Source organism: Rhinopithecus roxellana, chromosome 4, assembly GCF_007565055.1.
Source record: "Rhinopithecus roxellana isolate Shanxi Qingling chromosome 4, ASM756505v1, whole genome shotgun sequence".
NCBI lineage: Eukaryota > Metazoa > Chordata > Mammalia > Primates > Cercopithecidae > Rhinopithecus > Rhinopithecus roxellana.
The window spans coordinates 20,597,002-20,669,090 of record NC_044552.1 but is presented as its reverse complement, the minus strand read 5'-3'; the positions used below and the strand labels follow the sequence as shown (position 1 = coordinate 20,669,090).

General features: G+C 40.5%; 1 protein-coding gene and 1 pseudogene across 1 annotated transcript; both read right to left on the bottom strand.

The window, feature by feature from the left end:
- Positions 1 to 27,098: 27,098 nt before the first annotated feature.
- LOC104671208 lies at positions 27,099 to 27,700 on the bottom strand (annotated as a pseudogene).
- Positions 27,701 to 33,672: 5,972 nt separating this feature from the next.
- On the bottom strand, positions 33,673 to 47,025 carry ZNF391 (zinc finger protein 391). Its single transcript, XM_010374386.2, has 3 exons — positions 46,670 to 47,025; positions 36,101 to 36,209; positions 33,673 to 35,358 (listed from the first exon to the last, which is right to left on the bottom strand). The coding sequence occupies exon 3, from the start codon at positions 35,278 to 35,280 to the stop codon at positions 34,204 to 34,206; it is 1,077 nt and encodes a 358-aa protein (XP_010372688.2). The 5' UTR covers positions 35,281 to 35,358; positions 36,101 to 36,209; positions 46,670 to 47,025; the 3' UTR covers positions 33,673 to 34,203.
- Positions 47,026 to 72,089: the final 25,064 nt, after the last annotated feature.

The window sequence follows — 72,089 nt, the reverse complement described above, 5'->3', positions numbered from 1 at the left end:
ACAAGCAGGTAAGAGTTCCGAGGTCATGCAACATAAAATCATCAGAATTTACAACATAGTATTGGAAGTTCTAGCCAGAGTAATTAGTTAAGAAAAAGAAAGATACGTTATACAAATTGAAAAGGAAGAAGTAAAATTATCTCTGTTTGAAGATGGCATGATTTTATGTGTAGAAAACTCTGAAGATTCTACAAAAATACCTAGAGCTAATAAAGGAATTCAGCAAAGTTGCAGAAAATAAAATCAATACACAAAAATTAGTTGCATTGCTATACACTAACAATGAACAATCCAAAAGGGAAATTAAGAAAACAATTGTACTTAATAATTGCATAAAAATAAAATACTTAAGAATAAATTTAACCGAGGAAGTGAACGATTTGTACACTGAAAACTACAAAACACTACCAAAAGAAATTAAGATATAAATGAATGGTAAGACATTGCAGTGGATTGGAAGACTTAATACTGCTAACAGAATAACGTCATCCAAAGTGATCAACAGCTTCAATGTAATCCCTATAAAAATCCTAATAGTGTTTTTTTCTAGATAATAAGAAAAACTCATCCTAAAATTCACATGGTATCTCAAAGGATCCCAAATAGTAAATAAATAAATAAATAAATAAATAGACCAAAGTTGTAATACTTTCTGATTTTAAAAGTTACTACAAGTCTATAGTAATCAAAAGAATGTTATACTGACATAAAAACAGATATATAGACCAATGGAAGAGAATAGACAGCAAATAAATAATACGACCAATTGATATTCAACAAGAGCAAGCACCAAGACCATTCACTGGGCAAAGGACAGTGTTTTCAACAAATGGCTCTGGGAAAACTGCATGTCCATATGCAAAAGAATGAAGATGAATCCGTACCTACACCACACTAAAAAATTCACTCAAAATGGATCAAAGACCTAAACACAAAAGCTAAAAATATACAACCATTAGAAGAAAACACCTACAAGAAAATCTTCATGACATTGCATTTGGCAGTGATTTCTTGGATATGATACTGAAAGCACAGGAAACAAAAAAATAGATAAATTGAACTTCATCAAAGTTTCTAACTTTTGTGCATCAAAGGACACTATTAAGGAAGTGAAAAGACAACCCACAGAAAGGGAGAAAATATTTGTAAATCATATATCTGATAAGGGATTAATATTCAGAATATATAAAGAACACCTACAACTCAACAACAAAAACCCTATTCCAAAATGGGCAAAGTACTTGAATAGAAAATTTTCCAAAGAAGATATACTGTGTAACACATAATAAAATGCTCAATATAAGTAGCCATTAGGAAAATGCAAATAAAACCCACAATGTGGTACTACTTTACACCCATTAGGATAGTTATTACTAAAGCAAAGGAAAATAGCAAGTGTTAGCTAGTATGCAGGCAAATTGCAACCCATGCTTTGTTGGTGGGAATGTAAAATGGTGCAGATTATGTGGTAAACTGTTCGGTAGTTCCTCAAAAATTTAAACATAGGATTACCACATGATCCAGCAACTTTATGTCTTGGTATATACGCAAAAGAATTGACAGCAAATGTAGTCCTAGCTACTCAGGAGGCTGAGGTGGGAGGATCACTTAAGCCCAGGAGACTGAGGCTGCAGTGAGCTATGGTTGCACCACTGCACTGCAGCCTGGGTGACAAAGCAAGACCCTGTCTCAAAAAAAGGTGAAAGAAAGAAAAGAGAGGGAGAAAGAAAGAAAAGAGAGGAAGAAAGGAAGAAAAGAAAGAGAAAGAAAGAAAGAAAGAAAGAAAGAAAGAAAGAAAGAAAGAAAGAAAGAAAGAAAGAAAGAAAGAAAGAAAGAAAGAAAGAAAAGAGAGAGAGAGAGAGAGAGAAAGAAAGAAAGAAAGAAAGAAGAAAGAAAGAAAGAAAAAGAAAGAGAGAGAGAAAGAAAGAAAGAAAGAAAGAAAGAAAGAAAGAAAGAAAGAAAGAAAGAAAGAAAGAAAGAAAGAAAGAAAGAAAGAAAGAAAGAAAGAAAGAAAAAGAAAGAGGGAGAAAGGAAGGAAGGAAGGAAGGAAGGAAGGAAGGAAGGAAGGAAGGAAAAAAAATGGAAAGCAAGATCTTGAAGAGATATTTGTGCATCCATGTTCATAACAGCATTATTTACAATAGTCAAAAGGTGGAAGCAACTCAATTGTCCATTAATAATTGAATGGGTAACAAAATGTGGTATACACATACAATAGAATATTATTCAAGCTGAAAAAGGAAGGAAATTCTGATACATGTTACAACATGAATGAACCTTGAAAACATTATGCTAAGTGAAATAAGCAGACACAAAAGGGTAAATATGGTATGATTCCACTTAGGTGAGGTATCTAGAATAAGCAAACTCACAGATACATAAAGTAGATTACAGGCCGGGCGCGGTGGCTCAAGCCTGTAATCCCAGCACTTTGGGAGGCCGAGACGGGCGGATCACGAGGTCAGGAGATCGAGACCATCCTGGCGAACATGGTGAAACCTCGTCTCTACTAAAAAAAAAAAAAAATACATATATATATAAAGTAGATTACAGGTTCCAGCAGTTGGGAGGAGAGGGGAATGGGGAATTATTTAATAGACACAATTTCTGTTTGGAATGATGAACAGTGGTGATCATTGTTCAATATTGTGAATATACTTAATGCCACTGAATTGTACACTTGAGAATGGTTAAAATGGGAAAGTTTATGTTATGTATATTTTACCACAGTAAAAAATATAAAGAAAATGAAATAGGGTAATGTGATAGAGAATGATTGGTGCATGTGATTTTGGTGAGCAATGTCAAGAAAGGCTCTGAGGTGACATCTTAACTGAGTTTCACTTATTACAGCTGTATAACAAATTATCCCAAAACATAGTGGCATAAAATAATCGGTTTTTGTGGTCATGGATTTGTGGGTCAGGAATTTGGACAGGGCACAGAGGGCATAGTTTGTCCCATGATGTCTGTCTGGCACTCAGTTGGAAGGCTTGAAGGCTGGGGTTGAAGTCACCTATAGGCTCACTCAATTACAGATCTGGCAGTTGACCCTGGCTATCTGCTGAGTCCCTAGTTTTGCTATAGGCCAAAACATCCACAGGTTGTCTCTCCAGATGGCCTGGGCTTTCTCACGGTATGGTGACTGGGTTCCAAAGGTGAGCATCCTGAGAGAGAGTCAGGTATCAAGTGACATCTCACTTGTTATAACCTAGCCACTGAAGTCACTCACTGGCACTCTGTCAAATACTATTCATGGATGCAGTAAAAATGTCCCAACCAGATTGGGAGGTGGAATGGGAGAATAGCCTTCACCTCCTACCAGAGACTAGCAAGGTTCTAGAAGAACATTTGGGACTGGAAATATTGCTGTGGCCATTTTTAGAAAATAGAATCTCCCACAGTTCTGAAGGATGAGAAGAGGCAACCACAGAAAGATCTGGGAGAAAGAGCATTCCAAGAAGAAGCCACAAAAAAGACCCCTCTCCTGCAGCCTCTCCTGTCTCAGAAAAGGCCTGTCATCAACTCTTGAGATCTTTTGTTACTTGTGCTACAAAGCAGGGATGTTCCCTTTGCCCTAAAGGACTGATAGAGATTTTTTTTTTTTTTAAGAAACAGCTCTTTGAGAAATTTTCCTCAGTCTTTATTACTGTTCCTTCTTTCTGTAGTTCAGGCAGCTGAGAAAGAGGATTGTATAAATATCAAACAGGATGTGGATATTCAAAATCATGCTTTACTTCAGCTACTGGCCCTCTGCCCTTCACATCTGCTACAAATCCACTTCACGTCTTTTCTACAAGTTACTGACCCATCATGCAGAAACCACCTATAACTGCCTGTTTCCTTTTTTGATAGTTGACTGCTGACAGCTTTCAAGCCACCTCTTCTTCCTTTCTGTACTACATCTGGACAGCTGATAAGAAAACTTGGATGCTCTCTCCCTTGGTGTCCTAGCAAGGTGGGGGTGGGAGTTGTTCAAACTATATAACCTCTACCTTGCATGGGAAACCCTTATCCCAGTCCAGTCCCCTAACCACCATAAAACTCTAAGCTAGAAACCCCTCCCTGCTTTCTCTCAATACATTTTCGGACTAGTTTGGGAACCTGCCATACTTTGCCTATGAGTCTCATTGTGTGAATAATAAACCTTCTTACTCTTTTGGTGTGTGTGGAGTCATCAGTCTTGACATCTAAACCAAATTTTGGGTGGTTGTGGGGCATCCATCCTGCCTTTGTGAGGTGCCATCCCACCACCCCAACGTGAGTCCTTGATTAAGCACAGCGCATGATTTCAACTGGAAATCTTCACACACAGATGTTAGGAATCAAATTGTTTCCTTATAGAAATTCTGGCTCTACTATGAAAGCACAGTGTAAAATTAAAACCATGCCTACTTGCTGGATTGGAACAAGACATACTGTTAAACCATGCATAATTACTTTGCTTCCTGTTCTTTTATTCTGTGGTCTATCAGTACTAGAGAGTGTTGGCAGTTGCTAAAGGTTTAAGAAATATGGCAGAATAAGTTAATGCTGAGAAAAAAAATCAATCCACTAACATTTCCTCCTGTCAACTATAATTATTAAATTTTTTTCTGTCCAGCTGATGATAGAGAGTTGTTCCCAGGAAAAATAGTTTGATACAACAAGAGAAAGATCAGAGACATGTATCTATCTCTGGATTTGTTGCTGTGAAGATAATGTGGTGAGGGGATGGAATGGAGGACCAACATGAAAGACCTCACAGTGGGATGGGACCTATATCTGTATCCTGTCTTGAACACATCCTGTGCCTCAGATAGGCCCCTCTAGGCCATGGATGAACCCACCCCTGAATAGAGGTGAGGGGATTCATCTTGATTGTGGCCTCTGAGAAATGTAGTTCTGAGGAGAATATACAGGGCCAAGGGAAATCTGGAATGACAGTTCTGAGAAGCTGATGGCCCCAGCACTGCCCAAGAAGACTGAAAATTAAAGGATGGGTTTATTGGTGAAATAAGATATTTTCAGGGACCTCTTGTTGTTTGTGTCTTTATTTTCTTCACTGCATCTCTTGGCAGAGTCCCAGCAAGAAAGTGATACTATATTAATTGAAGAAAGTATAAACAAAGGTCAGTGGGACGTGAGCATTTAGCAATTATAGAAAAACATGAACACTCCTGACCCTGAAAGAGCAAGGGCAAAAGAAGAGTATATTCGTTTCCTATGAACACTGCAATAAATTGCCACAAATATGGTTGGTTAAAACAACAGAGATTTATTCTCATTAGTTTAATGTAGAAGTCTGAATTCAGTTTCACTGGGCCAAAATCAAGGTGTTGGAAAGTTCCAGGGAAGACACTATTCCTTGCCTCTTCCAGCTTGTGGTAGTTGCCAGCTTTCCTTGGCTTGTGGCTGCATCACTCCAATCTCTGCCTCCATTGTACCCTCCTCTTCTGTGTCTGTCAGCAAATCTCTCTCTGCCTTCCCTCTTACAAGAATACATGTGCTTGCTTTTAGAGTCCACCCTGCTAACCAGGATAACCTCCTTATCTCAAGATCCTTAATCATACCTGCAAAGTCCTTTTTTTGACAAATAATATTCACAGGTTCCAGGGTTAGTGTAACCAGACCCAGGGGGACAGGGAATAATACTGTGACTTGTCTCTTGTCCCACCCTATGCAGTTAAAAGGGTTCAAAACATGCCATCCCAAAATATGCTACTCTGGGATATTGACTATTTTGAATTAAAGGCACTTGAAATACAGCAGGTGCAAGAAGATCACTCTGACCTTAAATGCAGAAGATAAAATCCCCATGTGAAAGATGTTCTCCCTATACAAGAAGGAAAATTTAATTCTTGTCATCAAGAATGAGAAGTTGAGGCTGGGGGAAATCTGTACAAACCGTGTTAAATTAATCCTTATCTTCCTAGTCACTTCTCCACCCAATTAACTTCTCTAGCCCAACCCCCTTTGCCTTGTCACATTTTCACAAGTTACTACTCTTTGTCCAATTCAGTATATAAGTGTTCAACTTTAACTGTTTCTTTGGGTCTTTATTTCCTTATGAAGGCTCTGTGCCACAAAAATACTTGTATTAAATAAACTTGTATGTTTTTCTCCATTGATCTGATTTATGTCAATTTAATTCTTAGGCCCAGCCAAACAAACAAACAAACAAGTACCCTAAGAGGATAGAGGTAAAAGTCCCCCCCCCGCCCCGCCCACAGAGTCCATAGAGATCAGCCTTTTGCTGGGGCTCAGAGGAGAGTAAAGAATGCACGTGGAGGGGCAAAAAGAAAGAACAGTGCAAAGCTGTAACTAGGTGTGTAAGGAAATGAGGCACAATGGGAGTGTCACTGAGGCAATCTATCATCCATCAACCATTCACTCATTTACTTAACAATATTTGTTAAACCTTCGGGTTGGGGGCACCAGGCACCAGAGCACTACTGACTGATGAGAGCTCAGCCCACAAGAAGCTAACAACACAATCTGAGAAAGATAAGCACAAACACAGGGCACCCAAAGATAGAGGATAGTAAGCATCCAGAGAGGGACCTAGGTTAATGTTGCTGAGTGCAGAAAAGAAAGGAAGAACTTGCAGTGAAGCTGAGAAAGACCGCTTTAGACCAGGCTGCTTCTCTAATGACTGCCAGGCTCTGCCAATATGATGAATACAACAAAGTAGAAGCAAGTTTGTTGCAAAAGGAAGAGAGGCAAAGAATGCGATCTCTAATATGTAATTGTGGAAACAGAGGTCCTAACCCTATTATGTCTGTAGGTTCATGTACATATGTGTGTGCATTCATAACCACAATAATCAATGGATGGGGTATTCTGTGTAAGTGACCCAAGAAGAAAGCAAGGAGGAAACCACAACACCTTTTATGACTTAGTTTCTGAGGTCACACACTGCCACATCCACTTTATTCATTAGAAAGGGATCACTAAGTCCAGGCTACACACTCCAGGAAAGGGAAGTTAAGCTCCACCCTTTGAAGAAAGTATCAGATAATTTGTAAACATCTTCCAAACCACTCTGTACCTACCTATTGCGAGGATTAGATAAGACAAAACTTAGAACAGTGCTGGGTTCACAGTAAGTACTACCTGTATAAGCTAATTTAGCTAATATTATTCTCCCAGTGTCCAGTCCAGGCTTTCCTGACAAGTTCTCCCTTCTGTGCGGAAGTTCCTGAAATTTGAGAAGAGACCCTTTGTGTCTGCTGCTGAGGTGGGAAGGAGTACACAGCCTGCTCACTCACCAACATTTAGCCAGATTTCATGACTTAAATGAAAGTTGGGGGAGTATTTGCCTTATCAGTATATCATAACTTTATTCATTTTCTAATATTCCCACAGGAAGACTTGGAGTATTATCTCCAATTCTGGAGATGAGAAAAACCGAGGCTCAGGTCTCATTGTGTAATATCATACAACTAGTTATAACTGGCTAGTAGTACCACAGAAACTAGAAACGTGGTTTTCCTGAGCCCGCAGCCTTTTCCCAGACCATGCCACTCGGTGAAACTAATATTTTAGTTTCACATACCTAATCAGTAAGTTACTTAGCATTTGGTTTCCTCAAATGTCTCTTGAGTCAGGGAGGTTTTAGGAAACAGTGTCTTCCATTTACCAATGGAGTTTAGGTCAGATGGGAATAGATACAGAGATTCAGCAGACACGTCTTGTGTCCCAGACTTGAACTTTATTCACTGACACTAGATGCTATGTCCTTGGTCCATCTTTAAGTCCCAGAAGGAGGTGAACCTTGATCTTTGTAGGGAAGGAAGGGAGATTCCAATAAACAGGTGGATGGTGATTTTTTACATCGGAATCCTAGGAGTACCTGAGTAGGACCAGTTATTTCTTAGGACTTCATCCTTTTCCAAAAGAGAGTAAAGAGGCAATGGAAATAACTGCATTGCCCACACAGATTAGAAGTGGAGAAAAAGATGAAAAACTGGGCTTTCACGCTAGAGCTTGGGTTATATTGTTTATTGAAGGGGGTCATGATCATATGTTTTGGGGGAAGAGAACTCTGACAGCAATGTGAAAGTAGGAAAAGGAAGATTCAAGGCAGAGGCCAGTTTAGAAAGCTTTGGCAAAGTTGTAGCTGACAGCTCATATTTGAATTAAGTCAGTGACAGGAGCAAAGGGGAGGAGATATTTCAGAGACAGAATCTATAGGACTTGGTGACCAACTATATGTGTGGGTAAGAAAAAGAGAAGAGTTGTAAATGACACCAGATTTTGAGCCAAAAAGTTGGTATAGATGGTAAGGTAATTACCCTGTTGGCATTTGGGACAGTTCCTGCTGTGCCAGACTCTACCAGACCTTTTAGGATGTTTATCATCATTGACTTCTGCCCACTAAATTTGAGTAGCACTCCCCAGCTATTGTGACCACCAAAATACCCTCTTTTGGCTAGGTGACACCACCAAACATGGCAGCCAACAGAAAAAGCTGGATTGAAGATGATTAGCTCCTTTTTGGACACATTAGTTTGTGGTACCAACAGAATTTGATATGGATCTAGAGATAACTAGGAAGTAGCTGGAAATGTGGGTCTTGAGCTCAAGAGAAAGGCCCTGTGCAGAGATGTAGACCTAGTACACAGAGGTAATGGTTTAAGTTGCAGTAGAAAGAGACCAGAGAGAGACAGAGAAAAGATGCTAAAGACAGAACTTTGGAAAATGTCTGTACTCCAGAAACACAGAGAAGAGTCAAATAATGAGAAGTAAGTAAGGTAAGTCAGAGAACTAGGAGGGTAAAGCCCTCAAAAGCTAGATGAGAAAATTCCAAGGAAGGATTGGTGAGTGGTATACCATGCTACTGAGTTAGAATTTGTACCAGGAAGAATAGCTTTACCAATTAGGGGTTAGTGGAGTCTTCAGAAAAGTTAAGTTTTTGAATAAATATGAACAGTCATGTGGTTCAAAAATCATAAAGTATAAAAATGAAAAACTTGTCACTCCTACCCCTGTTCTCCATCTGTCTAAGAACCCCAAGTAACCACTTTAATTATTTTGTTCATCCTTCCAGAGCTTTGGTAAAAAGACATAAGCAAATATAAATACACATTCTTGTTTTAATTCTGTTTTGTTTTTTTTTTTTTAACATAGAGTGCTATATACCTGCTCTTTTTCACTCAATAATACGTTCTAGAAATCTTTTCATATAGAGAGTTTCTTCATTCTTTTTCATTAGCTGTTTGCCATTTAGGGTTCTCTAGAGAAATTTGTAAGTTTGCCAGATATTCATGGAGTTACTACCCCTACCATCAACATATGAAATTGATTCTTTCTCCACAGTCTTGACAAAGACTATGTTGTCATATTTAGGAATTTTTGCCTATCTGATTGGTGAAATGTTATCAGTGTAGTTTTAATTTTCCTTTTCTTAAGATAGGATATAATTGAGTTTCAGAGAGGTCAAATTTAAAAGGCTGTGGAATAAGTGGATGGCAAGGAAGAGAATGAAGGAAATAGTAATAGTCCAAAGAAACTAAAATCTGACTGTATTAAAAGGAATTAGCTTGCTGACTAAGGTAGCATGTAGGTTTAATGAAGATGTTTTTAAATAGTAGAGACTTGTCTAGACCTGTTTAAAATGATAATGAAATAAGTCACTAGAAAAGGAGAGACTGAAAATTGTGGAGTTTGAGGGCAAAGTCACACAGGAGGCAGAAAGAAATGGTATCTCTGGCAGTTGGGATGGATAGGAGCTAAGTTGTGGGTGTGAACACTGTGAAGGACAGAAGGTTGTGGGTGGGGAGCAGATGGCAGGCACCTTCTAAAGGCAGAGGAGGAGGAGGACTTTTGGAACAAGAATTAAAAAGAGAAGGATTAGATTCACCAGTGGGAGGAGAAAAGCACAGGCTGCAGATGCTGCATCACTCACAGGCGTGGGGATTCCTGCCTGTCAGATCTCAGGGATGCAGATAAAAAGCGAATTTTGCTGGATGATTCATACACGTGGATATTGATTGATTCAATAAATATTTACTGGGCATCTACTCTTTCAGGCACATTGATGTCACTCAGGATTAACTGAGACATGAGATAGAGTGGAAGGCTACAAGCCAGATAACAGATGTATGCCAGCTGTATGTGTGAGAGATTAGGAGTTGTATAGGTGATGGTGACAAGGGGTAATAAGGGGTACAAGAGCCAGACAGTTTGCTCCTTATTGTGCCTTGTACCTCAAGGGAGATGTGGTTTTAGAAACCTGTAGTAGAAATACACCAGTGTGCTTGAAATTGGTGGAGGCAATCTATGGGATACTACCACAGTCTTTGGACTCAGGAGAATAACCACTCTGACTTTGACAAGGAAGCAGTATCTGAAGAGAGTGAGATCTGGGAGACAGCCTGAAGACAGAAAGGGTGTTCTGGGAAGAGCTGAGATTTATTTAGTTTCAGAGATACTGTGGAAACACTAGGAAGAGGACAGGTCCCAGGGAAAAGAATCACTGAGCAGTAGGAAGATAACAGCGGAGGTGAAAATTCTTCATTTGAGCAGTGACCAAAAATGACCTGAACGTGAGGCAGGAAAGAATTAGCTGGTTTCATTTGTTCTAAGAGGAATGCTGGTATACTTATTTTTTAAAGTTTATTGCAGAAAATTTCAAATAGACACAAAATAGAACAGTATGGTGAACTCCTGTGTATCCTTCACTAACAGTCATTCAACAATGATCAATACTTTGCCAATCTTGTTCAGCAATCCCTGCCCCTGCTTCCCACTTTTATTTATTCCTGAAGTATTTTAAAGTTCCAGACATTTTACTATTTGACTTGTTAGCATGTAAGAACTTTTTCTTCCTTTAAACATAACCATGATGTCATTGTCACAACTAATAAAATAATTATATATATATTTTATAATATTGTTTCAATAACAGCAGACTCAAGCATTTGCTAGAGATTCCAAATAAACAGGAAACCTGCAAACAAATGCAGATACATGGTACAAGATTAGTTAGTTCTTAGATAATAGCATTAAAAATTGTATTGTAAAAAAATATTAACATGGGAAAAATTTTAAGATGAATATGTAAACATTTTGTTAAATATAAATTATAACATTTTTGTTAAGCATAAACATAATACACATAACCTTTCTCTGTATATATCATATATAGATATAAACTTAAATATCTACATTGTAAAAGGGTTTAAAGAGCATATACTAACATGACCAGCGATGACCTGAGCGGTGTTTATTTTTTGCTTTTCATCCCTTTACGCTTTTCAAGGTGTGTATTTGCGTGTTATTGCTAAGGACAGAGAAGGGGAGGGGTTAGCAGGGAAAATGTTGGGGAAAGGATGGAGCCTTCTTTGACAGGCTGAATTATTATGATAGTGACAACCTTTATCCAGTGGCTCATCTTTCTTCAGTAGTAGCAGGACGAGACGCAGACAAAACTTCTCAGACACCGAGTTGTAGAAGGAAGGGCTTTATTCAGCTGGGAGCATTGGCAAGCTACTGCCTTAAAATCCGAGTTCTCTGAGTGCACAATTTCTGTCCCTTTTAAGGGCTCACAACACTAAAGATTTCACATGAAAGGGTCGTGATTGATTTGAGCAAGCAGAGGGTACGTGACAGGGGCTGCATGCACCGGTGGTCAGAGTGAAACAGAAGAGGGCAGGGAGTTTCACAATGTTCTTCTATACAATGTCTGGAATCTATGAATAACATTGGTTTCTAAGTTATGAGTTGATTTTTAACTACTGGGTTTAGGCCAGGCAGGCCCAGGGCTGGTTTCAGGCCTGGCGCCAGGCTGCCTGTCTTTGGTTTTACTTCCTTGTTTTTTCTTAAAACAGGTACTGAGTATAAAACAGTATAAAACAATATGAGAGGGTCTCTGTCCTCACAGTCTCACAGCCCACAAATCAGAAATCTAGACGAATGTAATAGGCTTGGAAAATACATGTTAAGTGAACAAAATCTAACAAAAAAAGGACAAAGGCTGCATTCTGAATTATCACTTTGTTAGAAAAAGAAGTGAAAAGAAGCGATTCCTGTTGGACAATCTCCGCAAAACGAGACCCACTACACAGACAGCACTTTACCCACCCAGCTAGCCTTTAGATTCTTAGGGCGAAAGCGGATGACCGCTCACGGGGTTTCTGAGGCGCGTGGAAATCCTCCCTAAGACTTCTGGGAAATGGAGTCTAAGGCACTGTGACGATAAGCGGCTCGGAGATTTCTGGGAATTGTAGTTCGCAGACTGAGGCTACGTACCCGACTAGCATCCAAGAGATATGGCAAAGAGGAGGGCGCGGTTGCTGGGCCTCCCTCCGAGGCCACTTCCGAGGTTCAGCCTCCCTTCAAGGCCATTTCTGCTTTGGGAGAAGGGACCTGAGTCTCTGCGCACCCTTGCCTGCTAATAAAGGGGATGAGGGACCTAGGATCTCGATTATGAACCTCATAACGGCAGAGACTGAATCGAGGACGAGGGAGAAAGCTGTGTAAAACCGGGTGCTGTATATGAAAGAAATTCCTGGTATACGAAGGTTCCTGTGTGTCAGACTCTGAAACTAGATTTGGATCCCTTGTTTGACAATGGGGAAAAGTGCAGCCCAGTGTATCAGGTTTGGGCGATACTGCAGGGAACAGATAGTAACTGTATGGCGTTCATAGTACTGGTTTGCCTCTGGGAAACAGGAATCTTTTCCAGGAAAAACAAACCTGACCCAGGGCTTTTCCAGCTTGAGATTTTGGGAAACAGGAGAATCACATGAGGAGCATGTCCAAAAACTGCTGGTATTGAAGTCATTTCTGATTGCTTTACTAGGGAAGATTAGGATTAAGGTAAAACAGCAAAATCTTCCATAATTATCAACGAGGTGGTGAGTGGTAGATTTTTTATTTTTTATTTATTTATTTATTTTTTGTCGTTTTGTTTTCAAGGCTCACAGAAGGATGTGGATTACAGAAAGATAAGGTTAAAGGGGAGAAGAAATCAATCTTCAAAGGGTAAAAAAGTGAAAAACAGACATCTCAGAACCCTTAAAAAGAGCATCGAAAAGGAACATCTCTCTTGCTTCAGGCTGGGGTTTAGTGGAATGTGTGGAATCTATACAGTCACCCCCAACATCAGGTCATCCAGACCACTTGTCATTAGACTCCGCTGTACGTGCCACAGTGGTCTCTGACTTTCTTTTCTTTTTCCTTTCTTTGTTGTTTTTTGTTTGTTTGTTTGTTTGTTTGTTTTGAGGCAGGGCCTCGTCCTGTTGCCCAGGCTGGGGTGTAGCCATGGCTCACTGCAGCCTCGACCTCCTAGGCTCAAGCGATCCTCCCACCTCAACTTTCCCAGTAGCTGGGACCACAGGTATGTGCCACCAAGCTCTTGGGCTCAAGTGATCCTCCCACCTCAGCTTCCTGAGTAGCTGGGACCACAGGCATGTGCCACCAAGCCTGGCTAAGTTTGTAAATATTTTGTAGAGACAGGGTCTCCCTGTGTTGCCCATGCTGGTCTCAAATTCCTGGGCTCAAGCAATCCCTTCCCCACTCAGCCTTCCAAAGTGCCAAGATTTACAGGCGTGAGCCACCACGTCAGGCCTGCTCTCTGAATTTCTAGAGAAAATGCATAGTTGCCTTGGATGGTTCAAGGGGACTATGCAATCACCAAACTCCATCTTTCAGTTTTTTGTTGAATTAGCTGGGTTGTCATATAGAGTTTCCCATAGTTGTACTGTACTTTGTTAGTTATATTCCTCCAGTGTCATTTAACATATATCTTTTGTTCATGTTTCCTATAAATCAATAAATTCAAGGAGTTCGATTAGTGTCATATATATGTACATGGACAGACACTTCATAGGTAGTGCCATAATACTAATACTGGGAGGTATGTAATGGTTATGCTGTCAGCCCTTGATGATCATTGCCTTGATTAATTAATTCATCTCTTATTTATTTTTGGTCCTAAGATTGGATAAATATAGACTTTTTTTTTTATAGTAGTTTTAGGTTCATGACAAAACTGTGGAAGCTATAGATATTTCCCATATACCATGCTCCCACAAAGGCATAGCCTCTCCCATTTTCAATATCCTTCAATGGTACATTTGTTACAATTCATGAACTTATATTGACACATATTACTACTCAGAGTCCACAGCTGAGAGTAGGATTTATTTTTGATGTACATTCTGCAGATTTGAACAAATGTACAGTGACATGTATCCACCATTAGAGTACAGACAGAATAGTTTCACTGACTTAAAAATCCTCTGTGCTTCACCAGTTCCTTCCCTCCTCATTAACTCTTAGTAACCACTGATCTTTTTCTGTTTTTGCCTTTTCTAGAATGTCATATAGTTAGAGCTGTACAGTATGCAGTCTTTTCAGATTAGCTTCTTTCACATATTAATATGCATTTAAGTTGTCTCCATGTTTTTTCATTGTTTGATAGCTCATTTCTTGTTAGCACTGAATAATCTTCCATTGGCTGGATGTACTGCTGTTTATACATTCACCTACTGAAGGAAATACTGGTTACTTCCATGTTTTTGTAATTGTGAATAAAGCTGCTCCTTTGTATTGATGCCAGTGAGTGCGATTGCTGAATTGTACAGTAAGAGTATGTTTAGTTTTGGAAGAAACCACCGAACTGTCTTCCAAAGTGACTGTACCATGTTGCATCTCTACCGGCAATGAATGACAGCTCCCATTCATCCACATCCTTCATCAGCATTTGGTGATGTCAGTGTTCAGGATTTGGGCCATTCTCATAGATGTATAATGGTATCTCATTATTATTTTAATTTATATTCCCCTGAGGACATGTGGTGTAGTGGGACATTCTTCACAGACACCAGCAACTATTAATGATGTGCCTTTCAACCAGAGTAGCTAACACTGGGCATGGAGAGATAGTAGGGAGAGGAGGGATTAAGGAGCAGGGCTTGGTGCTCACAGATTGCACAGTTGTGGCCAGAGAAGACTGTCATGGTGAGAGTAAGGAGGAGTTGAAAGAAACTGACTCTTAGCCATCTAGCATGGAGGAATAGACAGTTTTGGGAGAAAACTAATGAATTTTGAACAGGATGAATGTGAAATGCCTGAGGGATAAAAGGAAGTATTTAGTAGGCTGTTCCTTCATTCATTAAACAAATGTTTGTTGGGTACCTGGGAATATTACAATCCATAGAAACATTTATTGGATACTTTAGTAATTTAGAGGGCAATGAATGCTATGGAAAATATGTAGAGTATCAAGATTGGTTGTGGAGAGTAACCAGGGTTGCAACTGGAGTGTAGGCTTCATGAGAAAATGCTATTTGAGCAAAGACTGACAGGCAATAAAGCATTTGACCACGCAGATGTGAAAGGGAAAAGGATTCCAGACAAAGGGAATAGTGGCTTCAGGACCCAAGGAGTGAGCATAGCCAAGTGAGATGTGGAGCCAGTACAGGCTTTGGGACAAAGAAGTGACAGAATCAGACTCAGTTTTAGCAGGATTTTTCTGGCTGCTAGCTGAGATGAGACTGTGGAGGGGCATGAGGGGAAGTGAGAATGCTGGGAGAAATGCAATGCAGGAATCCAGGTGAGAGATAACAGTGGCCCAGACAGGGGTAGTCACAGTTGAAGTGGTGAGAAGTGGTCAGATTTTACATATATTTTAGTGGATTTGCTGTAAGATTGTTGTGGAGCATGAGAAGAGATGAAACACTGATAAATCAAGGATTTTGGTTTTAGCTGTTGAAGGTATGGAAATACTGACCAGGGCTTAAGAAAGCTTTAGACATCATCTATCTATCTATCTATCTATCTATCTATCTATCTATCTATCTATCTATCTATCTATCTATCTATCTATCTAAATGTTGAAATTAGATATGTACCCCGCAGGGAAAGTGTACAAAATCACAAAACAAAGTCTGAATTAGGATCTTCAAATCTTAGGAAGATAACGAACATCTCTAAAAAAGTGGTAGGCGACTGGGTGTGGTGGCTCACGCCTGTAATCCCAGCACTTTGGGAGTCCAAGGTGGGTGGATCACTTGAGGTCAGGAGTTTGAGACCAGCCTGGCCAATATGGCGAAACCCTGTCTCTACTAGAAAAATCAAAAGAAATTTGCCAAGGTGATGGTGCAGGCCTGTAACCCCAGGTACTTGGGAGGCTGAGACAGGAGAATAGCTTGAACCTCTGGGAGGCAGAGGTTGCAGTGAGCCGAGATTGTGCCAGTGCACTACAGCCTGGGCAACAGAGCAGAGTGAGACTGTCTCAAAATAAATAAATAAATACTAAAATTAAAATTTAAAAAGTGGTTAGAAAAATTAGCTATGAATATAGAAAAAAGTTAGTTTATCACCTTACTCAATTAACAAGATAAATATCACATGGATTAAAGATTCTAAGTGTGAAGCAACAAACTTAAAATATATTTTAAAATATAGGACACTAGATTTACATTTTTGGGGTAGGGAAGACACCATGAGACAAAAAAATAAAAATAAAAATACTCATGAATTAAAAATTAAAGACACTCATGACTACATTAAAATTTAGCACCTTTGTATTTAAAATAACAGAAGCCAAATTAAAGCATATGTTACAGATTGGGAAGAGAATGTGGAACAAATAAAGGCATAATACCCAGACTATATAAGTAATGTTTATAAATCAATTTTTAAAAGGCACATAACCAAATAGCAGAAAGAATACAAAATATAAATTAAAATTCAGAAAAGAAAAAAATCTGCAGTGAATTTATACCATGATGTGCAACTGCCTAGGGTCAGAAAAATGCAAGTTAAAATTACAATGAAATACCATTTTCCCTGTTAGGCAGAAAAAATGAAAATTTTGTCAAAATCAAACGTGAACAAGTATGGAGGAAAACAGGCACAAATATATACTGTAAGTAGGATACAAATTTACCTAATCAATGAATTGAAATAAAAATGAAAAGCTGAATGTGCCAATCTCAGGACAAAATATATTAACCAAATGGAGATGGTCATCATGAAGCCAAAAACCCTAGAACTCAAGGACTGGGGTCTGCCAGGTCCTATCCAGGGCTGGAGAGATGTGGAGTCTACCCAGGAGCATATTAGTCACTAGCAACATGTACTCTGTTATGGCATGAGGACACATAAACATACCCCTGTGGCCTGAATAGGTTCTCCCTCATGACTACCTTTTCCGTTGCCTCTGACTCAAGGATCAACAAGCAGTCTTCTCTCTGACACCTTAAAACATGGAACCCATTAATTATTTCACTGGAAAGATACAGTCTCCATTAGCATTCAGCAAAATATATTTAGGAACTGTCTTTTGTGAGGTTTGCTATTGTGAATTGTCCCCAAGAGACTCTGTAACATCAGTGCCCTGAAAAATACCCAGTTTCTGGACCTATGGGGCTGAGGTTCACAGCCTACGAAACTTGGTCTAGCTGGTCAGTCCCTGTCCATATGACACTTGTGAGGCATCTCCTATAGTGTCAAATGAAGCAAAATGAAAAAGTTGTAGACTGTGGAGTGCTCAGTACATATAAGTTAGATTAGTAAATTATTTTGTTTTACATAGCTGAAATTATACTACATACGTAGTTTAGTATTCAGGTTTTCTATTTAACAATATTCTTATGAGCATTTTCTCAGTTCACCATTAAAGCCCTGCTTGTCTGGAGGAAGTTGTCCTGCATAGACTCTCAGAACCAGAATCAACCTCAAGCAATGAAGTTCATCCAATCTCTTTATTTACACATGGGCAAATTGAGGACCAGAAGGATGTGTGCATGATTATATAGAGTTTGGCAAGCAGAGGCTGTCGTGGACTCTTCTCCAGGATTTCTCAAAGTTCTGAGCCAAGGTCAGAAAAAGAACTGGAAAGCCAGTCTCCCTCCTCTGTCTAACACCAGTTTGGGAGGCAGTCTCATGGAACATGGGAATTCAGAAAATGGGGGATAAAAGTCCAACATCCCTGGAACTCTGAAAGGATTGAGGGGGAAAAAAAACCAGAATTGTCTAGAGAGAAAGAGAACGGGCAAGAAAATGAAAAATTAGGCTGGAATAGGGATTTGATAAAGAGTTTAGGAAGGGGATAGGAAAAATGGGGATCAAAATCAGAAAGAGGAGTGAAAAAATATATTTTTTGACACTTTTGCTTTGCAATGTGCAGTAATTTCCTCTTAGAGCCACTTTGAAACTAGAAAATACTTATTTTTCAAAGCATTTTGGAAGTTTGTTTTTTCATACTGTCTTGAGTCTTTCATGACCCCCAGAATTGAGATAGGCATGGACTAAATGCCTGGGGGATTGGTTTTCCCATTCTAACAAGGGGATGTTCCACTAGTTCAGTTTAGGCAAATGAGAAGACAAAGTATCCCTCAGACACAGCAGGATAATGCAAAAAGCATTGTACTCAAGAGTCAAGGGACTAGATTTTGATAATTTGGGATTTTTCTATCTGTGTCATCTTGTTCAACTAAATCATCTCTCTAAATCTCAATATTATTATAAAATGGAATGATAATAACCCTACCGCAATAGGATATTTTGAGACTTAAATAAGACAAACTCATAACAAAATTACTTTGAAAATTCCAAAGTGCTATGTAAACGTGAATAATGAAACTCTTATAGCAGGGGTCAGTGAGATCCAGATAAGAGAAAGAGTTGTCTAGGGTCACACACCCTGGGAATGACTGGCAAGGCCTGACACTCAGCTCTCCTAAAATACCAAATGATATTTGAAGGACCTGATGCCTTTTGAACATCGTCCCATGATTGGGAAAAATAAGGGGAGGAGAGATTCAAACAGAGACATATACAAACTAAAGGCAAGTCCTTCTCAGTTGTTAGGGTATTGTCATGATACCAGAGAAGTGGGTGGTAGGCTTGTTCCACAGAAGATAGGGAGAAAGGACTAGGAAGCATGATGAGCCAAATCTGCCCTGGTAACAGATATCCGTGGTAGATGATCTGCCTTTCAATTTCGGTTTATTCATTTTCCCAAGTCTACATAAGTAAATCTTACCCTCTATCCTTTTGGGTAATTGTTATAGACTAGAAATTATTCTAAACATATGCCATCTCTTAACTCAAAATTCCCTTACAATAGTCCTATCAGGTAGCTAATCACCATTCTCCTTTTATAGACAAGGAAACTAAGACACTGTTATAGGTGTAATTGTGTCTTCCCCAAAAGATGGTGAAAATAGACTTTGCAGATAATCAGGTTAAGATGAGGTCATTAGGATGGGCCCTAATCCAGTATGACTCATCCTTAAAAAAGGAAAATTTGGACACAGAGAGAGACAAGTAAAGAGGCAAGATAATGTTAAGATACAGGGAGAATGCCATCTACAAGCAAAATAATGACTGACACTACCAGAAACTAGGAGAGAGGTCTGGAACAGATTCTCCCTCAGAACCATCAGCAGGAAACATCCCTAATGGCACCTTCATTAGGGACTTCTAGTCTCCAGAACTGTGAGACAATACATTTCTGTTGTTTAAGCCACTCAGTTTGTGGTACTTTGTTATGGCAGCCCTAGCAAACTAGTACAGACACAGAAAGATTAAATAACTTGCCTGAGGTCACACTGCCAATATATGACAGAACCAGGATTCAAACTTCAGAGCCCACTTTTTCAACCACTATAATGTCTTGACTCATTTTACATGATAAGAGAGGCCTGGAACAGCTTTTTAGTCCTTATATTTAAAAGGAAGTAATGGGATTTTTGAGGTAAGAAATGTTCCAAAACATAAAGTATATGGTAGACCTTGGCAACCTGAGACTAACTCCATGTTACAGTCAGTCTCTTTAATTCCTTATTGCATCCAAGAAACACCTCCTCAGAAAACTGATGTCTCAGTTTTATACCAAACTCTTATACCAATAATTCTCAAACTCATGTCCTTAGAACACTGAAGTTCCTAAAGTTAGAGAAAAGCATTTTTTCTTGAAAATTCTAACACTGTCAGTCTTTTCCAGTAACAGAAATATAATTACAGAGGATTTTCTACATTAAAATTTTTCTTTGATAATTTTTTTTTTACTAAAATGTGGCTAGCTGAAAATCAAGATAGAGAAAAATAGAGTATGGTATAACCTTTCTAAGCAACCATTACTCATTAGAAACATAAAGTTGATGTCTGACTCAGGACTTATGTAAGAGGCCTTTTCTCTGTGGGCTTCTCGAACCAACTGTAGAGTAGTTCAGCCCGCCAACAGACCTACTGAGTTAACAGCCAGCTCACCAATAGCCTGAGATTACAATCAGCCCATTGTATACTCATTGCAGATGGTTACTGCTCATTACAGACTTTTCTTGTCATTTCATATTCCTCTCAAAATATCCCTGTAAGGTAGGAAGGGAAGATACTTTTAACAACATTTTACATTTTAGGAAACAGCCTCAAAGAGATTAAATGATTTGCCCAGGGTTACATACTGTCATGAGGTATGAGTCCATGGGTATTTTAGGTAATTTTTCTGTACCCTACTCACTTCCAAAGGGTAAAGGCCAGGAGAGATCGCTTAAAGTTGCATTTAGATAACAGCATTGTTTGCTAACCTCCCTTCCTGCTTATGGGGAACTCTCACTTGTGTCTCACTGAAGGGGGAGATAATAATATTTTTTAAAAGTATAGAGTATATACTATGAAGAAAAATAAAGTAAGATAGGATACAAAACACCGATGGGATATGTATCATAATTTTAAATAGGGCAACAAGAAACAGCTTATTAAATAGGTGTCATAGAAGGTGAGAGAAAGAAAGAGCCATCCGGATATCTGAGCAAAAGCCTGCAAGCAGAAGGAATAGCAAATGTGAAAGTTCTGTGGCAAGAGTGGCCTGGAATGTTTAGGAATAACGAAGAGGCCAGTGTGGCTACAGTAAAGTGAAAGAGAATAGAGCAATAGGAGATTAGACTCAAGAGGTCATGAAGGACCACACTATGTCGGGCCTTGTAGGTCACTGCAAGGACTTTGACTTTTACTATGAGTGAGATGAAAAGCTACTGGAAGATTCTGAGTAGGAGCAGTTTTAATTTTAAACAAAAAGGATCTTTCTGGCTAATGTGTTGAAAATAGGTTGTATGAGCGATGGGGGTGGTTGAGAGGGACAAGGATGAAAACAAAGAGATAAGTTAGGCAATAGTCTAGCAGAGATATGGTGGCAGCTTGGTTCAGGGTGAAAATGGTGGCAAATGGTTTGATTCTAGAACAATTTTGAAGTAAAGCCAACAGGATTTGCTGATGGTTTAGATATTTTTAATTTTGGTTTCCATATGTTCATTGTTCAATGAGTAATTTTAGACTATGAAGTTGTAAGGAAATGATCAATGATGGAACCAGGCTTATCAGAGAAGATGGATAGTGAACAAGAATATTAGAAAGTAGTTCTTGAGATCTCAAATCTCCAGCTCCCCAGCAGGAAGCCAATGCTCTGAAGGATCCATTGTGTTCAGCTAATGCAGTTCTACTCCAGGATCTGAATAGAAAAGGTGAGAGTCATATGGAAGAAAGGTCCAGTTTCAACCCCTAAATTTAGCATGGATCCACATCCAGACCCAGGGCTACCTTTTTTCTTCCAAATTTCCCAAACAGAAGATGTAAGTCAAGTTATGTTTTATTTACAAAATGAAGGGTATACCAGGAATTACTGTTAACTTTATTAAGTATGATAGTAGCATTTGGTTAGGTAAGAAATTGTCCATGGTTTTTAGAAATGTATAATGAAATACGTAGGAAGGAAACTATATGATGTCTCAGTTTTATTTAAAATATCAAAATAATAAAATGAAGAAAAAAGGAACAAATAAAGCCAAATGAGGCAAAATGTTGATAGTTGTTAAACCTGAACAATGAGCATAGGAGTCCATTTTACTAGTCTCTCTAATTTTGTGTATGTTTTAAATTTGTCATAATTAAAAATGAGCAAACATTATGTTTTATCAAGTTAAGTATTTCTGAGAGAATATTAAAATGAATTTAACTGGTTTTATGATCTGAGATAAAAATTAAAACTCTTCCCCAAACCATAAAAGGTATGGATTTAAGTGTCTTGACTTCCCTCAAACTCATTTTCTTAAATCTTTTTTTTTCTTTCTTTCTTTGTTTGAGATGGAGTTTCACTCTTGTTGCCCAGGCTGGAGTGCAATGGCATGATCTCCTGCTCATTGCAACCTCCGCCTCCCAGGTTCAAGTGATTCTCCTGCTTCAGCCTCCCGAGTAGCTGGGATTACAGTCATGTGCCACCACGCCCGGCTAATTTTGTATTTTTAGTAGAGACGGGGTTTCTCCATGTTGGTCAGGGTGGTCTCGAACTCCCAACCTCAGGTGATCCACCCACCTCTGCCTCCCAAAGTGCTGGGATTACAGGCATGAGCCACCACGCCTGGCCTCTTGAATCTTATTATCCTATGATTATCCTATCTCCTTCATATCCTTTGCCATACAATTTTTATTTATTTACTTTCAGAGACAGGGTCTTGCTCTGTCACTCAGACTGGAGTACAGTGGCATAATCATAGCTCACTGAAGCCTCAGACTTGTGGGTTCAAGTGAGTCTCTCACCACGTATGACCTGGAAGCCCCTGCCTTTTCCAACCAAACCAATGTACATCTTTCATGTATTGATTGATGTCTTATGTCTTTCTAAAATGTATAAAGCCAAGCTACAGGCACATGTTCTTAGGATGTCCTGGGGCTGTGTCACAGGCCATGGTCACATATTTGGCTTAGGATAAATCTCTTCAAATATTTTAGAGTTTGACTCTTTTCGTCAATATTTACAATATTGACTGACTTGTGGAGTGGCTTATGCCTGTGTGCCCACAGCTCTGCCTGCAGAGTGAAAGGGAAGTACTAAGGAGAATTGCCTCCTTGGGAACTGCATGTAGCTCATGGCTTTTGTGACTGGAATAGCATTAGTAAAAGCCTGACATTGTGGAAAGACACACATGCGTGGACCTGGTTGTCTCTAACCTTACACTGCTCCTGACAGTAGGGAAGGCGTGCTGACCCAACTGGCCCAGCTCTCTGCTTTGAGCACTTGCTTTACCTCGCTGATGGTGGCCTGGGGCAACTCCTACCTACTGTGGAACCAGGTGGCCCTGAGCATGCAACCCCGCAGAGTATGTTTCCTAGGAGACGCTGGCCCGTTCCAGGACACCAAGCTTTTCTTGTTCTTGGCTGATCTTGTTTTAAATACCACCCCACCCAACCCCCATGGCTCTACCCAAAAGCAGTCAAATAGAGTTTGTGGCAGTTGCCTGCCCTTATCTTCTAGGAGTGCCCACTGCCACCATGTTGCGGTGGTCCCAGCCAGCCTACTGGGGGCGTGATGGGACAGGAGCATGTCCAGAGAGTAGCGCCCAGAGGCTCCTCATCCACACCGCAGTATTAGCTCCCATGTCCCTCCTCACATACTGCGATTCCCACCGAGGGATGGGCTAGGGGACCTGGCAAGTGAGGAGGGAGGGCGACTGGCCTCCACAGGGGCCTTTCTCTCCCTCCACCTGCTGGCTGACAGAAAAGTAAGGGCCCATGCAAAGCACCTAGATATAGGCTCCTTGTAAAATAGGAGATTATTTTGAAGATGTTCTACTTAAATGTGAGAGCCAAGTCACAGTAATTCAGGTCACATCAGAAGACCCTTAATTTCTTCTTAAAATAGGTCTGCCTTCTCTGGATCACTCTTACCCTCAGGCCTTCTATCTGAACTTCCTCACTGCAAACCCCAAAGTTTCTGGTTCTACTTATTGACTTTGCAATAAAAAGATATAGGCTATTTTCATCAGACATTCAACCTACATTATGCTTTGTGTTCATGACTGCTGATTATATGTCAGAAACCCCCCTCTGCACACCCTAGTAGCTTACATGTAAGTTAAGTAACAATACCACTTTAAGGAATGTAGCCACTCGTCCCTTGCTTCCTTGCCCATATCTAGTCACCAATTTCACTGGATCTTTCCTTTTCTGTTTGCTTTCAGAATGTCCCCAAAATTCATATATTGAAACTTAATCCCCATTGTGGTGGTATAGGAGGTGGGGTCTTTTGGGAAGTGATTAAATCATGAGAACTCATTCCTCTTGAATGGATTAGTGCCTCATAAAAGGCCTGGAGTTTTAAGCCTCTTTTGCCCTTCCATCACTTCTGCTATGTGAAGCCATATAGCATTTGTCCCCCCTGGAGGTTGTGCAACAAGGCACCATCTTGAAAGCACACAGAAGCCCTCACCAAATACCAAATGGGCTGGTGCCTTGACATTGGACTTCTAGCCCTCAGAACTGTGAGAAAAAAAATTCTTTATAAATTACCCCACCACAAGTTTTTGTTGTAGTAGCACAAAGACGCCAGTTTCTTCATCTGTCCACTGCTATTTCCCAATACTGTTATTTTAAGAACCCCAGCTTCTCACCTAGTTTCTGTCTACCATCTCTCATTTCTAAACCATCCAGTCTCTTCCACCAGATTAATCTTCACCCTCAAGCCAGACTTTACTATGAACAAAAACCTCCCATAGCTGGGTGCAGTGGCTCATGCCTGCAATCCCGACAATTTGGGAGGCCGAGGCAGGTGGATCACCCAAGGTCAGGAGTTTGAGACCAGCCTGGCCAATATGGTGAAACCCCATCTCTACTAAAAATACAAAAATTAGCCAGGCATGGTGGTGCGTGCCTGTGGTCCCAGCTACTCAGGAAGCTGAGGTGGGAGAGTTGCTTGAACCTGGGAAGTGGAGGTTGCAGTGAGCTGAGATCACACCACTGCACTCCAGCCTGGGTGACAGAGCAAGGCTCTGTCTAAAAAAAGAACCTCCCATAATTCCTTTATTGCTTAAAAGATGAAATCCAAATGCAACCTGATACTAAAGGCTGCAATCATATAGTTATGAAATTCCAAATCACCAATTTCTTTTCAACTTCTTTGAACCCCCTGCCATAAGCAAGTGAGTTCAACTACTTAAACAAACTGAGAACATTTTCCTACCTCTGACTTTCCTTAAACAGTTCCCTTTCTTTCTTACATCTGCTAGGATCCAGTTTAAGAGATCCAGTACTGGAGTCGGCAGAACTGGAGTAAAATACTGGCCCTTGTGTAAGTTATTCAACATCTGTATATTTTAATTTCATCTTCCCATAATGTAGTGAATTAAATTACAGTTATGTCACTTAAGGATAGCAGTATATTCTGAAAAGTGCATCATTAGGTAATTTTGTCCTTGTAACATCATAGAGTATACTTTCACAAACCTACATAGTATAGTCAACTACACACCTAGAATATATGGCATAGTCTATTTCTTCTAGGCTATAAACCTGTACATCATGTTACTGTACTGAATACTAGAGGCAATTGTAATACAATGATAAATATTTGTGTATCAAAATACATCTAAACATAGAAAAAGTATAGTAAAAATACAGTGTAAAACATTTTAAAATGTCACACATATATGGGGCACTTGCTGTGACTACAGCTTACAGGACTGGAAGTTGCTCTAGGTATCAGTGAGTGAGTAGTGAGTGAATATGAAGGTCTAGGACATTATAGTTCATCTAATGAAGACTACACTACTGTAGACTTTATAAACACTGTACATTAGCCTGCACTAAATTTATTTTTAAAATATTTTTTCTTCTATAATAAACTAACCTTAACTTACTATAACTTTTTTGTTTGTTTCATCATTTTTATTGGTCATATATCTAGAATTCATTACATAAATCTTTCAAAATAATGAGATATTACAAGAATAGTTTACAAGTCAGCTCTGACTGCACAAATATTTGACACAGGAGATCATTTTTACAAATACATATGCTTTCTTGTTTGTTGTGATTTTTTGTTTGTTTGTTTTTGGTTTTTTTTGAAACGAAGTATCGCTCTCTCTCCCAGTCTGGAGTGCAGTGGCACGATCTCAGCTCACTGCAAGCTCCGCCTCCCAGGTTCACGCCATTCTCCTGCCTCAGCCTCTCAAGTAGCTGGGTCTACAGGCACCTGCCACCATGCCCGGCTAATTTCTTGTATTTTGAGTGAGACGGGGTTTCACCATGTTAGCCAGGATGGTCTCCATCTCCTGACCTTGTGATCCACCCGCCTCGGCCTCCCAAAGTGCTGGGATTACAGACCTGAGCCATGACACCTGGCCCTGTTTTCTTATAAGAATACTTTAAGAAAGAAAATAAGTCTCTATCTATCATATAGCAAATTTTATGCAGTCTCTTTTTCTCATTCAATCATCCTTTCAGCATGTCCATCACATCCAATAAACCAAATTACAATCTGTTACTTCTCATTTTCAAATACTATTAAGATTCACACTGTTTAAGGATTTTTAGGGTTCCTTTTCTAGTCTTTCCTGATTTGAAAAGAATCCATGTATTCAGGCTAAAAGAGGTAATTTAAACAAGATTCCTCCTGAATAGAACTTCTATCGGGTTAATCATTGTTTGGTGAATTATCTTTTCACTTCCTACTTAGGCTAGGCTAGTTGGTAGTTTTACCCCTGCTGATAAAGTCCTGACATTCCTAATAGTTCCTAAACTGCAAAAAAAAAAGAAATCCTAGAAACAAGAGTGAAATAGAAATATTAAGAAAGCTAAAACACTATTGATTAGAAAACATTTAAATTCAAGGTCTCCCCCAGGTTGAAGAAGACAGAAAAGTAATAAAGTATAAGGATGTGGCAGTAAGTTGTATAAAATGCTGAAAATCTGAAAAAGATTAATCACTCAAGCCAGTGGTGTACCATTTCCAAAATGCTAGAGGGCTAGAGGATACAGAATCTTAGACTCTGTGGCTAGGCTGAACTCAATATTTGATATTCTTCTTATGCTGTGGCTTTGAAATAGTCTAATAAATATCCATTTGCCCAGAGCAAGTAGTCTTTCAGGCCAGGGGAACTTTAGAGAATACTGACCAGGTTTACCTGAAGAGACAGGAACCACCAGGACAAACATTTGGCATTCACTCCACTCCTTCACTGTTACTGAAAAACGTCCACTTGTCAAAGTCTGTTGTTTGCTTTTCAGGTAACATGAATTAAAATTAAGAAACTAGCAGTTTTCTACTACAGTGAAGCTCCTGAGTACTCAGCTCCAATTAGTCAATATTCTTGCAAGGATGCTTTAAAAAGCAAGCCCTTGTCCAATAAGGTATTTAATAGCACTTAGGGACTATTAGATGTCCCATTTCTCTTCTCTTTCATTTCTCTTGATCTCTTCTCACCCCAGTGTAACAAATTGCTATAGGTTTTTACCAAAACGCTGCAGCAGTAGTTGGAAATGAGTTATTTTGCATTATCAAAGTATTCAATCACATCATCACAGATCACATTTGCATATAACCAAGAGATGGACAAATAACATTACTGCAGTGATTTTGCAAATTCAGCATAGTCAATGTATCCATCATTGTTCTTGTCATCATCTCTCAAAACACCATCTCTTATGTTAATCAGTTCATCTTCACTCATTAGTGGTGCCTGTTCACTCCCTTTCTCCTTATGGACATGAGTAATGGCTGTGGAGAGTTCTAAGCCATCAAGCAAATCATTGCCATCATAATCGTGCATTTTGAAGTAATGGAGCTGCAGTTCTTGTGGTGACATCTCCACCTCTGGTTTGTTGATGACACTTTCTGTAAGGTACATGGATGTGTTTTGGTCAAGGAATAGGCCAAGGTGGACATCCAGGCCTGAATGACTCAGCAAGTTTGGCATGCAGGCACACCCTTCCACTTGTTATATAACCTGTTTGTGTAAGTTCATACTTGGCTCTGAGCCACTATTGTCTGTAAAAGGTTTAATTGTCCTGCTGACACTGTGTGCAGGGCTAAGCTCGGCATGGCTCTTGTGCAGGTGCTGCTGCCCAGAGAGAGAGTGAAGCTACTGCCCTGTAAGGGAGAATGACCAACTAGCAGATGGGCAGGGGGAGCCAGGAACCAGCTCATGCCCATAGAGAGAAAGAGTTAAGCTGCTGACCCTGAAGGCAAGGGAGAGCCAGCCCTTCAGCTGTGTGTGGGAGTGGCCGGCTCAAGCAGTTGAGACAGAGTGGACAGTGTGAGAGACCTGGTGTAAGTGAGCTAGTATGAGTAAGCTGCTGATGAGAGCTATTGCTGAATAAAATCATCTTTCACCTGCTTACTTCCCCTGCCAAGTGTTCTGTTAGCTATTTGCCCAGGGACCCACTCCCTTGGACCTCAGCATGGGCTGGACCTGAATCCTAAACCTAACAATTGGTGATGAGGATGGGATGAGGTGAGTAGGTCTTCAGCCCCTGAGGGCTCCTGGGATGGCTATGTGGCTACAGCATGGGCTGTGGTACCAGGTGGCAACGTGCTGCGAGGATGGGCTTCAGTGGAAACATGGGAGGCAGTGGATGGGTCCCCCGCAAGTGTGGAGAAGGCACTGAAGCACCTGGAAGTGCACAGCACTGAGATGCAGCATGCTTTTTCTGCCAGAGTCAGATGGATGTTTGTGACTTTGCTGCAGGAAGTCCCTGCCCAGTCCTTGTGGGACACACGCAGGGAGGAAGAACTTCTGTTACAGGTTCACCCAATGGTCTGCCAGAAAATAGAGCATGAGCAGCTGTTGGGCCCCAGGGGTGGGCCAGAGACCCTCTACTGTGGTGGAGTACACTTCCTATGGTGTCTGTGCTCCAAGTAAGTTGCAGGAGTTAAGCAAGTAATGTTGGTAGTTGTGTACATACTTGGTGCAAGTCATTCAGGAGAAGGATGTTGCTACACAACCTGGTCCTGCCCGAGTGTTCCAGTTCAAAGAGTACCTGCTGCAGTTGGTGGAAGTGTAAAGCCTTTTCTGTGTGATAAGAGAACTGGCCAAGGTGCCCGGCTTGGTAGGGGACACTAGACAACCAAAGGCCATATATGGACTTGGCAATCCACTGGTCCCTGAGCCTGGATAAGTTTCCAGGCAAGGCTGCATAGACAGCTATGAAAGCTGGTCAGTGAAAGCGAAACCTGTGTCTTTGCACCTTGGCATCGGCTGCTTGGCTCTCTACTTATGCACAGCGTATATCTCTTGCATGCCTGAGGACATCCTTGGGGGTGGATGTTTTGCATGACATGGCAGCTGTGCCACCTGTCATGGACTTGATGGACCCTATGACAATGGAACTGGGATGGTGCCACTGTGTGGTGGACTTGACCAATGCATTCCTCTCAATCAACATTGCTCCAGAGAGCGAGGAACAGTTTGCCTTCATGGGAGGGCGACAATGGACTTTCATAGTGTTGCTGCAGGGCTGTATGTATAGCCCCATTATATATCATTTTCTTATTAATGATGTTATGTTAACCTCTAGTTCTCTTGCAGGTTTGGAAGTGGCAACACCCCTCTTGCCTGGGATTGGGATGAGGCTGAAACAGCCCTTCTGATGACATAAGCCCTGTGGGTAGTTAACCAGGGGTGCCCATTTAAACGAGATGTGCATGTAACCACAAAAAGTGTTGGCTAGGGCCTACAGCAGTATATGGAGTGCTTGGAAGTGCCAGTAAGCTTTTAGTCCCAACTATGGAAGGGAGCTGAGCCCCAGTGTTCATTAATAAAGAAGCAGTTAGTAACTATATATGCTGCCCTTCAGGCTCACAAGAGTGTGGCTGGATGGGTTACAGTCATGTGGATGGCTTACCCAATAGCAGGATGGGTGTGTTCATGAGTAACGACCCCCCAACTGGGACAGCACAGACATCCACTTTAGCGAAGTAGGGCACCTACTTAGAGCAGTGGAGTACAATAAGTACAAGTCCCTTAGCAGCAGAGTTGCAAGAGGTCTTGGGACCTGTAGTCCTAATGCAAGATAAGGCCATGAGGCCTGAGGTACCCCTAGACCCTGAGCCTTCATTGTTAGAAAGGGTGTTCTCCTATTCCTCATAGGACATGGTACACAGCTATGTCTAGCTGGGGTGCCACTGCTGCCTGGACTGCTGGTGCAGTCCAGCCTAGCACTGACACCATATGGTTTGAAAATAGGTGTAGATAGAGGAGCAGAGTCAGGCTTATCAATATCACTGTTTTATAGTTCCACATCTTAGCTGACTGGAAAGTCTTCCAGGAGCAGTAATATGCATGGAGCTGTCATCTCCTATGATAACAATGCCTTCTTCTGGAATACCTTCTGTAGGATCTGCCTGAGACTGTTTCACAGTTAACTTTTTTTTTAGTAAGTGGAAGTACACTCTAAAATATTAAATTGGTGCAAAAGTAATTGCGGGTTTTGCCATTGCAATTACTTTTGCACCAACCTAATAATAATAAAAAGTATGGCAAATACACAAACCAGTGACATAGTGCTTTCCTATCAAGTATTACGTAGTGCTACTTTTTTTGAGACCGAGTCTCACTCTGTTGCCCAGGATGCCATGCAGTGGCGTGATCTCAGCTCACGGCAACCTCTGCCTCCTGGATTTAAGCGACTCTCATGCCTCAGCCTCCCAAGTAGCTGTGACTATAAGCGAGAGCCACCACACCCAGCTAATTTTTGTATTTTTAGTATAGATGGGGTTTCACCATGTTGGCCAGGCTGGTCTTGAACTCCTGACCTCAGGTGATCCACCAGCCTCGGCCTCCCAAAGTGCTGGGATTACAAGCGTGAGCCACCACACTAGGCCTTTAGTGCTATACTTTTATATGACGGCAGTGCAGTAAGTTTGTTTACACCAGTATCACCACAAACATATAATTGTGCTATGATGTCACTAGGTAATAGGCATTTTCCAGCTCCATTATAATCTTATGTGATCACTGTCATATCTACAGTCCATCATTGACCAAAATGTCCTTGTGTGGTGCATAACTATATTCAAATATATACAAAGAGCATTTCTTCTGGTACCCAGTAAATATTTCATTACTTAATACACACTACCCCCTGCTCCTGAGAACCTCACTCCATCCCAAGAACAATCTTCACATCTGCCTTTCTGGACCTTCTACTATGAACTAAATATTTATTCACCAGAGAACCTACTGTACACTAGGTGTTATGAAATATAAATTTTTTTATATCAAAGGCATTGTATAATTACATGAAGACAAATGGAGGAATTCATCTTAATTCTATGTATTAGAAAAGCTTTATTTTCCTTGACGAATAGACATATTTTTTTCCTTCTAAAACAATTTAAGCAAATAACCTTCTCGTTTTGGTTGCCAGAATGCTCAGTTTGTATCCCTAACTGAATACCTCTGTAGGTTATCATAACTTGTCCTGATCTCCTAGTGCTCATTTGTATGTGTTTTTTGTTTTCTATTTTATTGTATCTTGTTTGCCATCTTGAGTCATTTTTTACACACAATGGAGTGTGTAAAATAGCTATGGCCTATTATGATAAAAGAAATACCTTCTAGCTTATTTGATTGTGATCCTAGTTTTCCATTTCTAGTAATGAAGTTAAAGGCTCTGCAGGGAATAAAATAAAAAGCTATAGGCAAATGTGAATCAGTAGAATCATAACAATTAGAATTTATTGAGCATTTACTATATGTCAGGCACTGTTTTACTACTTTACATAAACTCATGAACTGGAAAGCCAAGAGGTCAGCATCCCAGGGGATTTAAAGGAGTCAGTCTAAATAGTCAGTTATATACGTAAATTCAAGGAAAAACGAAATGGGCCAAAACACCTATGAGGTTACGTCATCATTCAAAAGACTAAAAAGATTATGCTGGTAAATTAAACTCTATGCATTTAGATTAAAACTAGAGTCCAGGCTAGCATTTTACTATGTATTATATGAGGTTTATAAAAGATTTAGGATGATTTACAACTTCAAAACAGCTTATGTAAAAAAGTACTTGTGAAAGAACCAGAAAACAGTAAAGAAGGTGTCTAACACAGGAGAATAATGCAAATCATCACTACAAAGATTTCTAAGAAGGTAGGGGACTGAAAGTGTCACAGAGTCAGGATATGAGCGTAGCATTTAGAAAAGGGTAGATAGGGTTTCTGGAATACAAAGAAGAAAGTAGGACATGTAAAAGTGCCAAGGAATGGTTTGAAAAGCAGCAAAGTGTGAGAAGAGGGTATTGTAGGGACAAAAAACAGGCCTGCCCACATGCATTATCTTTGAGAAGAGAAAGGAAGTAAATAAGTAGATCAAACTATGAAAGGCCTTTAGGTTAAAGAAGTTTCCATTTGGGGCAGAGGTCACTGGGAAACTGTAGACTACTTTTTTTAACAAAATAGTAGTTTAGTAAGGAGCTAGATAATGGTAGTGAGTCAACAGTGATCAATTTAGTAATGTAGGCACAAGGTACCAAGAACTTGGAAGCAGCAGTAGAAAGACAGAAAGAAATCAATTATTAATCTATATCGAATAAAGTCAAGTTGATTGATTACAGATGATAAAGAGGAATCAGTGAGCAATAATTACAGGGCATTTAGTGTCTACTCAGCACTTTGTGATGTTTTGTATCAATCAATAACAAGATTTCTGGCAGGTGTGGTGGCTCATACCTGTAATGTCAGTGTTTTGGGAAGCCGAGGTGGGAGAATTGTTGGAGTTCAGGAGATGGAGGCCAGCCTTGCCAACATAGTGAGATCCTGTCTCCACAAACAAATTTTAAAATTTTGGGTGTGGTGGTACACACCTGCAGCCCTAGCTACTCAGGAAGCTGTGGCAGGAGCCCAGGAGTTCAAGGCTACGGTGAGCTATGATTGTGCCATTGCACTCCAGCCTGGGCAACAGAGTAAGACCTTCTCTCAAAAATAAAACAACAAACAAACCAAGATTTCTGTCTTCAAGAAGTGTATAATCTAGTTGCACTACCTCAAGTTTTATAACTTGATGAAATGAGATTATTCTGGCCTAACCCTGGTCCCAAATCACAGAGCTGATCATTGACAATCAAAGAAATGCTGGGAGGTAGGAAAAGTGTAGATCAGCACAGAATCATGGATCCTGAAAGAAGCTCAAGCTTTAAGGTATAACAGTGGCCAAAAGTGCCAGTTCTGCAAATGTCAAGTAGAAAAAGGACTGAGAAATAGGCACTGGGTTTGTCCTTGAGAGATCAATCTTCCAAGATTGGTGAGGGTCAAAGCTACAGAATATAAGTTTCATGAAGTCTGTAAATGAAAGAAAATTAAAAAAAAAAAAAAAAAAAAAAAAAAAACAGGCCGGGCGCGGTGGCTCAAGCCTGTAATCCCAGCACTTTGGGAGGCCGAGACGGGTGGATCACGAGGTCAAGAGATCAAGACCATCCTGGCTAACACGGTGAAACCCCGTCTCTACTAAAAAAAAAAAAAAAAAAAAAAAAATACAAAAAACTAGCCTGGCGAGGTGGAGGGCGCCTGTAGTCCCAGCTACTCAGGAGGCTGAGGCAGGAGAATGGCGTGAACCCGGGAGGCGGAGCTTGCAGTGAACTGAGATCCGGCCACTGTCCTCCAGCCTGGGCCGCGACAGAGCGAGACTCCGTCTCAAAAAAAAAAAAAACCAAAAAAAAAAACCAAAAAAAAAAAAAAACAGCACAGCATTTGGCAACTTTTTCCCCCAAGTTCATGGAGAAACGTCTCCAAGATTTTTAGAACATTCTTGGTAAAAATGTGATAAAATAACACTAGGATTAGTTAGGCACTAGTAAAAGAAATGAGTTATACTTTCAGGAAAAATGCTACTGCAAAAAAAGGAAGAGAAGGAAGAAGATGAGAAAAATCTGTCTTTGCAAGTCAAGAGAATGAATTTGCCTCAACACTATTATCCTCAGATGGTGAGAAGTTTTTGGTCCTGCTCTGAAGCCAGATCCCTCTCTTCTGGTACTAGAGCCAGCAAGTATGAAGACACACACACAGGATTTTCTCTTCATGTGAAGGGGCTGATGTGGTTAGAAAACAGAGGATTACCTGGTGGTTCCAGGACCCACGCTTGATGGAACAGATTAGCAGAGAAACTACAAGGTGTCAGGTAGTTTTATACTCTAAAGTTGGAGCCCTTCAGAATATTAGATTGCATATGTTAGGTTTTTTGAGTCATCCTTTTGTTTTATTGCAAACTTATTTGAGAAAAGAGAAAGGGGGTTGGGAGAAAAAGTAGGAGGGAGGGAGGAAGGGAGGGGAGAGGAAAGGATACATGGATGGAAAGAATGAATGAAAGCTTAAAACGGGTATCGGTATCTAATAAAAGAAAATCAGAACAAGTATATATACACTTGAAATATATATATTTCAGTGGTGGGAGGTTAGGTATATATGTTCTTGTGCTAACATTAATAAAAGCTCAGATATTACTCTTTAGTATGAAGGTGCTGATGTCTGATGAGAGTTGAACTCTGACTGAAGGCTCTTCCACAGTCATTACATTTGTATGGCTTCTCCCCAGTATGGATTCTCTGATGAATAATAAGGGATGAGCTTCGACTGAAGCCCTTTCCACACACTCTACACTCGTGGGGCTTTTCTCCAGTGTGGATTCTCTGATGTTCTGTAAGAGATGAGCTTCGACTGAACACTTTCCCACAGTCACCGCACTCATAGGGGTTCTCCCCAGTGTGTGTTCTCTGATGTTCAATAAGCGATGAGATCCAACTGAAAGCTTTTCCACATTTACTGCATTCATAGGGATTCTCTCCAGTGTGTATTCGCTGATGCTGAATTATGGTTGAACGGTCACCGAAGGCTCTCCCACATTCATTACATTTGTAAGGCCTTTCTTGAGTATGAGTTCGCTGATGTTGACTAAGGTTAGTGCTTCGGCTAAATGCTTTTCCACATTCACTACATTCATATGGTTTTTCTCCAGTATGGATTCTCTGATGTAGACTAAGATGTGTGCTCCGACTAAAAGCTTTTCCACATTCATTGCATTCATAAGGTTTCTCTCCAGTGTGAGTTCTTTGATGATCAGTAAGATGTGTACTTCGGCTGAAAGATTTCCCACATTTGTTGCATTCAAAAGGCTTTTCTCCACTATGAATTCTACTGTGTACAAGAAGGTCTGATTGGTAACTAAAGGCTTTTTCACATTCATTGCATTTACAAGGTTTTCTTTGTGAGAAAAGTCTTTGGTGTTTAATTAAGTCTGAATTATCTTTGGAGTTTTTCCTAGATATTGGGGATCCATCTCCCTTTGGAATTTTCTGTTGTGTGTCAAGGTTTGGGCTTAGACTAAATTCACTGGATTCAGGGCCTCCATCCCCCATGAAAATTTCTTCAAGTGTCACTGACACTTTTCTGACCACTGTGTTCTCAAAACAGGATTTCTTCTGTGCAGAACATTTTGTCTGCCTTGATAAATGGCCTTTATTTTTATAGGCTTCTTCATTTGTAGGACCCTGAGCAGTATTCCCTCTGAGGCTTTCCATTGCTGACCTTGAAAACTCTAGTTTTTTGGAAACAGTCTGATTGGTGTTGATGCTTTGGTTCAGTTCAAATCCCTCTATCTGAAAGACATTTAAAGTGTAAATGTCACCTGTGTCTACTGTGGAGAGCAAAGAAAATAAACCAGCAGAGAAAAGACAACTAATTTGAATTCATGCATACTAGCAACTTTATATGAGGAGAAAACAAAAAAGGGTAGTGGAGGAGAACAAAGCCAGAAGAGACAAGAGGCAGAATTTTTGCACTGGGCATGGTGAACACAGAGACATCAAGAAATATCGAAAGAGTTATTGGGTAATATGCTAACCCAAACAAATGGAAATGAGCAGGTGTACCAGCTGATGACAGAGAGTTCGGGATTAAAAGGTAAAATGACCTTTTATGGTAGCTGATTAGCCATGGAAAATGAGAGCAAGGAGAAGGATGAGAAGAATCAAGACTCTCAAGCGTAGAAAAAAGAAATGGAAAAAGGAAAGATGACTTGATCAAGCCTGAATGCAACCATTTTCCTGGGATTGAAAGAGAATAAAAATTTCAGAAATAATAACTACCACACTGCTCTTCCCATTTGCCTCTCAACCCTTCTTCCAATTATTATACTTCAGGTATTCTTCTAAAGAAGTCTACAGTCCTAGACTATCAGAGATTTAGCAGAACTTAGACATTATCTAGGCCAACCCACTCATCTGACAGATAGAAAACAGATTGAGTCACTTGCCTACATGACCCAACAAATTGCAAGGGCTTGGACTAGAACTCATCTCCTCAACATCAAATTGGTGGTCTTCTTATGACACTACTTACCTAGACAGGTATTTCTGGGCACTGCCCTCTTCAGCTTCCTGAAGATCCAACATCTACTGTTATTCTTCCTCCAATTGGGTGATAAAGTCCAATTCACATGCTGGGGTTCCTGCAGATCAGAAATGTTTTAACACAAGGCTGCTGGTGCTGAAGACAGAGCTATCCAGAGCTCAATCTCAGTGTTTTTAATCTAAGAAAAGGTAGAGTGAGCTTTCACAGGGTCTATGGCAGGAGGGGCTGGAGAAAATGAGTCTCTGAAAGGGACTAAAATTAGATGCCAAAAGACGGGTTACATATACACACACAGGTTACATACAGAAACACATACACATCAGAATTACTTATGACACTTGTTACTCCAGATATCTGAACCTTGCTTTGGACCTAGCAAGTCTGATGGGGCCCAGGCATTTGTATTTTAATAAGTTCACGTGACTTGACAAGCTGAATGTCCAGAAAGAGCCTTAGAAATACAGTCTAGGTTGCTTGAACAAAGTGCTAACTTGGACTATCTTCTGCCCCCTAACATTCTTCTCACAGCAGGCAGGTATAAAATAGAAACTCAGCTTCCCATAGGACAGGAGGCCCCTTTTCTCTAAAGAGGGGTTGAAACTTCCCACAGATCTCAAGTTTCCCAGGTACTAGACAGTTAGCTTTCCCAGATGACTCTCGTTTAAAAAGCAAACACCTCACATTCATATTGCCTGGCACCAAGTAGTATGTTCATCTCCACACTGACAATGTTGTTTTCCACTTGTATTATAAGAAGTGAGAGCAACAGGGCAGCAAGGACCTCTCCTGGAACACCAACCTATCAGTGTCCAGCAGAATATCCTGGCTCCAGCGGCCTTTGTCAGGAAAATAAGAAGATCTGGGAACCTGTGCCTTTTCTTCTTGCCCATCCCTGGACTCTAAATTTCCTCATTAAAGCTTGTTTAACCCCTCCTCTTAATTAACTTGGAGCCCTTGTGTATTAAAGGAGGCAATGAACTGTATAACAGTTCCCCAAATATTTCTGCTCACAGCACAATTTGAGATCCATGAGATTAGGAAGTTAATCTGGCTTCATAAAACTCTTTCCTTTCTCATAGACTGGGACCTCTCAGATGTGGAGGTTAGCCTTGAAGGATATGTGCCAAGAAGCCATGCATGGAGAACCTCAAGTAACATGATGATGCCGTCTGTGTTCAGCTTTGCCAAGAATATGCCTTTCAACTGAAAATAGGGAAGATAAAAAGCCCTACTACTGGGATGATGCAGGAGTCAGAATTTCTTATCGTAGAATCTTACACTAAGATCCAATTGCTGTGGGGCGCAGTGGCTCATGCCTGTAATCCCAACTCTCTGGGAGGCCAAAGCGGGCAGATCACTTGAGGTCAGGAGTTCGAGACCAGCCTAGCCAACATGGTGAAACCCCGTCTCTACAAAAATTAGTTGGGCATGGTGATGCATGCCTGTAATCCCAGCTACTTGGGAGGCTGAGGCTGGAGAATTGCTTGAACCTGGGAGGCAGAGGTTGCAGTGAGCCGAGATCGCAGCACTGCACTCCAGCCTGGGTGACAGAGTGAGACTCTGTCTCACACACACACACAAAAAGATCCAGTTGCATACTTTATGATGCCAACATTCCTAAATAGGAATTTGCCTTACTGCTACCGTGGCTGGCTTCCATTCTTGTAGCTCAGATCCTTAAGCTCCTCCATTGTTATCTGATATGGTTTAGATGTTTGTTCCCTCCAAATCTCATGCTGAAATGTGATTCCTCCCCACCCTCCCCTGAAAAAAAGAAAAAAATGTGATTCCCAGTGTTGGAAGATGGGAGATGATGGGATCGTGGAGGGAGATGATGGGATCGTGGAGGTAGATTCCTCCTGACTGGTTTAGCAGCATCCCCTTGGTGATAAGTGAGTTCTTGCTCAGTTAGTTCATGTGAGATTTAGTTGCTTAAAAGTTTGGGACCTCCCCTCCCTTGCAGTCTCTTGCCCCTGCTCTTACCATTTGACATGCTTGCTCCCCCTTTACCTTTCACCATAATTGGAAACTTCCTGAGGCCCTCTCCAGAAGCAGATGCTAGAGCAATGCTTGCACAGCCTGCAGAACTGTGAGCCAATTAAATCTCTTTTCTCTATAAATTACCCAGCCTCAGGTATTTCATTTCCATAGCAATGCAAGAATGGCCTAACACATTATTTTACTGTCAGTTCACTACCTTTCTCTTTTATTATAGTGATCCTCAAGATAGCATCCTAGGGAGACTTTGGGGGAATTTGTGAGGGTGTTTTGGGTTGTCACAATGATTGGATAGTACTATTTGAATTTAATGGGGGCCAGGGATTATAGATATTCCTGCAGAAAAAAGAACTGTCATTTATCCTACCTGACTTTCAAAAAAGTTGTTAATAGTTACCTGAAACTAAAACCTAATAACGCTTTATGCATACATACACCATTTTGCATAGCTTTAATATGTATTGGAAAATCAAGGAAATATACATTTCTTTCTTTACTTTTTTGAGACAGGGTCTCACTCTATCACCCAGGCTGGAGTGCCGTGGTACAATTACTATTCACTGCAGCCTTGACCTCCCCAGGTTCAGGTGATCCTCTGACTTCAGCCTCCTAAGTAGCGGGACTACAGGCACACACCACCATGTATGGCTAATTTTTAATTTTATTTTGTAGAGATGGGGTTTCACCATGTTGCCCAGGCTGGCATCAAACTCCTGGGCTCAATTGATCTGTCCACCTCAGCCTCCCAAAATACTGGGATTACAGGCATGAGCCACCAAGTCCAGCCAAAATATACATTTTTTTTGTTTCAATGTTATTAGGAATTTTTCACCATTTCAGGGAAGTAAAGCCACTTATGGTATTAGATTCACAAATATAATTCATAAATCAGGCTGCATTTGTAGTTGAATTCACAGTGGTTCTAATAGGTGTAAGCATCTATTTCATCCAGTCATTTACCTGCTGAAATGCATATTATTTGATTATAAATCATTTTCCTTTTCCTTCTCCTTCATATTATAGTTAAGGTAACATATTGATACTTTTGAAATTATTTCATAGGTAGGTAGTATTCATATGACATAAAATGAATTTTATTTCAGAATAGTAAAGGGAATGGTAGGTCTGAAGGGTAGAGAAATAATTCTCTAGTGCAATGGAACTAAAATATTGACAATTACATGATAGGTGAATACTGCATCTCCCAGTAGGTAAATTACAAAGCCTCTAAAGCTACTAAAGCAAAAGTTCTTGTCCCCAACAGAAGTCTCTGAAGATTTGAGAACACCCATACTGCCATAAGGTAATATGAGAACTAATGGGAATGTTGTACTTAGTGGAATATTACTACATTATTAAATATCATATCCCATTCTGGAGAAGAGAGATTATTAGGAAATATTTAGTTTTTGGAGGCAATATGAAAGCAGGGAGATCCAAAATTTGAAGATTTGTGCAAACTGTCTCACTAGAAGAACCTTGAAATATAGGATATCTAAAAGTAGGCCGAATATCCTGACAAGAGAAAGAACTATGACAGAGTTCTTGGATATGGCCAATTTGAAGTTCACTCTCATGCTTATTAATATTTTAATTATTGTCAAACTGTGCCAATTTGATATGAGACTATCTATAATCAACTAATGTGTTTATACTATGTATTAGGCTGTTCTTGCATTGCTATAAAGAAATACCTGAGGCTGGGTAATTTATAAAGGAAAGAGGTTTAATTGGCTCATGGTTCTGCAGGCTGTAAAAGCATGGTGTTGGCATCTTCTCAGCTTCTGGTGAGCCTTCAGGGAGCTTTTACTCATGACAGAAGGTGAAAGGGGAGCAGGCATATCACATGGTGAAAGCAGGAGCAAGGCAGGAGGGAGGGGCCACACACTTTTACACACCAGATCTCACGAGAACTCACTCATTATTGCAAGGACAGCACCAAGCCATGAGGGATCTACCTCCACGATCAAATCACCTCCCATAAAGCTTCACCTCCAACACTAGGGATTACAATTCAACATGAGATTTGATGGGGATATATATTCAAACCATATCATTCTGCTCTTGGCCCCCAAGTCTCATGTCCTCACATTGCAAAACATAATCAGTATTTTTAGGAGACTGCTCAACAGTACCCGAAAGTCTTAAGTCATTCTGGCATTAACTCAAAAGTCCCAAGTCCAAGTCCAAAGTCTCATCTGGAGATGAATTTCTTCCACCTATGAACCTGTACATCACAATTTATTTACTTCCAAGATACAATGGAGGTGCAGGCACTGGGTAAATACTCCCATTGTAAAAGGGAGAAATCAGCCAAAAGAAAGGGGCTACAGGCTCCATTCAAGCTCGAAATGCAGCAAGGCAGTCATTAAATCTTAAAGCTCCAAAATAATCTCCTATATGTCCCACATGTAGGGCACAATGGTGCAAGGGGTGGGTTCCCAAGGCCTTGGGCAGTTCCACTTCTGTGATTTTGCAGAATTCAGCCTCACATTGCTCTCCCAGGTTGTTGAGTGCCTGTGGCTTTTCCAAGCACAGGGTCTAAGCACAGGATCTACCATTCTGGGGTCTGCATGGTGGCTCCCTTCCCACAGCTCCACTAGGCAGTGCAGTGGGGACCCTGTGTGGGGCCTCCAACCCCACATTTCCCCTCCAGACTGCCCTAGTAGAGGTTCTCTAAAGGGGCTCTGCCCCTTACAGCAGGCTTCTGCCTGGACACCCAGGCCTTTCCATACATCCACTTAAATCTAGGCAGAGGCTGCCAAGCCTCCTTTACTCTTGCACTGTGCACATCCACAGGCTTAACACCACATGGAGGCCACCAAGGCTTACAGCTTCTACCCTCCAGAGCAGCAGCCTGAGCTGTACCTGGGCCCATTGGAACTATGGCTGGAGCCCAAGCAACCAGGATTTAGGAGCAGCCTCCTGGAGTGGTGCAGGGCAGTGGGACCCAGGATCTGGCCCTGAAATCCTTAAGTCCTCCTGGGTCTCTGAGCCTGTCATGGGAGGCATCGCCTCTTAGATCTCTGAAATGCCTTTCAGGCCTTTTTGCTGTTTTCTTGACTATTAGCACCTGGCTCCTTTTTAGTTTGCAAATCTCTCTAGTAATGGGTTGCTCCATGGCCTGCTTGAATTTCTCTCCTGAAAAAGCTTTTTAAAATCTTTTTTCTCTGCAAATTTTCCAAACTTTTATGCTCTGCTTTCCCTTTAAATATAACTTCCAACTTTAAGTCATTTCTTTCCTCCTACATCTGAGGACAGACAGACTGTTAGAAAGAGCCAGGCTACATCTTCCTTTGCTGCTTAAAAATTTCTTCTGACAGATACCCTAAATCAACACTCTGAAGTGCAAACTTCCACAGATCCCTAGGGCAGGGGCACAAGGCAGCCAAGTTCTTTGCTAAGGCATAACACATATGACCTTTGCTTTAGTTCCCAATAAGTTCCTCATTGCCATCTGAGACCTTGTCAGCCTGGACTTCACTGTCCATATCACTATCAGCATTTTTGTCACAAACATTTAACCAGTCTCTAAGAAATTCCAAACTTTCCCTCATCTTCCCATCTTCTGAGCCCTCCAAACTCTTCCATCTCCATCCTCTGCCTGTTACCCAGTTCCAAAGTTCCTTTCACATTTTTAAGTAACTTTATAGCCAAGCATGTGCCTCAGTACCAATTTGCTGTATTAGGCCATTCTTGCATTGCTATAAAGAAATACTTGAGGCTGGGTAATTTATAAAGAGAATAGGTTTAATTGGCTCACAGTTCTTCAGGCTGTACAACCATGGTGCTGGCATCTGTTCAGCTTCTGGGGAGACCTCAGGGAGCTTTTACTCATGGTGGAAGGCAAAGGGGCATCAGGCACATCACATGGCAAAAGCAGGAGAAAAGAGAGGTGGAGAGGTACCACACACTTTTTTTTTTTTTTTTTTTTTTTTTTTTTTTGAGACGGAGTATTGCTCTGCCACCCAGGCTGGAGTGCAGTGGCCGGATCTCAGCTCACTGCAAGTTCCGCCTCCCGGGTTTTTTACGCCATTCTCCTGCCTCAGCCTCCCGAGTAGCTGGGACTACAGGCGCCCGCCACCTCGCCCGGCTAGTTTTTTGTATTTTTAAGTAGAGACAGGGTTTCACCGTATTAGCCAGGATGGTTTCGATCTCCTGACCTCGTGATCCGCCCGTCTCGGCCTCCCAAAGTGCTGGGATTACAGGCTTGAGCCACCGCGCCCGGCCGGTACCACACACTTTTACACAACCAGATCTCATGAGAACTTATGCATTATCGCAAGAACAGCACCAAGCCCTGAGGTATCGACCTGTAAGATCCAATCACCTCCTGTCAGGTCCCATCTCCAACATTTGGGATTACAATTCAACTTGAGACTTGGTGGAGACACGTATCCAAGCCATATCATACTGTATAGTGCAAGAGTCTCAAAGTGTAGTTGGTTTTTTCATTTCAAATAAGCTCATTATATATACAACTGTATTATGCATTAGATGTGTTAGTGTATGTGACACATATGATAGACAGATACAAACTCCACTAGGGAAACTTTCTACCTAGAAAAAATAAAGAAAGAACTTGTGAAAGGAATCCAGAAATGGCCTTTCTTTGGGCCTGTCTATTCTAAGAATTTTATGAATATTGACTCATTTATTCTTCACAATAACTCTGTGAGAGGGGAATTATTATTCCCGCAATACAAATAAATAGTGTAAGTACAGAGAAGTTAAGTAATTTGGCACAAGGCCAAGTAATAAATCCTAGATTCAAACTCATTATACCATACAGTATGTGTTGCTTCTCAACAGACAGGGAAAGAATGCCTGAGTCACACTTTCTGTTTAGGGGCCTGTAAATGGCCAAGAAACTAAACTCCACTGATGTCAGAAGGATATCAGCATGACCTTGACTTCAGAGTGGCGTAGGGGTATAGAGAGTGATGACCTCCCAGAGCCAGTCCCTGAAACGCTGCAGTAAATCTCAGCCACACTAACAGCCCTATCTGTGTAACCTATGGAGTAAAGTCTCTGGCCTTGGCCGGGCATGGTGGCTTATGCCTGTAATCCCAGCATTTTGGGAGGCTGTGGTGGGCAGATCACCTGAGGTCAGGAGTTTGAGACCAGCCCAACATGGTGAAACCCAGTCTCTACTACAAATATAAAAATTAGCCAGTCGTGGTGGCACGCACCTGTAGTGCCAGCTACTCAGGAGGCTGAGGCAAGAGAATCGCTTGAACCCAGGAGGTAGAGGCTGCAGTGAGCCAAGACTGTACCACTGCACTCCAGCCTGGTTGACAGAGCAAGACTCCATCATCTCAAAAAAAAAAAAAAAAAAAAAAAAAGTCTCTGGCCTCCACTGAAGTGCAAGTGGCATCCTCAGCACAATTCAGGGAAACATCAGATAGAGGCCCAGAGCTATAGGCACTGACTAGGTAAGCTGGATTTTGGTTATAGCTCCATTGGTAGCTATATAGAAAACAGGGGAAAATAAACAATCTGGTTTTGTGTCTCCTCACCTGAAAAATGAAGATGCTGGACTTGATTTGTCCAAAGCTATCTGATACCCAGTAGTTTGACTTTAGATCCCAAATTTTGAGGCACAGAGCCATCTGCCTAGACTAAGGGGAGAGAACTACAATGAATCTACTCTTTTTCAAATCCTCAGAGACATGTAAGATCTCAAGGTCCATATTTCAGATGAAACCATTCAAGAAATAGGCCAAAAAAAGCCTGTGTTCATTAATTAATCTAATGATGAATTAGAGTGAGGGAGTGTTGAAGATATTAAGAACAGTCAACAGCCAAATAAAGAATAGTCCCCTTGGCAAAATTTGGCAGACTCATCTAAGAAGGGATGAATGTGTCTCTGCTTGCCAAGATGGAACACACTTTCAGAAAAGAGAGAAGAATACTTAATTCATGTGGAATATGGATCTTATGGAGAGATAGACAGTTGCCTTTCCATCATCTGCCTCCACTTGGTTTTATTTTTAATGAAAGGCAGAAATGGGCAAAGGTCATAGTCTAAGGCATCCAGAACCTCTGTCTAGTAATGTCCACATCTAGTCCTGTTGAATGCAACCCTAAGGATTAGAAGTAAAATGATTGGGAGGCCGAGGCGGGTGGATCACCTGAGGTCAGGAGTTCAAGACCAGCCTGGCCAATATGGTGAAACCCCATCTCAACTAAAAATACAAAAAAATTAGCTGGGCGTGGTGGCAGGCCCTGTAATCCCAGCTACTTTGGGAGGCTGAGGCAGGAAAATCGCTTGAACCCAGGAGGTGGAGGTTGTAATGAGCCAAGATAGTACCACGGCACTCCAGCCTAAGCGACAAGAGTGAAACTCTGTCTCAAAAAAAAAAAAAAAAAAAGTAAAATGAATGCCCAAAGTAATCCTATCTCCTCTCAGATATAAAGAAAATGACAATGGATACTTATGTCTGGGTTTCATCTTTTATGATAAAAGACAGATCTGAACCAAATCCAAACTTTCTCTAAACTCTTTAGGTGATCCAACCTCTTTGACATTCTCTTCATATGGGGTATGAGTTCAAAGACACTATGACACTAGTCTCCTTACTTCTTCCTGAGGGTCAAAATAGAAGACAGATGACACTGCTTACAGCTGCACTTCCTTGGTCAAGTCACCTTTCTGAAAACTCTTGCCCCACATTATAAAACACCATTACTAGCATGGGCTTGTCTTTTCTCACAAAGGTTTTGTGAATACTGCAAGTTAAACTATGGCAAAACATTTACAATAAAGAATGATATATAGTATAAGGGAGATGATGCTATTGCTGTGCTCATCTCACATCAATGAATTTGAAAACTGTGATGGTATATGTTTAAGGAAAGATGCTGTCAGAGGATTTATGAGGCTCCCTTCAGCAGCTGCTGCTCTAGAGCATGGAGAGATGCATTCTTTTTCCTGGCTTTGGAGGATGTATATAAGATGGGAAAGGGAAGACTAATGGATGTGACAAAAGTTTCAGGGATAGCCCCCAAACATATTTCAGAGAGGCCAGGAGGTTAGGGCCTGTCTCCACAATGTTAGGCCCACACCGTTTTCCAGAGTCCATTCAAGGGATTCCTCCCTCTTGATGTGGAAAGTTGCCGCTCCTTTTATCCTTTCTTCTTCATACTTTTATTATTTGAGTCACCTTACTGCTCTCTGGATACTGTATTCCCACAAAATCATTATTCTCTTAAGTGGTCACAACATGCTGCAGCCCTAGCCAACCTGGTGGTTTGCTATTCCTTTATGTGACTCTAACTTTCCAGCACTAACAGTGCTGGCCACCACTGTTACCCTAATTATCTAAAATTGTTTTGACATTGCCAGTCTGTCCTATAATCAATTCCTGATCCAGGGATAATTCTCCTTTATTTTCTACCCCCTTCAGAAGGAAGAAGGTTTTGAAGAGTCTGGAATAGGGCTTCTCTGGGTGCTTTGTTTTGTGGCACTAGGTTGATTGCTTCCTGGAGCCTTTGCCAATCGACAAAGCAATCAGCAGAAGTGCCTAGGCAGCCTCAGTTTAACCACAGAATAGAGAAAATCTTGTCCTACCAAAGGTGATCTTCAGGTAACAATGTTCACAGAAATTGGTTCAAAGCACAAACTCACACATAAAGCACAAATTCACACACAAAGATCCACAGTAACTGTCAATACACCTACAACAAATAATGAACGACTACTTTATTCAAGTACCAACCTTCATCACCAGAACCAAAAACTAAGGACTGGCACTCACTAGCCTCTGTAACTTAAGCAAGTAATTCTTTTTTTTTTTTTTTTTTTTTTTTTGGTGCAGGGGAACGGAGTTTCACTCTTGTTGCCCAGGCTGGAGTGCAATGTAGTGGTCTCGGCTCACTCCAACCTCCGCCTCCTGGGTACAAGTGATTCCCCTGCCTCAGCCTCCCGAGTAGCAGGGATTACAGGCACGCGCCACCACTCCCACCCAATTTTTGTATTTTTAGTAGAGAAGGGGTTTCACCATATTGCCCAGGCTGGTCTCGAACTCCTGACCTCAGATAACTCGCCTGCCTTGGCCTCCCAAAGTGCTGGGATTACAGGCGTGAGCCACTGCCCCCCGCCGAGCAAATACTTCATCTCTCTGTGCCTCAATTTCCTTATCTGTAACATGGGGATAATAATAGTACACTATTTCATAGGGTTGATGCAAGGATTAAATGAATTAACGCAGGTAAAAACTCTTGGAGCAATGCCTGCACTCAGTAAGCACCAGGGAAACACCCCAGTACCGAAGCCCTCCCTCGCCCAGCTAGAGGGGAAGCAGGGTGCAACCCTGCTCTTTCTCATCTCCCAGGGATACACTCGGGGAAAACCACTGGCTGTCACTGCCGCAGAGGAACTAGGCTGGCCCGCCCATGAGACGAGCGCTGGGGGCCCTCTCGACTCCTAGCCACGCCGCGTCCCAACCGTGGAGGTACCTCCTGACCCGACCTGCAGCCAAACCACCCGCGACCCTTTCGCCCGTTTCCTTCGAAGAAACCGTGTTTCCACTTTCCAGAACCTCCAAGAACACCCACCTTGGTCCCGGGGCCCTGTAAGCCCCGTTCACCGGCCGCCTCCGGCCGAGTACCCCGACACACCCCGGGCGTATCCCGCACTTGGAGCGGAACCTGAGTGCGCGGGGCTTGGGGAAGTCGGAAGGATTAAAGAGAAACCCACGCGTCGAATCGCTGCTCCAGCGCCCATAAGGTTTCCTAGGATCACAGGCAGTCTCCCACTTAGGCTGCTGCTGATCATGCTCTGCTCGGTATGCGGGGCCAGGCATTGTCTGAGCAGTCGCTTGGACCTAAGTCTCCTGACGCCGACGACCAGTTGCAAAACAGAGACCACACTGAGAATGGGCAACGTATCAGCGGCGGTCGCAGCGCTGCGCCTGCGCCCGAGAGCCAGCGATAGCAGGGCTGTGCTGGGATTCACTTTCCTGAAGGTTTTTGCAAAGCCCCTCCCCTGGTATGTGAGAGGCTGAGAGGTTGGTGCTAGAGGCAAGAGGAGGGGGGTCTGCGAGAGATACCGAAGACCACCTTAATACACTACAAAGTATAGCCTACACCGGTGGTTCATAGAGTTTTAAATAGCGTGCACAAATAAATCAAGCGAGCTTGTTAAAATACAGCTTCACAAGATTTACACTCCGAGACTGACTCATTGGCCTGGAACACTGCATTTTCAACGGGCATCCCAGATAATTCTGATGCAGGTGGTCTCTCCAAAATGGCTGCGTTGCACAATCTAGATGCTTAAAAACTGTTAAATGCAAGACACGTCCCTAATTTCACCAAAAGAAAAAGATGAATAAAATCAGGACACTACCATAATCTAGTAGATTTTTTAAAATTCCAGGTAATTTTAATATAAGGTAATGAAGTTGCACAATGTGCCCTGGGAGTTCAGAGTAGGGGAAACTTATGGAACGAGGGACATTGGAGTGGTTTAATTAATGGAAGATTTAATGGAAAACATAGCGGAGGGCAACCTTACAAATAGTTGAGGAACTAGAAGAGTGGAACGCGTGTGCGAAACTGCAGATCTGATATATGACAGCTGTGCACAAGTATCATAGAAACATCAAGTAAGTATAAAGCATGAGCCTTGAAGTACAAAGGAGCAGGATCCAAATTATAAGCAGGAAGAAGCAGGATCCAAATTATAAAGCTGGAAAGAATTAGATAAAATCTAATTTTATCATTTCCTATTTTTAAAAATTAAAAATACTTTCAAACTGTGGTAAACTACGCATAACATTAAAGTTACCATTTTAAAGTCATACAATAAAGTTTTTAGTGTATTCACAACAGCACCATCACTATCTAATTCTAGAACATTTTCATCATCCCTAAAAATGCCCATTGAGCAGTCTCTATTCCCTGCTCCCCACAGTCCCTGGTAACCTTTATTTTATATTATGTTTCTATGAATTTGCCTGTTCTAGATATGCCGTATAAGTAAAATAATACAATATTTGTCCATTTATTTCTGGATTATTTTAATTAGCATAATATTTTCAAGGTTCATTCATATTGCAGCATGTATCCTTCATGCCTTTTAATGGCTAAATAATATTCCATTGTGTATATGTGTGTGTTTATACATAAACAGTGTATAAATATAAATACATAATATTTTGTTTATCCATTCATCTCTTGTTGAACACTTGGGTGGTTCCCGCCTTTTGGCCATTGTGAATAATGCTGCTATGAACATTGGTGTACAAGTATCTGAGTCACTGTTTTCAATCCTTTGGGTATACACCTAGGCGTTGAATTGCTAAATCATATGGTAATTCTGTGATCAGCTTTTTTGAGGAACCATCAAACTGTTTTCCATAACGACTGCATCGTTTTACATTCCCATCGGCAGTGCAGGAGGGTTCTAGTTTCTCCACATCTTTGCCAACACTTGTTAACTTCCGTTTTGTTGTAGTTGTTGTATTATAGCCATCCTAATGGGTATGAAGCTTTATCTCATTGTGGCTTTGATTTGCATTTCCCTAATGGCTAGTGATGTTGAGCATCTTGTCATGTGCTTATTTGTATGTCTCTTTTGGAGAAATGTCTGTTCAAATCCTTTGCCTATTTTGAAGTAGATTTTGTTGTGTTGCATAAGTTTTTATATATTCCAGATATTAATTCTTCTTCAGATATATGATTTGCAAATATTTTCTCCCATTCTGTGAAGTTTTTCTCTCTTTTGATAGTGTCCTTTGATGCATAAAACTTTTTGATTTTGATCAAGCTCAATTTATTTTTATCACCTGTGCCATACTTGAAAATTACTTTCTCTAAGAAAGATTTTTATGTTTTCTGCTAAGAGATTTATAATCTCTTATAAATTTTTTACTTCTTAAATTTAAGTCCTTGATCCATTTTGGGTTAATTTTTGTAGATGGTGTAAATACTACAACTTTATTGTTTTGCATTTGGATATCCAGTTTTTCCAGCACCATTTGTTGGAAACACTGTCCATTTCCCATTGAATAGTCTTGGCACTTGTTGAAAATCCATCAACCATATATGCGAGGTTTATTTCTGGGCTCTCTTTTCTGTTTTATGGGTCTATATACCTATTCTCCAGCACCACACTCTTTAGGTTACTGTAGGCTTGTGTAAAGTTTTCAAATTATGAAGTGTGTGTCTTTAAACTTTATTCTTTTCTTCAAGGTTTTCATTGGTTATTCAGGGTAATTTGATTTTCCATATGAATTTTAGGATGGGATTTTCTATTTCTGCAAACAAAGGTTGAAATTTTTATAAGGAATACATTGAATCTGTATATCAAATAGTATTTTTTTTTTTTTTTTTTTTGAGACAGAGTCTCGCTCTGTTGCCCGGGCTGGAGTGCAGCGGCCGTATCTCAGCTCACTGCAAGCTCCACCTCCCGGGTTTACACCATTCTCCTGCCTCAGCCTCCCGAGTAGCTGGGACTACAGGTGCCCACCATCTCTCCCGGCTAGATTTTTGTATTTTTTAGTAGAGACGGGGTTTCACCGTGTTAGCCAGGATGGTTTCGATCTCCTGACCTCGTGATCCGCCCGTCTCGGCCTCCCAAAGTGCTGGGATTACAGGCTTGAGCCACCGCGCCCGGCCATCAGATAGTATTATCATCTTATCAATCGTTAGCCTTCCAACCCATGAACATGGGATGTCTTTCCAATATTTAGGTCTTCTTTAATTTCTTCAAGTAATGTCTTGCAGTATTCAGTGTACAGATCTTTCACTTCCTTGGTTAAATTTATTCCTAGGTGTTTTTATGCTATTTCTAATATGTATGTATTCATTGCCATAAATTCCTCCTAAGCACTGCTTTCACAGCATTCCATAAATTTTGCTAAGTTGTGTTTTCATTTTCATGTAGTTCAAAGTATCTTTTAATTGCTCTTGGCATTTTTTCTTTGACCCATGTATTATTTGGAAGTGTATTGCTTAATCTCCAAGTATTTGGGAGATTTTCCAATGAGCTTTCTGTTATTGATTTCTAGTTAAATCTATTGTCATCTGAGATAAGTCACTGTATAATTTCTATTCTTTTAAATTTATTAAGGTATGTTTTACAGCCCAGAACATGGTCTATATTGATTAATTTTCCATGTGAGTTTGAGAAGAAAGAGTATTCTGCTGTTGTTGGATGAAGTCTAAGATGGCCATTATATCCAGTTGATTGATGATGTTATTGATTTCAACTATATCCTTACTGATTTTCTGCTTCCCGGATCTGCACATTTCTGATAAAGAATATTTGAGATCTCTGTGACAGTAGATTCATCTCTTGCTTCTTGAAGTTCTATCAGTTTTTGCCTCATGTATTTTGAAAGTCTGGTTTTAGGTGCATACACATTAAGGATCATATCTTCTTAGAGAATTAACCCCTTTCTCATTACATAATTCCCCTTTTTATTCCTCATAGCTCTCCTTGCTTTGAAGTCTGCTCTGTCTGAAGTTAATATAGCTACTTCTGCTCTCTTTTGATTAGTGTTAGTATGGTATAACTTTATTGATTTACTTTTAATCTATATGTGTCTTTATCTTTAAAGTGAGTTTCCTATAGACAACATATATTATTTCTTCACAATCTCTGCCTTAAAATGGTGCATTTAGACCACTGATGTTGAAAGTATTATTGATATAGTTGGATTAATACCTACTATGCTTGTTAACTGTTTTCTATTTGTTGCCTTTGTTCTTATTTTTGTCTACTGCTTTTTTCTGACTTTTTTGTTTTAATTGAACCCTTTATATGATTTTATTTTTCTTCTTTATTAGCATATTAGGTATACTTCTTTTTTCTAAGTGGTTAATCTAGAGTTTGCAATATATATTTACAACTAATCTGAGTCCACTCTCAAATAACACTATAAAGCTTCATGGGTAGTATGGCAAGTACCTTATAATAAAAAAAAATTCTTGTTTTTTTTTTTTTTGAAATGGAGTCTCACTCTTGTTGCCCAACCTGGAGTGCAGTGACATGATCTTGGCTCTCTGCAACTTCCACTTCCCATGTTTAGGCTTCTCCTGCCTCAGCCCCCTAAGTAGCTGGGATTACAGGTGCCCGCCACCACGCCCGGCTGTTGTGGGAAGTCAGGGACCCCAAATGGAGGGACCGGCTGAAGCCATGGCAGAAGAATATAAATTGTGAAAGTTTCATGGACATTTATTAGTTCCCCAAATTAATACTTTTATAATTTCTTATGCCCGTCTTTACTGCAATCTCTGAACATAAATTGTAAAGATTTCATGGACACTTCTCCAATCAATGCCCTTGTGATTTCCTATGCCTGTCTTTAATCTCTTAATCCTGTTATCTTCATAAGCTGAGGAAGATGTATGTCGCCTCAGCATGCTGTGATGATTGTGTTAACTGCACAAATTGTTTGTAGAGCATGTGTGTTTGAACAATATGAAATCTGGGCACCTTGAAAAAAGGACAAGATGACAGCAATGTTCAGGGAACAAGGGAGATAACTTTAAACTCTGACTGCCAGTGAGCCCGGTGGAACAGAGCCATATTTCTCTTCTTTCAAAAGCAAATAGGAGAAATATCACTGAATTCTTTTTCTCAGCAAGGAACATCCCTGAGAAAGAGAATGCGTCCCTGAGGGGAGGCCTCTAAAATGGCCACTTTGGGAACAGCTGTCTTTTACCGTCATAGACAAAGGGATCAAATAAGCCCCGGTCTCCCTTAGCGCTCCCAGACTTATGAGGACGAGGAAATTCCCGCCTAATAAATTTTGGTCATACGGGTTGTCTGCTCTCAAACCCTGTCTCCTGATAAGATGTTATCAATGATAATGTGTGCTTGAAACTTCATTAGCAATTTTAATTTTGCCCCATCCTGTAGTCCTGTGATCTCACCCTGCCTCCATTTGCTTTGTGATATTTTATTACCTTGTGAAGCATGTGATCTCTGTGACCCACACCCTATTCGTATACTCCCTCCCCTTTTGAAAATTGCTAATAAAAACGTGCTGGTTTTACGGCTCAGGGAGCATCATGGAACCTGCAGAAATGTGATATCTCCCCCGGACACCCAGCTTTATAATTTTTCTCTTTTGTACTCTTTCCCTTTATTTCTCAGACCAGCCGACACTTAGGGAAAATAGAAAAGGACCCGCTTTGAATATCGGAGGTGGGGTTCTCCCGATACCCAGCTAATTTTTGTACTTTTAGTAGAGATGGGGTTTCGCCATGTTGGCCAGGCTGGTCTTGAACTCCTGACCTCAGGTGATGTGCCTGCCTTGGCCTCCCAAAGTGCTGGGATTACAGACGTGAGCCACAGCGCCTGGCCAATAACAAAATAATTCTAATTTCTTCTTTCTGTTCCTTGGTTCATTGCTGTCACTCATTTTGCATATACAGAAGTATACATAAGAGTGTGTGTATATGTAATTGAATATACATAATATATCATTGAATAAATACATTGTTGTTATTATTTTGAACAAACTTTTAGGTCAATTAAAAATTGGCTGTACTACATCAACTAAGAATAAGAAAAATGTTTTTATTTTACCTTTATTCATTATCTTTTTTTTTTTTTTTTTTTGAGATAGAGTCTCACTCTGTCGCCCAGGCTTGAGTGCAGTGGTGTGATCTTGGCTTACTGCACCCTTCGCTTCCCAGGTTCAAGCAATTCTTGTGCCTCAGCCTCCTGAGTAACTAGGGTAACAGGCATGCACCAACAAACCAGGCTAATTTTTGTATTTTTAGTAGAGACAGGGTTTCACCATGTTGGCCAGGCTGGTCTTGAACTGCTAGCCTCAAGTAATCTGCCCACCTCTGCCTCCCAAAGTGCTGGGATTACAGGCTTGAGCCACCACACCAGGCCCATGTTATATACATATATATATATATATTTCCAAGTTTCTAGCTTCTGTTATTGTCCTTCTCCCTAAAGAAGTTATATTAACATTTCATGCAGGACAGGTCTACTGGCAACAAATTCCTTCAACTTTTGTTTCTCTGAGAAAGTCTTTATTTTTCCTCAACTTTCGAAGGATAATTTTTTCAGAGTACAGAATAGGTGGTTTTTAATCTGTAAACACTTAAATATTTCACTCCACTCTCTTCTTCCTTGCATGGTTTCTGAGAAGTCAAATGTAAATCTTATCCTTACTCCTCTATATATAAGCTGTTTTTTCCCCTCTATGGCTTCTTCCAGGATTTTTCTTTAATTTTGATTTTCTGTAGCTTAAAAATATTATCCCTAGGTGTTCTGGACTAAATGTTTGTGTCTCCCCAAAATTTATAAGTTGAAACCCTACCCCTCAATGTGGTATTATTAAGAGATGGGGCCTTTAGGAAGTAACATAGATTAGATGAGGCCATGTGGGTGGGGCCCTCATTAATAGGATTAGTGCCCTTATTAGAGTCATGAGAGAGCTTATTTCCTTTCTCTGCTCTCCACTGTGTGAAGATACAAGAGCTTGGCAGTCTGTAACCCAGAAGAGGGCCCTCACCCAAATCCAATTATGTTGTCGCCCTGATCTCAGATTTTCAGAACCCAGAGGTGTAAGAAATAAATTTCTTTTGTTGATAACAAATTATCATCACCTTGTCTATGATAATTTGTTATAGTGACTCAAACTGACCAAGCCACTAGGTGTAGTGGAATATACACTTTTTTTTTTTTTTAGAGACAGAGTCATGCTCTGTCACCCAGGCTAGAGTACAGTGGCACAGTTATAGTTCACTACAGCTTCAAACTCATAGGCTAAAGAGATCCTTCCAAATAGCTGGGACCATAGGCACATGCCACCATGCACAGCTTCAAATATATTTTTAATAAAAATGTTCTTATTTGATATACTTAATGGGAAATCACTAAAATGTTATATACAGGAATACTGACTACAAAGGGGTGCCAGGGAATTTTATGGGAAGAAAGAAATGTTCTATATGATGACTAGGGGTGGTTTTTACTCAGGCACATATATTCGTTAAAACCCACCTGTATACTTTAAAGTTCTACATCAATTAAAATATTTGGAAACAAGTTATGTAAATAAACCATTCAATAAATTTATATAATTTCTTATTCAGATCATGCAATTTTTTTAAACACGTACACATTCTTGTGAAGTTTGTAGATCTATAGGATCCAGATCCAAATTCAGCAGCATTTATTTTTCTCTCTATATGTAACACACATATATACACACACAAATATATACACACACACAAATATACATATACACTTTATACACACATATATGTGTATATATATTTTTCTATCTCTTGCTGCATCATTGAAGGTTGTGAACTTAAAACAGGAACCACTGAATTTCTTCTTGGACTAAGATTAAACACTGTGAACCCAAAAAATCTGAGACAGGTCTCAGTTAATTTAGAAAGATTTTTTTCCAAGGTTGAAGACGTGCCAGTGACACAGTCTCAGGAAGTCCTGACGACATGTGCCCAAGGTGGTCAGGGCACAGCTTGGTTTTATACATTTTAGGGAGACATGAGACATCAATGAATATATGTAAGAAGTACACTGGCTCCATCTGGAAAGGCAAGACAATTTGAAGCTAAGTCAGGAAGACTTGAAGCTGGGAGGAAGCTTCCAGGTCACAGATAAGTGTTACATAAATAGTAACATTTTTTGAGTTTCTAATTAGACTTTCCAAAGGAGGCAAATTAGATATGCATCTATCTCAGTGAGCAGAGGGGTGACTTTGAATAGAATGGGAGGCAGGGTTGCCCTAAGCAGTTTCCAGCTTGAGTTTTCCTTAGTGATATTGGGGGCCTGAGATATTTTCCTTTCACAGCACTAAATGGCTAATGAGACTGACAACACCAAGTTGCATCAAATTTGCCTTGTGGTGGGAGTTCTGGTTAATTGTCTCCTCTGTTTTTTCTACAGACGCTACAGGAGCTTTCTGCTTTCTGCTAGTCTTTCATTAATCTTGCCTAATTTATTTGACAATGATTTTCTAATTTTTAATTTTCCAGATTGAATTGTTCATATTTTTCCAATCCTGCTTTATTTGAATCCTCATGGCAGTTTTTCATTTTGGAGCACTGAGGTTCTAGATACTTAATTCTCAGTTCCATCTGACTCAGTTGTTCACAATTCCTTTAGATCCTCCTTGTGTCACTTGCCAGGTTGTGTTCTCAGAACCATTACATTACATTATTAACTAATTTAATCTTCATAACAATGGGTGGAAGGAGCCACTTAGGAATAATATCAAGGGACAGCAGGAGGCACCTAAATATCTAGTTTTACAAACTTCACAAGAATGTGTCCTTCCTTTCTCCCTCCCTCCTTCCCTCCCTCCCTCCCTCCCTCCCTTCCTCCCTTCCTTCCTCCCTTCCTCCCTTCCTTCCTTCCTCCCTTCTTCCCTTCCTTCCTTCCTTCCCAGAGTCTTGCTCTGCCACCCAGGCTGGAGTGCAGTGGCACCATCTCGGCTCACTGCAACCTTCACCTCCCGGGTTTGAGCGATTCTCCTGCCTCAGCCTCAAGCCCTCGCCATTACACCTTATCAATGGATGGAAACTGATTTAGTTTCTATTTTAAGTATGAAGAGACTGGATCCCAGAGATGTTGTCATTTGTAATACAGAGATGTATACAAGATCAGGCAGAGGAGCTAGAGAGCACATACACACATATGCCCCAATCCAAAAAATACCACAGTGAGATAGTACAGGGAAAAGACTGAACTGGGAATAGAAAGGGATTCTAATCCTAGTTTTGCCATTTGCTAGTTGTGAAACTTTAATAACATCTTGGGCCTGTTTCTACAGCAATTAAGGATATGTGCTCCTGTAGTTAAATCAAGTGAATGACCTTGGGTGAGTTACTTAACCTCTCTGTGACTATTTACTCATCTGTAATGTGTTAATAATAATTCATTCATTTCAAATAGCAAAATTCTTGACCATCTCATGATTTCAGCAAACAAGATTATCTTTTTTTAGTGAGAGTAGCAAGACAAAGGTGGGCATGCCATTGGTAAGGAAGCAATAAACATTTAAAAAGAGTGATTATTGAGGCAGGAATATAGGGCCTGGAGGCTGGGAACATACAGCTGGTTCACACTTCAGGTATAACAGGAAATATTCTCTCCATATGGCTTACACCATAAATGACTTTGTAACTTTACTTCATCCTCTCCATTTACATAGGGCTTACCGAAGTAACCAATTGAATCCTCCAGGGGATATTTAAACTCCCAAAACTTCTGTACTGGTGTCTTTGAGTTCCTATGCTTGGTACCCTGTGGAGTGTACTTTCACTTTCAATAAATCCCTTTGTCTCTTCCTTGCTTTGTTTGTGCGATTTGTTCAATTCTTTGTTCAAGATGTGGAGAACCTGGACTCCCTCCACCTTTAACAATTATGACACTTTACAGCTGCTACAGTATCATTTTGGTAGAAATATTGCTTGATGTTAACTTTGCAGCAGCCTGTCAGTGTCATTGAGTCTGGTTAATAGCGGGGCTGATTTTTGCCTTCTCAAATGCGATAAAACATGTAAAGTACTTAGAAGAGAACAGTGTGTGCTTAATTAGCTATTTTTATTGTAAAATAAAGGTGTCTGATTTTTCTGGGGCCCTGTGATTTTTAATTAGTGGTTTAATGTTTGTGTGTTATAAAAAGAGATAATGACAACCTGTTTTTGTCCTTTGCTTACTAGAGAGCTGCCAATGATGTAATGCAGAGGAACTTTACTGCATACAAATTATTCAAGTTATACCCTAGTCACAGTGGAAGTGTCACATAGATCAGATTCTCCAGCAGCCATGCCTACACCTCCCAATTAGGATCTCAGGCCTGTGCTAGCCACGCCCCAAACCCTAAATCTCTTCAGCCGCAGACAGCACTGGGAAATGTATTCTGCGTGCAAGAGCCAGCCGGCCCACAAACAGGCAAGCGTACTTCAATTCGGACAGGTAAACACTTTGTCAGCGCGCTCCTCCGCGTGCTGAGTGTCAGTTGCACCTCTTACCTGATAGGTGGGTCGGCACTCGCCTGTGGAGGAGCCTGAAACTTCCAGGGGTGCCTTGCTCTTTCAGAAGAAAGCAGCCAGAAGGAGCGGGTGGGGAGCACTGGAGAGGTGGGAGTGGAGGCTCACTTTTATACCTGCGCTTGTCGCTTATTCCAAAAGGCCTAGGGGGAGCCCGGGACGCGCTCTCCAGGCCACTGGGCACGCAGTGTATCCTGCGGGAACCCGAGCCAGCTCTGGACCGTGTGGGGTTGAGGGTCGTGGAAGGTTTCTAGGCGCAGGAGCGGCGGCGACTGTGGCTACTGACACTAAGAAGGGTCCCCGGGAGTTTTGCGAGGAATTACTCAGAGGGTGACGACGGCCAGCGGGCACTGGTTATAAAATTCCGGGCTCAGCCCGGCCTCCAGAGGTCAGAAATAGGTGGTTGCCTGAGACGGAGGGACGAGGCGAACTCCCGGAGAGCCACAAACTGGAGAAGCCGCTCCCGCTGACTGGGACCAGGGACTCTCCCAGAAGAGGCCGAGGGTCACTAAGGAAATATAACCAGTGCTAGTGCAAGGAACGGAACCTGCGTGATGTCACAGTGGCTGGAGCAGGTAAGGTGGAGGCTACGACTTTGCCTGAAGAGAAGTAAGAAATAGCTCAAGAGCGAGTGTGTTCTGGTAACTGATTTGAGGAAAGAGAGCTTTCCCTTTCCTCACGTGAAGGCCGAGGAAAACACACACACACACACACACACACACGAGTTGTCGTGTGAGAAATTGGGAAGAAAGCGAAATTTCACGCTTGTGTAGTTGGGGATGTATGAAGACGACCAAAACCCCTCTCTGGGTCACTTCAAATGTACGCACCCTTTTCCCCACGCCAGCCTTTTATCTATCAAAGTACAATGGAAACAGCCTGGTTTGGTTAATTAATTTTAAAATTATCATACAATAAAATCGACATGGGGGAGGCATACTGTTCTAGAACATGTTTAGATTCGGGTAACTACCACCAGAGGATACAGAGCTGTTTCATTCACTCCAGAAAACTTCCTTGTGCTACCCCTTTATATTTACACCCTTTCCCCACCCTTAGCCCCCGCAGCCACTGATTGTTCTCCATCTCTATAGTTTTGTGTTTTCCAGAGTGCCATATAAGTGGAATAAAATGGTGTGTAACATTTTCACACTGGCTTCTATCCCTCGGTATGAAGCCTTTAAGGTGGCCACATTATTGTCACTTTCTTATTTTTTGCTGAACATTGTTATTGCTAAATAATATTGTATATAGATGTATCAGTTTTTTTTAAAAAATCTCACCTTTTGAAGGACATTTGTATCATTTCCAGATTTTAATAACTATGAATGATGCTGCTGTAAATGTTCACCTACAGGTTTTTGTGTGAACATACATTTTTCTTGAGCCTGGATTTTGAATCCAAACAGGTCTGAATTTGAATTCTGGCTTTGAAACTTATTGGCTCTGTGGTAACCTTGGACAAGTTATTTAACCTTTTGGGGGGTTTTAATTTTCATAGTTAAATTGTTGTGAGGTTAAATGACCCAATATATCTCAATAGTTTGCAACTCTTTCAGACCAAGCAGGCTCTTTGTATAACAAATATTTTGTAATGTCCCCATTTCTATCCAGAAATAAAAATTCATTAACTTGGCAATAAGCCTAACCTACATATTTTAAAGCTATATGATGCCCTAACTCTAACAATAAAGGAGAAATGAAAGAGAACACACTGCAACTCAGGCTGATAAAATGATCGAATCTCAGTAAAATTCAGAACAAAGTACCTTGATTTAGACCATAGTTGTCCTTATAGAAGATCATCATATATTAGCACTGGAAAAAAAAAAAGAAGAAATGAAAAAGACTCTGTGGTTGTACGTGAAAAAAGAGTTAGTTTCTAGGCTCCGATAATTATCAATAGAATTTTTACCCATCTGAATGTCCTGCAAAACTTTAAAAAATCGTTTGGGATTGTCCTGTGCTGAAGGACATCTGGGATCCCTGACTCCTACAAATTAAATGCCAGTAGTTATTTCCTCCACTCAATGTAAGGACCAGGTCCTGTCTGTTGAGTTCCTCTGGTTTATGTGAAACATTCAATATAATAACTAGAACTAGCTTATGGCCCGGTGCGATGGCTCATGCCTGTAATTCCAGCACTTTGGGAGGCCAAGGCGGGCAGATCACGATTTCAGGAGATCGAGACCGTCCTGGCTAACACTGTGAAACCCTGTCTCTACTAAAAATACATACAAAAAAAATTAACCAGAGGTGGTGGTGGGCACCTGTAGTCCCAGCTACTGGGGAGGCTGAGGCAGGAGAATGGCGTGAACCCGGGAGGCAGAGCTTGCAGTGAGCGGAAGATGGCGCCATTGCACTCCATCCTGGGCGACAGAGCGAGACTCCGTCTCAAAAAATAAATAAATAAAAATAAAAAATAAAATAGCTCATGGCAGATGCAAGCAATAACATTCTGAACCTCCAAGAGGACATTCTCCATTGCTTGGGTCTTTCAGGAGCTGGTTTTAACAATTTCATTTTCTTATAAACTCGTGCTTCTTAACTCGCATCAGAGTCACCTGGAGGATTTGTTAAACACATCGCTAAACTCACCACCAGAGTTTCTGATTCAGTAGGTCTGGGGTTGGGCCTACTAATTTGCATTTCTGGCAAGTTCCCGGGTGATGCTGTTGCTGCTGATCTACGGACCATAGTTGGAGAAGCAGTGTCCTAAACCTCTTCTTTCAAATGTTTAAATTCAGAGGGTCTTTTTCAAATCTTACATCTTGCTTATTCCCTACAAAGTTCTATAAAACAAGAGGAATAGATACTCTTATCCCTATTGCTTTGTTACCAACAAAGAGTGAAGGAAGTTAGTGACTTGCTTAATGCTGTACAGCATTTTACTAACTCAGATATTAGAATCCAGGGTTCTTCAGTCCCAGTGGAGTGTTTATTCCATTAACCAACACTGCCTCTGATAATAAGGGCAGTATGCCTTATGTTGAGAGGATTTGCCAAGCAATTTCTCCTATATACTTGAAAAACCAAGGGCGACAGCATTATTTTATAACACTTAATGATAAATTCCTCATTTTTACGCTCTATTAGCTTACATTGGCCTCCTTGTTCTTAGATCATGACAAGGATATTCCAACCTCAAGATTTTGTTTGCAGACTTTGCACTTGCTGTTTTCTCAGTCTGCCCACAGATATCTTTATGGCTTACTCTTTTTTCAGAAGTCCAATAAAAATGTTTCCTTCTCAGAAAAGTTTTCCCTGGCCATGTCATCTAAAATAAAGGCCTTGTTTATCCTTTTATTCTACTTTTTTGGGAATATGTTAATCACTACTTGAGTTTATATATGCTTGTATAGTTTGGTTTAGTTTTGCTTTTTTTTTTTTTTTTTGCTGCCCCTCTCATCGGAGATTATTCTGTCTTATACTTGTTGCATCCCCAGTGCCTGTAAGAGTCCTTATTACAGAGCTGAATGAATGTGAGAATTCAATATGTTAAAAATCTAAATTGTGAATTTGACACAAATTTTAGCCTATTCATTTCACCAAACATATCAAGACTTACCATATATATGCCAGGCACAGTTTTGTTATTAGGAATATAAATATGGGAAAATCTTGATTCATGTGTAGTGGTGGGGATGGCAAAGATACTCCAAAAGATAATTTCAAAACAGGTAGTAAATGCTATGATAGCGTCTAGGTAACTGCTCTTGTTATCTGGAACCTACTTAAACCATGGATGGTGTCTTAGACTGCTTCTACTGCTGTAAAGGAATACCTAAGTTGGTTAATTTAGAAAGAAAAGAGGCTTATTTTATTTATTTGTATTTATTATATAAAAAGAATGGCTCCAGCATCTACTTCTGGTGACAGCTTCAAGTTGTTTCCATTCATGGTGGAGGGTGAAAGAGAGCTGGCATGTGCAGAGATTACATGGCAAGAGAAGAAGAAAGAGAGAGTGGGGAGAGGGACCAGGCTCTTTTTAACAACTGGCTCTAGCCTGGCGCAGTGACTCACGCCTGTAATGCCAGCACTTTGGGAGGCCAAGGTGGACAGATCATGAGGTCAAGAGATTGAGACTATCCTGGCCAACATAGTGAAACCCATCTCTACTAAAAACACAAAAATTAGCGGGGGGTGGTGGTGGGCACCTGTAGTCCCAGCTACTCGAGAGGCTGAGGCAGGAGAATCACTTGATCCCAGGAGGCGGAGGTTGTGGTGAGCCAAGATTGTGCTATTGCACTCTAACCTGACGACAGAGCGAGACTCCATCTCAAAAAACAACAACAACAACAACAACAACAAAAAACAAAAAAAATCAGTTCTTGCAGGAACGAATAGAGTGAGAACCCATTCCTTGTTATGGGGATAGCACCAAGCTGTTCATGAGGGATTCCCTCGCTGCCATGATCCAAACCTTCCCATTAGGCCCCACCTCCAACACTGGGAATTGAATTTCAACAAGAAGTTTGGGAAGACAAACATTCGAACTATTAAGAATGCAATGCCTGTGGCCTTTCTGTAGTCATGAGGTGGCAAGGAATGTCTGGTTGCCTTTACTTCCTAGAGCTGAAGATTCGGTTGGTATGACTTCAAAAACATACACATATGTGGATATCTAGACCAGTGCTATGCAGTGGAACTTTTGTGGATATTTTTGATGTATACATTGCTCAGTACAGTAGCCACTAACCACATTAGCTATTGAGCACTGAAATGTGACTATTGCAATTGAATAATTAAGTCTTTTATTTAATTTTAAACAGCTGCATGTGGGGAATGGCTACCATATTGGAGAGTGTAGTTCTAGAATATAAAGTGGTAGCTGTAGACACAAGCTGACTTCTTCATAGCTCCTCTCTCTTCCCTCAGAGCCACTGTCTCAAGACTCTGCCCTTCTTCAAGAGAAAAGCCCAGAAGAAGAGAGAATGACTGCTAGGCCCTTGATGGCTGGATCCAGGGTGAGTTATATTTTCATTTCCTGAAGTATCTTACATTTTCTACTTTCATTCTGGTGGTTTGGGGCCCAAAAAACTTCAATTCAGTGACTTGAATTCCAGATATTTTATTTTCTAGGAAGCAAGGCCTATTCTCTTTGATCATGAGTTTTAAAAGATTGGTTGTCTATTGCCACCTGCCTTCCCATAATGTTTTTGTTTTTGTTTGTTTGTTTGTTTCTGGTAACTAGCATAGCATTTAGTAACTAGCATTTGGTAACTAGCATAGCAGGTAGGTTCTCAATTAGGCATTGTCTGTGGTATTCAGTTCTTCAGCAGCCTTTTCTAACCAAGGAGTTAAGGAAGAATTCAAGGAAACACACACAGATCATTTTCAGTAGTAAAGAGAAAACATCCCATAGGAATTCAGAGAAGGAGAGTGTGATTTGGAGGATTTTATGAAGGGGTGGGATTTTGGTGTGCACTGAAATATAGTTGCAATTTGGTCAAAGGAGAACTGAGGGATTTTAAGGGGAGAAAATATAAGACAAGGCTTAGAGGTAGACGAGACTGTGTTTTCTATGGGGCAATGGGTAGTAGCCTTATGTTAAAAATGTTAAGGGTGAAATTTGCTGTGCTAAATAGGACTAAGAGTTTGACTTTGTCATAGAGTTGATTTTGAATCAAAAGTTTCAAATTATTAGAAACTTTTGAAAAAAAAAATGCCATGACACAGCTTGTTTCGGCAAGGAACAGTAATGTTTTAGTTTAGATTTAGGGAATGAAAGAGAAAGGAATTGAAAGTAACTCCAGTTAAGAGAATCTAGAATATATAAGAGGAATAAAGTACTTTGGAAGAGCCACCAGTGTGCTGTGGAGAAGACATGGGTGGGAAACTAATTGGGGTGAGTTAGCATTGTAAATAGATTATGTTAAGTCATATAAGGCAAGTTGAAAATGTCATGGGATCCTTGGGATATTGCTTTGCCAGCCAGAAACCTCTGTGGCCGGCAGCTCCTTCTGCCTGAGTGAGTATTGGTCTTACTACTGGGCTTCTTCCACCCACTCAGCCTGGCAGGCTGTGCTCAGCTCACACTACTGTCTCAGATCCCACACCTGCCAAGGGTGAGCCACACAACCAGGGGTACGTGGGCAAGTGAGCACGGGGTCTGGCCAGTGAGCACAACCAAACACGCTGGCTGCTGCGGTGGGGCAGGCAGCTCCGTGCAAGGCTGCAGCTGGAACAGATGTACTGCATGCAGTGGAAGTACCTCCACTGTGGGCACCCATGTCTGGACAAGGGGAACGCAATGACTTCTGGAGGCTAGGAGATGCCAGGAGCCACAGAGCCTCAAAGAGGGTGTCATAGCGCTGGCTCAGGGAGCCTCTAGATTTAGGCTCACTTAAGGGCTGCAGCTCTTCTTCTCATTGCCCACAACGTGGCAAGCAGGGAGGCATGTTTCAACTCTGTTTGTGTTACAGCTTTTTCAGTCCTTCCATTTGGCAGGTCCCAAGTTTTTGGCCCATGCTTGGTCCGTATTCAGGAAGAATGAGGTATCTGGACAACTGGAGGGTGAAGAAGTGGGAGAGGAGCTTCACTGAGTGACAGAACAGCTCTCAGGAGACCCAAAGTGGGTGGCTTCTTTCCGCAGACAGGTTGTCTCGATGAGTATCCAGCTGTCAGCAGAGAGGAGACCTGCAGTGGGTAGCTCCTTTCCGCAGGCAGGTCCTCCCAATGTCTGTTTGAATCTGACTGAGTCTGAGGTTTATATGAGCTCAGAAAGGAGGAAGTGCATGCCAATTGGTCCATGGGTGATCACAGGTGGCTGGAAAAAGCACCAAAAGTTCTCACTCCCTGCCAGGCTGTGGACTGCACCCAGAACTGACAGCCCAGCCCCCATGCTTTAGGCCATCCCTGACTTGAAAGTGGGGCTTCACTGGGGACCCACCCCTTTCCACCCAGGAGCCTGTCTGCCTCCTGTCACCATCAATCATGTCCTCCATGGTGCCCAGGTTGTTCATGCTGGGCCTGAAGGCCCACACTGAGCCACCCTCAACCCGGCTTCAGCCTCCTTCCCATGCTTTTCAGTGCTCAAAGTCCAGAGGGGGGCAAGATGGCAGGGGCTGGCATGTCAGCGCTGCTCTGAGCATGTGCACACCTGGTCAGGTTGTGACTGCGCCCAGGCTCAGCCTCAACTTTGCTGTAAAATCAGAGTGGATGCCAGGACCAGGGAGATGCCAAGCAGCAGGAGCAGGCACTTTGGAGCTTATCGGGGACAGGGCTTCCAGGACCCATAAGAGCACAGGGATGCCCAGGTCCGCAGCCACAGCTGGGCAGCTGCAGCTGTTCCTGGGAGGGTAGAGCTCCTGCCCCGCCAACTTTCATGTTGAATTATAATCCCCAGTGTTGGAGGAGAGGCCTGATGGGAGGTGCTGGATCATGGGGGCAGGCATCCCCCTTGCTGTTCTTTTGATAGTAAGTGGGTTCTCACGAGATCTGGTTGTTTAAAAGTGTGTGGCACCTTCCCTCTCTCTCTCTTTTCTTCCTTCTCCAGCCATGTAAGGCGTGCCTGCTTCCCCTTCACCTTCCATCATGATTGTAAGTTTCCTGAGGCCTCCCCAGGTGTGCTTCCTGTGCAGCCTGTGGAATGGTGAGTCAATTAAACTTATTTTCTTTATAAATTACCTGGTCTCGGGTAGTTCTTTATAGCAATGCAGCAACAGACTAATACATAATATACAATGTATTTATGTAGCGAGTCTATTGTTTGTCTTTCTTACTATGGAGTATGCTCTATGTAGGCAGAGTTTTTCTTTTCTTTTTGTTTTGTTTTGTTTTTTAGTCTCTTTCACGTTAAATCACCTGTGCCTAGAGTATTTAGCATATAGTACTCATTAAACTTGTGTTGAATAAGTGTTGAATGACTTAAAACAATTAAAAGTTTTTGATCTCCAACCTCACAATGCCCCCTCGATAATCTTGGCAATCCCTAACACTTCTGTGGAAAACTTAGTTTGCTATATTAATTTTAATCTTCATCTGGCTGAATTTTAAGGTTTTCTCTTAAAAATCTTGAATTTTCTTACAGACTTTTAAACTATGTTTTTAGTAGTTGCTCTAGGGATTACAATATATATCGTTACTTCTTCACAATCTTCCTACATTTAATGTGTCACTTCACAAAAAATGTGGAAGCCTTACAACGATATGTGTTCAATTATGACACCTCGTTCTTTTTGTTCTGCTTGTTGTTCTTTGTATTACATCTACATATCTTATAAGTTGTTCAAGAAAATGTTATTTTTTTTCTTTAAATAGTTATATATATTATAAAGAAATAAAGACAAAAGCAGCCAGGTGTGGTGGCTCACGTCTGTAATCCCAGGACTTTGGGAGACCAAGGCAGGTGGATGGCTTGAATTCAGGAATTCAAGACCAGCCTAGCCAACATGATGAAACCCTGTCTCTACTAAAACTTAAAAAAAAAAAACCTAGGCCTGGTGGTACATGCCTGTGTTCCCAGCTACTTGGGTGGTTGAGGTGGGAGGATCACTTGAACCCAGGGTCAAAGGTTGCAGTGAGCCGATTGTGCCACTGCACTCCAGCCAGGATGACAGAGAAAACCCTGTCTCAAAAGAGAAAAAGAGAAAAAAAAGAGATAAAAGCAAACTTTTAAAAACAAATTTTAATTTGCCCAATTATTTCTAAATGCTCTGTATTTCTTTTTGGGAATCAGAATTTCTATCTGGTATGATTTCCCTTCATCCAGAACTTTCTTAATTATTTCTGCATTAATCAAACAAAATCCACAGTGGCACTCCATCCATTTAGCCACTCTAGCCAGAGTCCAGAAATTCACCGTTATAATCCCTTCCCCTTCATCTGCATTTTCAGTTTGCCATCAAACCTTGTCAAATTTATTTCCTAAATATATTTCAAATCTATCACTTCTTTCTGTCTTTACTCACTTTATTTTTAATCTGTGTCCTCATCTTTTCTTGCCTAGATTCCTGGAGCATCCACACAAATATTTTTCCATGTCCATTTTGGCCATTCTACTTCTACTTATTCCACCTACTGCCGGAAGTGTCTTTTGCAGCTCTCAAATTTGAATTTGTCACCTTTTTGCTTACGACTCTTAAATGGCTTCCTAATGCTGTCAGGATAAAGATGCCATACTTTTTGCATGGCCTGTGAGCCTCGTGTGACTGGCCTCTAATTTTCAGTCTCAGTTCTTCCCCCGTTCTTCATGTATACCTTCTTTACTCTATTCACAGTGGCCTTCTTTCAATCTCTCTTCCTCCCCATTCCCCCTGTCATGATGGTGCCTTTACACTTGCTATTGCCTCTGCTTGGTGTGGTTTTCTTTAAAGATTTGATATGTTGATATTGTGAATCAGCCTAGCATAAGCTCAATTAATATTGGCTATAAACAAAAAACTTCATCAAAGTTCTTTCCCTTTTTTCTAAGACGTGAAATGATAACTCTGAAGACAACAATGTGCAGACAGGAGAAAATAGATAAACAACGTACAGCACTGCTATTAAGAGCTAAAATTAGAAGTTAAAATAGTAAGTTGTAGGAAATCAGGGAAACTGGAGAGTAAGGAATGTTATGGAACTAGTGTCATTTGAGTGGCACTCCAAAGTAGTGTCAAGAATTAGATGGGCGAAAGAAGGAAGAAAGGGCTTTTTGCACAGGAGAAGCAATAATAAAGTATTGTTTGTTGTTATATTTTTGTTTTTGCTTTTCTTTTTTTTTTTATAGACCAGAGTGATAATAAATAAATTAGAGTTAAAACGAGAAATGAGTGTTGGATGTTAGGAGTGCCGCTAATAAAATCATTAATTTTTATGTGTAATATAAGCCAGAATCTAGGGGACACATTGAAAACAGGTGGTTTAGTAAAAATCTACATATTGAATGGAGAGACTCTCACCTCAATTTTTCCTTCTACTTGATTTCTACATCCTACACCATTTCAGGTAGAAGGTTAAAGTGATCCATTCTGGGGAAATTAACCAACCTAAGATAAAAGAACTGTAGGTGCCACTATTTGGGCATCCTCTAATAAATCAGCCAGGTCCCTTCCCAGTCATCCTGCAATGGAACCCATTATAAATCATGACCTTACAATTTAAATTATAAATTACATTATAAATCATGACCTTACAAACAATTTTCAGTCATCATATTAGTAGATTAACTCTCTCTGAAGTATGAATCCAGACTGAAGGACCACTTTTTAATATGCTGATGTATAAAAAGAAGAGATATCCTTTTTTCCCTATGCTTTATGTTACTTGCCTCTTTATCCATGACTGAAAGTGAAAAATAATGTAGATTTGTCATTAGAAAGTCCTAATAATTATTTTTTCATTTCAAAAGAGTAAATTTCCCCGTTTTCATTCTTTCCTTTGTCCTTAAACCTAGAGTTTATGCTCTTTTTATACTAAGTGTAAAGCAGTAACATTAGCATTTACTTGACGAAGAATAATTAACTAAAAATATTACTTTGTACAAGTACTAAAAAATCTAATATAAAAGCTTATTGAAAATATAAAGCTGTTAGTATTTTTTAAGATAATAGTTTCAATGCTAAGTAAGTAGTTTTCTCATAGGATAATTTCTGAAAGACCATTTCTCTCTGATAACAGTTTTCATGTCTTAATCCCTGAACATTGTTTCTCTTTTCTAATATTCACCATTTAGTTTTTTCCCTAATCATTCTTCTCACCTGACAGAATGTTTGCTTCATTCCCTGTATCAGACATTTTCACACCACTAGTATTTCCTTCTCACTCCTCCCTCGATTACTATCTTATAGTCCCAGTATTTATAGTCCCAGTATTTTATGTTCTCAGTATCTGCAATTTCATTATTCCATTCCTAATATAGCAGCTTCTTTTCTCCCAACATTTGGCACATAGTAGAGTCATATTTTTATGTCTTTTAGATGGGAAGCTTGTACCTGGGGCCAAGACATCAAGAGTAGAGCAGCAGAACATTTCAAAAGAAGATTAATCTCAAGGATTAGAGATGGAAGAACTTGCGAAGAGAAAGTCTATACCAGAAGAAATCTGGAAATCTAGAGGCCAGTTTAAGAATCAGCAGCTAAACAAGGGGAATAATCTAGGGCAAGAGATAGCTACCTACACAAAAATTCCTACCAGAGAAAGAGATGTAGAATCTAATGAATTTGTGAGAATTTTTACTATAAGATCAATACTTGTTACAGAGCAGAGAGATCCTATAGAAGAGAATTGTCATAAATATGGTACATGTTGAAAGACGCACAAACAAAACTCAGATTTAATTATACAAAGAAAGTATGATGGAAAAAAACCCTTGTAAATATAGTGAATATGGGAGAACCTTCAGAGGCCGTGTCTTGTTCAGCATCAAAGAACTCATTGTGGAGAGAGACCCTATAAATCTACTGAATGTGGAAAGGGATTTAATCAGCGTTCCCACTTGAGAACTCTTCAGAAAACTCATATAGGAGAAGAGCCCTACAAATGCAGTAAGTGTGGGAAGGCCTTCAGTTATTGCTCAGTTCTTAATTCAACATCAGAGAATTCACAGTGGAGAGAGACCTTATGAGTGTACTGAATGTGGCAAGACATTCAGTCATAGTACATACCTTACTCAGCATCAAAGAATTCACACTGGTGAGAAGCCCTGTAAATGTCTTGAATGTGGAAAGGCTTTTAGTCAGAACACACATCTTACTCTACATCAGAGAATCCATACTGGAGAGAAACCTTATGAATGCAATTAATGTGGTAGGTCCTTTAGTCAGAGTGCACATCTTACTCAGCATCAAAGAATGCATACAGGAGAAAAACCCTATGAATGTAATGAATGTGAGAAAGCCTTCCATGATCACTCAGCTCTTATTCAACATCATATTGTCCATACTGCAGAGAAACCCTATGAATGTCATGACTGTGGGAAAGCTTTCAGTTACTGTTCGGACCTCATTCAAAATCAGAGAATGCACACTGGAGAGAAACCATGCAAATGCAACGAATGTGGGAATGCCTTTAGTGATTGTTCAGCCCTTATTCAGCATCATAGAACTCACACTGGAGAAAAGCCCTATGAGTGTAATGAATGCGAGAAAGCCTTTGGTAACTATTCAGCTGTTATTCGACATCAAAGAACACATACAGGAGAAAAGCCTTATGAATGTAAGCAACGTGGAAAAGCCTTTAGCAGAAGCACATACCTTACTCAACATCGGACAAGTCATACAGGAGAGAAACCATGTAAATGCAATGAATGTGAGAAAACTTTCAGCCAGAGTTCATTCCTTACACAGCATACGAGGGTTCATACTGGAGAAAAACCCTACAAATGTAATGAATGTGGAAAAGCTTTTAGTGACCACTCAGGACATATTCAGAGAACTCACACTGGAGAGAAGCCCTGTGAATGTAATGACTGTGGGAAACCTTTCAGTTTCTGTTCACCCCTAATTCAACATAAGAGAAATCATACCAGAAAGAAGCCCTATAAATGCACTGACTGTGGAAAAGCCTTCAGTGATTGGTTAGCACTTGTTCAACATCAGATAAATCACACTGGCGAAAATACCTATAAATGTACTGAATGTGGAAAAGCATTCAGTAAGAGTACACACCTCAAAAATCACCAGAAAACTCATACTAGTGAAAAATCCTATAAATGTAATGAATGTAGAAAGGCCTTCAGTTACTGCTCTGGTCTTATTCAATATCAGGTCATTCATATTGTAGAAAAACCTTATGAATGCAGTAAATGTGGCAAAGCCTTTAGGCAGAGGACAGACCTTAAAAAACATCAGAAAATGCATACTGAAGAGAAACCCTATGAATGTAATGAATGTGGGAAAGCCTTTAGCCAGAGCACATATCTTATAAAACACCAAAAAATTCATAATGAAGAGAAATCAAATATACATACTGAGTGTGGGGAAACCATTAGACAAAACTCTTCTTTTTTACAACAATAAAAACCTCACGCTGGAGAGAAATTCTCTGAATGCCTTAAGAATGTGGTTAATATGGAGACCCTTCCCAGGGAAACAGAAGGAGGATCATGAAAACTGTTGACTGCTTAGAATGATCACACGGTTTAGTGGAGAGAGCATGTTTCTGGGTTTTAGAAGTCATGAATCTCAATCTCAGCTCTATTACTAACTAGATCTTTTACTTTGGGGTAAGTCACTTCATATCTTTAGGCCTTAATTTCCTCATCTGAAAAATTGGAAGGCCTGATTTGTTGAGCTTTAAGATCCTCAGTTATTATATTTACTAGGAATTCAAGTTTCTATAGATGTGGTTCAGAATTGTGACTTATTTAATGTACATCAGGTATGATTCACAAGTGAGCTTGTAGTAGCTATTAAGGAGTCAATAAAGATATAAAGCACATGTCATGTAGCTGTTTATTACCCTTGTATTACTTTTCTAAAATACATGTCACAAATATTGAAGAAAACTAAGAGAGAAAGTGGCATAAGTTCTGTGAATTATTACATTAGGGGTTTGAGATCTTTTCTTGATTAAGAATATGGTGTTAGATAAAAACTGAGAAAAAAGGAATCAGATTGTTGATAGATAAAGGCTAAGTTACCTGGATTTCATTCAAGCCCAATCTTGCAATATAAACCCTACTAAGTTGAACATGGCAATCATCATGTTCCAGCTGAGAAGGGGTTAGAAAACATGACTTAATCAGGTATCTAGAAAGGATGAAATTGGAAAGTGCATTTGTTATTTCCACACCTAAATACGTAAAGGCCATGTAAATGAGAGTGAATTTTGAGATCTAATATGTCTAGAAAAGTCTGTTGTCTTTTTCCTATGGTTACAGAGACAATGGCCTGAAAATATGAAGATTTACCTCAGAAGACTGTAATTTAAAACTGATCATCTAGGGAAGGAAAAAGCCACTTGTTATGGAACTTATCCAGTGTGTGGCTTTGGAGGCTTAGTGCAGACTTACTGAGTTTGGAGTTGGTTTTGGTGTCCAGGAACTTGATAACTAAGCAAATTTGATGGTCTTGGAATATAAGAATACTTTAGGGAATTATTATGCAATGAATTTTTAAAGTATTAATATTAGTTAAATGTAAGATTGTCATGCACCTATAATCATACGGCTTTTTTGTTGTTACTGTTTCAACCTGAGAAAATTCATTTACTTAATTCCCCATACAGCAAAATACCATCCTACTCACTGAAACACATTTCAGTCACTTTCAGTTCTACTTCCCAACACTTTTACCATGTGGTAACTAGAATTGGAATATCCCCATTTGTTTTTCTTTTTTTTTTATTATTATTATACTGTAAGTTCTAGGGTACACGTGCACAACATGCAGGTTTGTTACATATGTATACATGTGCCATGTTGGTGTGCTGTACCCATTAACTCATCATTTACATTACGTATATCTCCTAATGCTATCCCTCCCCACCGTCCCCTCCCCACAATAGGCCCCGGTGTGTGATGTTCCCCTTCCTGTGTCCAAGTGATCTCATTGTTCAATTCCCACTTATGAGTGAGAACATGTGGTGTTTGGTTTTCTGTTCTTGGGATAGTTTGCTGAGAATGATGGTTTCCAGCTGCATCCATGTCCCTATAAAGGACACAAACTCATCCTTTTTTATGGCTGCATAGTATTCCATGGTGTATATGTGCCACATTTTCTTAATCCAGTCTGTCACTGATGGACATTTGGGTTGATTCCAAGTCTTTGCTATTGTGAATAACGCTGCAATAAACATACATGTGCATGTGTCTTTATAGCAGCATGACTTATAATCCTTTGGGTATATCCCCAGTAATGGGATGGCTGGGTCAAATGGTATTTCTAGTTCTAGATCCTTGAGGAATCGCCACACTGTTTTCCACAATGGTTGAACTAGTTTACAGTCCCACCAACAGTGTAAAAGTGTTCCTATTTCTCCACATCCTCTCCAGCATCTGTTGTTTCCTGATTTTTTAATGATCACCATTCTAACTGGTGTGAGATGGTAT

Coding starts and splice junctions, on each gene's coding strand:
- ZNF391 (XM_010374386.2), bottom strand. CDS start 35,280: ATGGAAAGCCTCAGAGGGAATACTGCTCAGGGTCCTACAAATGAAGAA.